The sequence below is a fragment of the Manacus candei genome, unplaced genomic scaffold (assembly GCF_025592945.1).
Source record: "Manacus candei isolate 608988 ecotype Guabito, Panama unplaced genomic scaffold, ASM2559294v1 h1tg000008l, whole genome shotgun sequence".
In the NCBI taxonomy this organism is placed as follows: Eukaryota; Metazoa; Chordata; class Aves; order Passeriformes; family Pipridae; genus Manacus; species Manacus candei.
In genome coordinates this window covers 18,679,234-18,751,322 of record NW_026138056.1, presented here as the reverse complement: position 1 = coordinate 18,751,322, position 72,089 = coordinate 18,679,234, and the positions used below count along the sequence as shown (strand labels likewise).

The following is a 72,089-nucleotide window of genomic DNA, read 5'->3' as shown; positions in this document are numbered from 1 at the left end:
TCCCAGAGAGGGAAAAGAAAACCAAGCAGCCAAAGCTATAGCAAATATATATATATATATATATATATATTACATATGAGACAGATACACAAAAGGAGAATACCACACACAGAAGGGGGGGGGGGGGGGGAAGGGGAAGGGAGAAGGACAAAAAGGGGCAAGGACCGAACAAGCCAACCAGCCGACCGAAGGCAAACTAGCAAAAAATCTCACCACTTCCCTTCGAACAGGCAGGATGGCTAGACACGGCCCAAGGCTCTCCCCTCACGCGTGGCAGATAACGGTAGTCACTGTAGGCCTCGGCTCCAGATAAACCAGACCAAAACAGGGACCCGCCGTTCTCGAACCTCGCCGGAAAGGAAGAGAGCGAGATGCCTCCCGCTGGCCTTATTTATACCTCAAGTTACGTAAAGGAATAGCATGGAATACTTCCGTGGTCACTTTTCTAGTTTCCTTCCTGGTTACAAGTTGGTCTCCAGGAAGGCCTAGAGTGAAACCACCACACATGGTAAGACCCGAATTTCATAATAGTAGGTAGGTTTTGCTGTAAAACTGCATGTTGCATATTAGTGTTTATACTGTTATAATAATGGTCTGCATCAGCATGTGCTGTGTGAAAGCTGTGAACAGTTGGTAAAGAAAGAATTGTGTAATTTAAAAAAAAAAATTAATAAATTCCAATGAAAAGAATATAACTGTTGCTGCCCAGTACAAAACACTTCAAGCAGAACAATGGAAACCAGTAGCAAAGGCCAACTAATACAGCACGTGTATCACAATATCTGAATTAAGAAGCTTCTAAAGCAAATATCTGGCATCTCAAGAGGTTTTTTAAGTTTTTTTTCCTCCAATAATCACACAAAGCCACAGCTAGTGTATTTTGTCACTCCTATTCCTAGAGGAGGTACATAGCCATAGGTGCAGTCTCCCAGAATACGAGCTTGTGACACTCAAAGATGGAGTATTTTGCTGCAAATCTTTCAGCCAGGGTTTTTTTCTGGAAAGAAAGCAGAGGTTTTGGTGCTTCTTTTTATCTGATGCTGCAAGCAATATTTTTAAGATGTATCTGGCCACTCAGCAATGTTGTTCTCATGTATTTTGGACAGAATACTCTTAATATATTTTGCGAGGCTTGGAAAAATCCATGAACTTGAATTTATAATACTATAAACGTACAACAGCACTGACACATAGCTACCACTTCTTGGTAATGTAAATCCCACATTCAGCCAAGAGGCAATAACACTATGTGGCAGGAAAAAAGAGGACAAAATAGACAATTAGTATGCTCAGGTTCACTGCTGGCATCCACAATTATAAGAATCTATCTTTTTCATGAACTCAGTTAAACATGAGAGAAAATTTACCAGATAAGTTCCTAAGCCAATGGTTTTGGTTGGCCTATATCTGAATTTATAGGATTCTTAAAAAATTTTGCCAAAATTTTTGTGAATTAAACCTTTTATTTCATTTGAGTTGTACAAGTGGTGAAGTTGTAACAACTCTGAAAAAATAGTTTTCAAAAGGGTAAAGTACTTCATCTTGACTAAAAATGCAAAAGAAGGGTAGGTAAGACTGCAGTTGACAATTACAAAGTAAAATATAAGCTGTTCTTTCTCATTTATATATTTTTCTCAACCTTATGCTCTAACAGAAGGTGCAAATCTGAAACATGCCCTATAACTTTTTTAGGTGGCTTCTCTTAGTCTGATCTATTTTGAAGGTGTATTCATAATCACTGACACAAAATCTTTCAAATATAGGCACCTAAGGTTAAGCATCTAAATAAAAATAATCTCTTTTTCAAAAAAAAGAGACTGTTACTGAAGTCAAAGAAAACTGCTAGGCCTCTGATCCTGTGGAGATGGAATTAATCAGTAAGAAAATCACATTACATGTTATTAACTTTCCTAGCCCAGTTTAAAAGTACTGGTACACATATTTTCTCAGGTTGACAGAAAAAATGTCAGGTAGAACAATGAATACATTAAAAAATTAACATTTGTCAAAATATTAAAAGCAAATATTTTGTACATTCTCTTAAAGAAAGCCAAACAACCACAAATATAATATGCTGCAGTGTAATCAGAATATAAATTCATTCTGATATATTACTACTCTATGCAAAGAACAATCGGGAAAAAAGTAAAAGAAGAAGTACTACCTGCTGCTCTGGAAAGCAAGTTGCTAGCCACCAAGGTGTTTGAAGTGTTATAATATGTGAGAGAAAAATTAAAGTCACATAGACAGTATTTAAGTAGCAGACACTGCTTCTTTCTGTTCACACATATTCCAGCCACAGTGTGTTCCAAATGCTTTTGCCCTAGCTGAAAACAAATGTTGATGTTAGTTTAGTATCATTTTCTATACTACCTATAGCAACAGCAAACACATATTGAATACTTAAGCAACAGACTGATTATTCCCTTATCATAGTTTCAGTTTTTAATCTTTGAATGGTGTGCAAATGACTGATATTCTGTAACATTTATCTTCTGTGCTGTAAACTTTGCCTTTTACAAACATTTTCTTTCACAATATAGTTCAACACTGTAGAGAAATATCTAATTTAAGCTTTTAAAAACATAATTTATTTAAGATCTTATTCTACACCTCCAGTACTCATAACAGCTTATGGGTATCATAAAAAGTTTGGTATCTCTTAGAATCTGACTTTACCTATTAATGAGATGGATGAATTACAGTAGCAAAGACATTATCCAAAACATTGCACAAACATGTTTTAGTTTAGTTTATTAACATTTTCGTGCAAAACTGTATTAGATGTATTAAATATGGAAAAATCAGAGATATAGGCACCAGAGGAATAAAGTATTTGAGGGTACAGAGACTGAGAGAAAAGTCATATTCCCCTGTCCATAATGGTACAGATTTTATTTTCTTAAGTTAGATATCAGTTAAAGGGCTTAGCTGTTTCAAGAATATATGACTTGTTGAAGGTTCAGTAACTGTGGAAATCCAAGATCAGATTTAGGAGAGCTTAGGAGTAGTTCCAAGTCCTACACTTAGGCCAAACAGCCCATGCAAATTACCAAATTATGTAACAAAAAAGCTATATTACTCATTTTGAATTACATGACAGATGTAATAAGGTATTACTAAGAAACATTGTAGTTTAGAATATTGTTTCATTTAAATTGCTGCAATTACATGAAAACGGAGGAACATGCTGGTGAATCGGGGTATAATATAATGCCTAAAATACACCACACAACATATTCCTATTTCAGTGTGTAGATTAATAACTTTTTGTCTGAAGTAGAGTCTGGTTTTGAAGATCAAAACACCAAAGCATATATCCTGGCCAAAACCTGAGGTATTTTTTCTTCTCTTTTCAACATTTTTTGTAGGTTTTCTTCCCAGCACCAGAAGACAAGGAAAACTTCAGAGAAGCATGAAGTAAATTAAAACTAATTTTTTTAAGAGTTCCAAAATTAACAGTGATCTACCATTAAAATAAATAAGTAGTAGTATAGCTAGCAGGCTCAGCTCATAAGATTTTATTTTTAGATGGAGCAAGAATTCCTCCTTCCCCCACTGAGTGTCTGATCCTTTTCAGAGCTCCTCCCACATCCTACCTCTGTATTCCATCAGTGGATCAGTAACAGATTATTTCAAATGCAGAAATAAGGTGGCCTCTCCCCAAACTAAGTAAATGACAGTAGAATCTAAGAAACACCATAGCTCTGCATCTGAACTAAATTTTTCTCCCACTTAAATAGAGCACCCGCTGTTGAGATGGGATCACAGAAGCAAAGGTATAATAGGTGACTGTGTGTACAACCTGTGTCTAGGCAACACAACCAGTTGTCTCAGTTTTCTTGTGGCCTTTATAGCCCGTGTTGTCTTCCTTACAAATACCACAGTAAGTGAGAGTTTCAGCTTTCATTAAAAACAATTACAACTCCACTCATTGTCGTCATAGGGACAGTTCTGAAGAGATTAACACAGAAGTGCCCTGACAACTGACAACCCAGATGCAAACAAATTGAAAACCAGAAATCCTTCTTTCTAATATCATGGTTTTCAGATGCTGAATTTTGACTTTTCAGGAGCTTAGAGATGTCAGCTCTAGACTTTCCCTGATAGTGGAAGGGTATAATATTTGATATATGTAAGATCATATATCACAGTATCTGTCTGGAATAGGTAAATGATCAGAATCGTATTTCCTGTTCTGATTCCCCCTCACCAGGTAAGTATGACTTCATATAAACAGGGCATGTAAAACCTGTAGTAAAATCTTTGTCAAGTAGCATACAGAAAAACAATCAGAATACTAATAATATGTGTTCAGAAAAACAGCAATCTGAAATCGTAGAATATGGAAAATAGGTACAAAGTGACAAAACCCTGGAGCTTTCTCTGTATCTGTGGTTTGTGATCAGCAGCTTTCACAAGAAGTCTCTGCTTTCCTTACTTACCAGTTTATCTGTTGTGCATGATGATGCAAAGTACTGTAGTTGTGAAATGCGTGATGGGCAGTTTCTACAAAGAGCCTTAAAGCAAACAGAAGCTTTTTTAAACAGTGCCATCTGGAGGTGAGACTCTCTCATCTCCCATGGCATCAGGGCTCAGCCGTATAATTTAGCTTTTACAGTAGCTGTAATGATTCCATAAATGCAAAACTCTCGTAATGGTCTGAGAGACCTGTCATGGAAATAGTCCTGCAGAGCAATCACAAGTGGGTGAGGGGAGGAGTGCAATCTTCACTGAGCCAAGTCCTATCCTAAATGTAGAGTGCAGTTTCTCACCCTTGAGTCCCAGAGCTGCAGTAAGGGCAGAATCACAAGGTTCATTCTGTTGCACCAGGAAACAAATCTCTTTGGTCTGTCAGAGGGCTGTGCTTTTCTTCTGTGTTGTAGCAAAATCAGAATTCAGACCTTTCCTCCTTAAACATGCTGTCCCAATGAAGTCACTGCCTTCCTGGCTACCTTACTGGCCCTTCACTGAAGACACCCCAGTTCACTGCCTTTATTTTACTGGGGTCCTACAAATGGATATAGTATTCTATCTGCAAGCAGATAAACTCTGCCAGGGGTGACCATGCATTCTTGTGAGGAAAATGTAGAACCCCTTGAGAACATATTCAATGCACAGTGCAATTATACATACCCTAACAAAAGTGAAGTCTGAAGTGTTCTACCTCTGTGTGGGACTGCATTACCAAAGAAGAGTCTGTGTTCAGCACCTATAACAAAGTACCTGCACTGACCACCTCATCAAAGTCTGTTTCCAACAAAGACTCAAAGCAGCAGCAATCTTTGTCATGCCACCTGTGCCATATAGCACAGTGTGGTGGCATGTTCATTTCAAAAAATATCCCTTGTGGCCTCCATATATGGACTTATCATGTAGCAAGCACATCTTAGAGTAGTACATAGAAAGAGTCATAAGAAAATATGAAATAAAATAAAAATAACTGAAAGGAAAAAAGGAAAAAAATATTCCGTGTTGCCAGAAAACAAATTGTTCCTTCCCATTATCAACACAGTGCAATGAAAAAATGTGAATGAAGGTAAAAAAAAATAATGAAAATATAAAATTTGGTGTTAAGGTAAAAGAGGAGTTATTTGAAAGTCTGATGCATCAAGTTAATATACTCTGCCAAGAGACAATTCCTACTTAGCCAAAGAAGAAACAAGAGGAACTGTGCAGTGCACATTTCTCTTTAATTAAAGAGGGCAGAGTGTGTTCAAACCCTGAGTACTGTGCTGGCATGAGAAACTGGGTTCAAAATCTGTAAACAGATTATGCTCAGTGTGAATGTATATATGGGCAAACACTTGACACAAATACTCTTTTGCCAGACTGTCACTGAAATTTCATTATCGTAGAGAATGTTTCTATTTCAATAAACAAAATTAACAAAAATATTCCTTCAGTTATTTTTCTATGAACTTCTAGTTAGGCCTTGCAAAAAGTATGTTCTTAAAGCATTGATCCCTGCTGGCTCCAATTAGAGTCAACTGATATTAGAAACAAATACACTGGGTTTGTATTTATTAATTTCAAGAAAAGAAAATATTTTCAAGCACAGTTGCACCAGTTTAACCACTAAAAATTAAAGGGTTTACATAAATGGAGTTTCTCATTCCCCTGCTAGGCTTTGGCCCTCAAGCACTTCCTATTTAGCAATTGATATAGAGAGCATCCCACACTCTAGTAAATAAAGTCATACCTGTTTGTAAGAGTGAATTACAAAGTGGCAGAAGATAAAAAATTCAGTGGCACTTTTAACACCTTTCAAATTATCTCTTGCAACCAGGATATAAGTCTCATATAGCAGCTGTTTTCCTCCAGAAGAAACCTGTGCTTTTTACCAAAATTATAGTGGTTTTCCATATTCCCAAACTGACAGATGGTTTTGAATTCTTCCCATGCCTTTCTAGCAGAGTCTATCCTGAGAACTGCAAGAGCAGAAAACTCAAAAACATGAAGAATCAAGTCCTGCTGAGCTATTCAACGCTGGGGCATGATTTTATGGCACTAACAGGGCTCATTGGCCCTGACCAGCTTCACCCAGGAGCCACACTCTGCGCAGGTCTCAGAATCTGATCTCAGCTGTCAGACTCTGCTCCAGTGCAGCCGTAGCAGGGCTGGTCTCCATCCCCAGGGAGACACCTGATGCCTGGGGCTGCCCTGGTGTCCCCCAGCAGCTCCAGATGCCAGGGCCTCAGAGAGCCACCTGCCTGTGCCACGCCCTGATATTCATGAGCATTTAAACAGACAATTTGTTCAATCTACTGAGAGAGAGAGCTACGGCACAGTTTCTCTACGTAAAATCAATGAATGGCATAATAGTCTCAGTTGTGTAATTCCCATAAAAGCCAACATAGAAGTACACAAGCACAGTGACGTTATTGCCTGTCAGATGCTATACCTCAAATCTCTGCCACTGCAAATATTTCAAATGTAAGAAAGATGAAAACAAAGTAACAGGAGAAGGAAGGCTGTTTGATGGTTATTTGATGGTTAACAATGATGGTTAATCTTTAGATACACCCTGCTAAACTGTACAGTTGTTTTTTGTTTGTTTAAGAAGTTTTCTGGCTCACTCTGTAGTGTAGGCAGCTATACAGGACAGACTGTTTCTACAGTCCTGTAAAAGTACGCTACCAAAAATAAATGTGTTAATTATGCTCTGAAGGTTCTGCTACACCGCAATAAAAGTATAAAGAAGAGAAAAATTAAGACAGGTCCATACGGCACAGACTCCTAGAACAGTGAAGAAAATCAATTTCTAAAAGAGAATTACATCCAAATCAAAAATATTTAGATTCATGATTTCAAGTTGCATTAAATCATACACGTTTTATATGGCTTTAGAATGTTGCTCCTTTGTCACTGAAAAGTTATGTGCAGATTTATAAAGACTTTAAAATTAATATCAGCATTGTCCTTACGATATGCCAAGTTTTCTGCGCTCTAAATAATGAAGATCCTACATACCACCTTTTTTTTGAGCAAGTAGTCAGATCAATAAGATGCTGTATGAACTTCCATTTACAGGTACACATGCAGCAACAAAACAAACATAAGCAACACATTTTGAAACAGTGAATCTCAAATGTTTCAATTCTGTCTCCTTATTGGTGATATATTGATGATATAAGCAGCAGAGTGTACTGGAGTAGTTGAAGAACAGCTAAGAGAGATGGCAGAACACTGAACTCAGATGAATCTGCTGCCAAACACTCCACTCCTCCCTAAATTAGGGCTTTTGTATCCACCTACTGTTGCGGTTAGGCCCTTGTATAACAAGGAATGAATGATGCTCCTCATGGATGGTGAGACAAAGAGGATTTATTCAAACTCGCACACTCTTTTATCCTTACATATCATGTGACTTTCTTAACCAACCAGTTTACTAACTCTGGGGTATGCTCCTTGGGCTCTGTACCTGGGCACATCCTCTGTGCCCCTCAGACACACCTCCCACAACCTACATCAATTTTTAAAACAGGTCAAATAGTCTGGAAGACACTAAGCTCCATCAGGATGCTTGACTTGGTGCCACAATGGAACACAGTGCTTAAAACAACACAGAATTCCTTATAACTCTGTTGATGCCATCCCTCAATCCAACCAACAGCAGAAGAATAGAGCAGGCACAGAGAAAGCATCTGACTTAACTGTTGGGGGAACAAGACACAACTATATTACCAATGTTTTAAGAAAGGACATCCATGGTGTCATAAGTGCTTCTCCTTCATAAATCATTCTTTGCTTCAGAGAATATATGTAGCTGGACAAAAATGCTGATCTGAATGCTTTCTTCTTCCTCTCCAGAAGAAATCCATATCACAGATATCAATCTCACATCCTTAAAGCTTCACGCCATGGCAAGCAAAGGAAAAAATATGTTCCCGCTCTAGAATCCTACTAAACGATTTTCATGAGTACGGCACAAGACCAGGCTTGTTCATCTTGGAAAGGGCAGAGTTGGGCTCCTAGCTCATTGCCACTGAAGAGAAACATTTTCTCTGAAACAAACATCATCTTCCATGACTGCAGATAAGTCCACAGTACTCCCACAAGCAAGTACCACAAAGGCTTTGGGTTTTGCCTGCACAGTGTTTTCCCCCTCACAGAACAGTTAATCTGTAATAAGTTAAATGAAATTGCTAAGTGTTTCGCAATATTTTGTTCTTACAAGAAGAGAAGCATACCTATCACTTCAGCACAGTTATCTGCAATGGTTGCACGCTTCTGTCTGTATACAAACATTATAAATCATGCAACTCACATTTGAATTACTTCCATCAGATGTAGCAAGCAGGTTTCATCCATTAATGCCTTTCATTAGGCATTTTTAATTCCAAAAGACGCAGAGGCACCACTCTAATCCTGAGTGAGCCTTCTTGTGCACTCGAGACCCAGGTAGTAGTGGGACTGCTCAAGCACAACAGCCTGCTCAGCTGTAGAATATCATCACATTACAAAGACTGACTAACAAAGAAGTAGCTTTTCAGGTCAAAGAGAAACTACGTGTAAAATAAGCAATAAAATTCACCTGAATGAAGAACATTACATATTTACCACAGACCCAAAATTTACTTCACGAACTGCAGTAAGTGCTGCAATATCTTTTTAGTAGTCTACTCTTAACGTGCTTCCCTTCCTATTACACATATAGTTTCAGAATTTTTGTTACCCCAGGACAACAAATTCTAAAGGATCAAAATATTAATTTTTTGGTAAGTAACAGTAGCATAAGAGTAATCATAGTCTTATACACAAAACCACTGAAAAGTTAGTTCACACTTCTGTACAACTAGAAGAAGATGAAGAAGTACCTAGCTTGCAGTCATGACATTCAGCATGGCTGCAAGGGAAACCCTTTCATCTTACATTGAATTTCCTCAGGAGTAATATCTGCAGACCTTTGATATAAACAGTCAGGTTTGGCAAACAAGTATATTTGCTTGAGCCACGACGGAACTTCACACCCTACCCTTTGCCAAACCTAATTCTACAATTTCAGCCAAGCTCATCAGTCTAACAGATATAAATCATCTTTGTCATTCCCATTCTCAAAAAGGGCCTTTCAAGACGCTCAACATGTTGTTGTTACCTCAAATCCTGTTTTACTGTACTATGTTAATCGACTTGAAAGATCACAACTTTTAGCATATTACTGGTACTCAAGGTATATGTACATTATTAAGTCTGTTGACTCCATTCTTTCTTATTTCTCATTCCAGTACTCTGCACAACACCAAGGGCTTCTCTGGGATGAAGAGACCACTTGGTGCTTGACCACTCCAAAGGCAAATGAATGATAGCAAGGAAGATCTGCTTTTCAACAGCCAGAGGCATGAAGACAGCTGGTATTTTGGGTTGTGGGATTAAAAACTGAAAAAATAACCATGTTTAGAAATAGCAGTCTGATGGAGGCAGAAGAACAAGGAACTCTTGAGTCCTTCAATGAAAAGGGAAGGTTGAAAAGAATACTCTGTGACTGTCCCAGAACTACATTCATCAACTTGTTCATGCTCTTTGAAGGTACAGGACAATACTACTAACAAATAATTCTTTCCTCAATTCAGAAATGTACTAAGTTTCTTTTTTTCACTGGTTGCACATTGTGAAGACTAACCTGTTTTGTTAGTCTTGTTTGTATAACTGTTAAGGCTTAATTTGCCAAAATAACCATATAGCTAAAACAGAGAATTTTAACATCATTATATCCATTAAACATCCCTTTACAATCTTTTCCTTTAGTTCATACCAATCACATAAAGACATTTAACAGGTTCATAGCCAAAAATATCACTACAGACCTTATTTCATCTCTTCATACATTCCTTCATTTTAATATGTCTAACAGATTTCACAAATTATTTAAAGTAACTCTTTGCCGCTTCGTACAAACAAATTTCTTCACACAGATCAATTATTTCTTAAAAGCACCTGTAAACATCTCTTTCTGCTTGTATCAGACATCTCTAGACACATTCTAGAGCATTTCTAAGATGATCAACATGACACAACAGGTTGGGTAATATTCACAGGTTCAGAAGCAGTATCTTGTCTGCTCAGTTTCTCATAAGTCAGAGTAGGTGTCTTAAGTAAGTCCTGCAGCCTTCTCTACGTGCCCTGGACAGAGATACCTCCAATATTTTTCAAATGTGTTTTCCCTGATCAAAAAAAGACAAATGTTGATAGTACCATCCCACTGAACTTCAAGCAACTCTTTCTAAATTCTGCCAAATGCAAGTGCTTTGGGAAAGCGTATTTCTTGAACTCAAGAAGAGTTACATTCTACAGCTGTGATGACAGTATGAATATAGAACAAAGCCCAACAGACCTTGCATAGCTATTTATAGTGCTGGGATTTACCCTAGTGACATATCCTGGGTTTCATTACTGAATTCAGGTTTTTAAACTTTGGTGCAGATATTGCGTTTGTTTTTACTCTATCACTAAATTTCCTTGACTAACAAAGTAATAGCAAAAAAACCCATATTAATTGAAAGCTGTCTATTTAATAACATTTTCTTTCCACGATGGCTTAAACCCTCTGTATTCTTTTAAAAATGTTTATATTTAGCCTGGCTGCTGAGCTAGACATACTGCAGCAAGTCTTCCACCTGCTGGACAAAAGGCAGCACTAAGTTTCCTTAACAGGAAACAGATGCAACAAATGTCTGAGAAGGACACAATGGCCCAAAAAAACCCGCAGCATCAAGGTGCCCTTGTTCTTGTCTAAGAGCAGTAAGTAAATAAAGGTGAAAATGCAGCCATCTGATTAAAGGGGTACAAAGAGGCCAAGAACTTGTGGCCATGGAGGAGCTGTTCTACTTTCCCAATATTCCTCTGTTTCTACAAGGTCTCTTTATTTGTGCTTTTACAAAAAAATTGCGTTACTTGAAATGGAAACACTACGGGTCTCCTGCCTTTCAACCCTAATCAAGCAAGTAGAGAAATTTCCCTCTTTGTGTTTTTTGCCTAGCTCAGGTGGCTGGCTAAATCAGAATATCATGAATTCTGTGATCCTAAACCACCTGGGCAATTGCCAGATGCCCATGCCCTCAAGCAGATTCAGACTGGATGCCAGGCTAAGCGCTGAGGGCTTTTCAGTCCCGGATCCGGCTGGAGGGAGGGCTGTTTTCCTGCGCTCCCGGGGAGATGAGCGGCGGTGCTGTGCCTGGGGCACGGGAGGGGCGGCGATACTGCTTGCTGCTGAACCTGCATCTCAATAAGACATGGAAAAGGCTTTTAGCAGCGTACAGCTCTGTATCAAACTACAGGGTGTTATCTACTCATCCAAAGAAAGAGGAAATGTTATTTACTGAAGTTCATTTAGTTCTTTCAAGCTAAACTACTCTTTTTATTATGTAGCTTTCTCTCAGACCCCCAGCAGAGGGGGGGGGTCATATTTTTCGCTGACGTATTGCCTGAGCTTTGGAGCAAATCAAGGTGCAAATGGAGAGGCTGCAGGTTTCCTGTGATGTTATTTACCCTCCTCTAAAACCTACACATCATCAAGAGGGTTGTGAAATTGCTAACCGAAGTTAAAAAAAGATGGGTTACAAAGTCTTGTGGGAGCATCCAGAAATCTTAAATGCATTAGCGGGACCAATAATGAGAACTGAGTCATAATGTGAGCTTTATAGTTCCTAGATCTTGATAACAAAAGTTTGACCTTTTTTTTGCATAAAAAAAATTATACTTATTACACTGTCCTTAGTGATAACAAGCATAAACAGGGCTCAGTGTTTTAAAATTTATGTTCAGAAATTAAAGACCAAACCAAAGGCTTAGATAAAGCCTGTTGGAAACCTCATATTTTGTGTTGCCAAAGGCCCCGCAGAAGACTCCTCCATGTATATATGTACACATCTGCATGAGTATGCATATAGAGGTTCATATCTGTATCAACTATTTTAAAGGGTCAGTTTCACAAAGCTGAACGTAGTTTCATGACACTAGCTGCAAGAAAATACGTTTTAAAAGGCATAATAATTTGGAAATGTGACTTCCTCAGGAAGCCACAATCTGAGACAAATATTCCAAAAAGTAAATAAAATTACATAGAAGAAAACTAGTTATAAAAACCATCATAAAAAATCATAACAGTATCATAAAAGAAATTTAATGATAAAAGATTGAGAATTGTTTTTAAGTAAACTAAGAATAAAGAATGTAATGGTATTATTATAAATTCTCAGTGACAATGTGGGTACAGCAGGAATGTACAATGGTTAGTTCACTAACCTGTTTTATGCATGACTAATCAGACACAGTCATACCATAAGGATGATGAAATTCTATTTTATTTCAGTGGTGTTGAAGGAGGCTTCTGTACAAAGCTTACAAGTTGGATATTATTTGGTCAACAGATTGGGACCATGAGTGAGTAAAACAAACGGCAGAGGAACTCTGAAGAATGCTTCATAATTTTCAGGTCACAGAATGCCATGAAGTATTCAGGACACTGAAAGAAAGTTAGTCTGTGTCATTAATAGCAAATGTAATTGAGATATCTTCAATATTATAGGGCCTGTTAACTCTTAAAAATCCTGGATAAAATAAAATAGTGCCTGCAGCTGCACTCAATCAATAAAAAATGGTAATTATATGGTAACTTATGTGTTTACATTAGATCATGGGAACTAGTTTGATAGAATTTTTTTTATGTCATTACAAGTACAGCTGATAGTAACAAATAGTGTCAGTCCAGCATATTCAGGTCATCAAATTAAAGCACTTTCATACTTGCTCCACCCCTACTCTCATCATTCATACTGTGATGGCCAGCCAAAAGCCAGGCTGGCTGTATAATTTCCATCCAAAAGCATTGGCATGTGCTTATAAGCAGGATATGCTCAGCACTAGACTAACATAACTACACAGTATCTGGACATAAACTGTATTTTTAATGGGAATTCATAGGATTGGTTCTTATCTCCTCCAACTTTACACTTCTGGAAGAAAACAACATCGTTAGAGGAGATGTGAAGGCTAGGAAAAAAACAAATGACAGAAAGTGTAGTTTTCACTGATGCAGAGCCATCAAGATCACATGGTAACATGGACATAAAGCAATCCCAACCCGTTTTAAGATAAGCAAATGAAAGTCATGCATAGGAACAAAGACAAGAGCTCTACTTGTGCTCTACTAACTGGAAACACTGAAAAGAATCATCAAATTAACATGGAGTCTTTGAGGATTCTGTGATTCTGGGATGTTTAAAATATGAAGCAGGAGCAGAAAATAAGATCACAGTAGTTCCATTATCTCTGTGTTTGGCAGCGCTGTATCTTCTTTTTAAACAAAGCATAACCTGTTTTCAAGCCAATATATTATAAAGAACATTGATCAACTAAAAAGACATCAAAAATGTGTACTGGAGTGACTCGGAGGTTTGATGGTGCAGGACTCAGAGACTCAGTCTTTTCAGCTTAACAGAGAAAAGCTGAAGCAATGATTTGATCACGTTCTTTAAGTATCCAGATGGAGAATAGTGGCACTACAACATTTTTCAAGCTAGCAGAAAAGACATGACAAGATCCAATGGCAGAAAGCTTAAGCCAAATATTCAGAAGAGAAAAGATAAATTTTAAAAGTGTCAGTACTTACCTGTTGGTTAAACCCATTTTTTCCAATATCGAAGAGTAAATATCTAAGACTCTAGGTTTATTTTGAATGTTGAATATTGAAGCAATATATATTTTTAAATTGATGTACTAATATATTACATCATATATTATTCAATTATATGTTACTGTAATTTTCACTACCGGACACAGTTTTAAAATTATAATTATATTAACAGCATCAGATTCATCTAATTATGAATTACATAAAGCTGTCCTACTTTATTAAAATAGACAAATGGTAATAATAATGTAAAAATAAATGGATTCAGGATGCAAATGCCTGGATTAGCTGCCTGTCAAGGTACAGTTCAATTTTGACCAAAGACTACTAGCAATGTCAGACAGTTAATTGTTTTTGCATAGACTTCCAAAAAAAACCATTCTCAACTATAGCTGATATCTGGAAAATAATACTTTCAAGCAATAAATTTTAATAATGGAAGGGAAAAAATGTCCTTAGAATAAAAATCTTGGGAAAGCTTAGATAAAAGTTTTACAGTATGACTCAGAGAAAAAAAAAATATTAGGAAGATAACGAGCAGTGTAAGCAAATAAACATCCTGATTCACACACCTCAAGCAGCTAAAACTCTCAGCATTTCATTTGCAGAAAGAAAATTAAATATCTAAAATATTTTCATATCATGTTCATTCACATATATATGAACATCTGTGCATTGAATGCACTAAAACACTATTTATTTGTAATCAGTTGCATCACTTTGTAAATTCTAAATTAAAGCCAAAACAAAAAGGTTAAAATATAAATATCGTTCCTGTCCTCAAAGATCAATTGTTCGGCCTTTTTTAAACTTCCTGTTTTGCTATATAGGAACTCTTCTTTATCACACTCGATTCACGGAACATGCTATTATTGTTTTGCTTTGCTTTACTCCCCATCAGCAAAAAGCTACTGCACCTGAACAAGACACTAAACCCCTTTTCCATGCAAGTTTTCTCACAGAATAAACTGACATCAGTAGATTGTTTGCTTTTAACCCTGACAACCCCCCCCCCAGCCTATTTTTGAAACAAATTTTATTTTAGGATGTCCTGACTCTGATACTAAATTGGAAACCCTGGTGTGAATTTTATAGAACACTATTTCCTTTTATAGAGGATGTTCACAGCTAATCTGTCATCTACAGGGCAGACAGAGGCCAGAAGGCTAGGAAACTAAGACAGGTGGCCCAGCAGCAGTCTGAAACCTAAACTTTTTCAGCATTTTGTGCTAAATTAAATTGAAGGGAATCTGAATGTGTACCATGTTTTATTAGCGCTAAAAAAATCCCAGCTCTGTAGCAGAATAGGCCAACATTGAGCAGAAAAACTTTCTTCAGAAACAGTTCTTCCACCTGGGCAAAGATGGGTAGCAAATTCCTTGTTTCCCACAGATCTTTTCACAAGGAGTTATGCCAGGAAATGAAGAATCTGGGTTTGTTCAGGCTTCCCCCTTCCACCCCAGCCCTGCAAACACCCACATGTGTTTCCATGTTTACAATGTGCTTTTAAAAACCATATTTACCTAGTCAGCAAGTGATGTCAATCTCACCTCATTTTATTATTATTAATAATTGTCCTAGTTAGGACAGCTGAGATCAGTTCATCATGGTGGGTGTAACCCAAAACTGTATTCTATAGCCTTCCATGTCATTTCCCAGAAACTAGACTATTGTTGTCAATAGACTATTCGCACCCTCTGCCCATAGAGCCTGACTCCTCAGGCTATAAACTAGGTGTTAAGAGGCCTGTGAGATAGGAGGATGTTTCTGTCCTCACACCCTTTGTGGAACTCCCCGACCTGAGGGGAGCACTGAACATTCCTGCCTGAACTAGAGGATATATAATCTTGGAGTTTTGGAACATTTTTGAACCCACTCGTGGGATCCAGAGGACGGCTGCATCTCATCGCTCTCAACCAGACTTAGACCACCACTGGACTGCGATCACCAGTTCTGGCCAGACTGCAGCAGCTCTCCCACCAGCAGGTTCTTCCCCTCTCCCTTTACTTTGGACTCAAACAGGGCCCAAGGAACACCACTTTGTTCAGGCCCCAGGGTACTGGGTTACACATTTGGGTTTTTGTGGGTTGAGACCAATTGTTTGTTTGTATTATTGTACTTACTGTATTATTTTAATAAATTGTTATTCTGACTTATAATCTCTCCTTTGAGTTGGGTTCATTCCCCCTGCTGGTTAACTTTTAAACCAGTACATTTTGGCGCCCAAACGTCGGGCAGAGAGAGAGAAGTCAGAATCACAATTTCATTTGAAGCATTTGTCTATTTGAATATAGAAACTCCCTGATCACCATGTTGTTTGATGCACTCACATGGATGTTGTATTTGAGCCTGTTCATATTTCCACAGATGGCGTATTATTTGCCTGTTTTGATGCTCTCTTTAAGACCAGGGAGAGGGATCCAAATTGCTTTATTAGTATATTATGTTTATGTCATTCTAACATCAGAAGCAATGAGTTTCATTGTAAATGTGTATTCAGTCCTGTTTGCCTGTCCTGGTTTGGGTTGCTACCTCTGGGGCCTCATTAAAAATCGTACCCAGCTTTTTGGGGGAACAGGGGTGGATGGTTTCCAGCCTCCCACCTCCTTCTTCCCCTTCAGACCTGCTAAAACAGTTTTTGAAAATATTGAGTTCCCTTTTGATGTTAAGGACAGCATAATGTTATTGTTAGTGTTGCTCTGTCTGCTCTGTACTGTGTACACCATGTTTAGGGTCAGAAAAGTGCCTTTTAGGGAGGTTGGTTGGACACCTGCCCTGGGAGCAGATAATGCTGAGTGGCACGGGAAGTGGGAGGACATCAGCCAGTATTTGGAAAAGTTTTCTCCTCCAATGATCTGGAAATTCACCCCTGAACAACTGCAGGATCCTGTTAGCATGATAAGACTGGTGAAGGAAAAATGCTCTGGCAGCTCCAGAGATGGCCAGCTCACAGCAACCTGCTGGGCCCTGGCCACTGCCTACCGGGCACTGCTTGACATGGTACAGCACTGTCAGGGGGAGGAGAGAAGGACCAAATCCGCAGACACCACGTCCACCCAAACCACAGCTGAGTCAGAGGGAGAAAGAAATGAACCAACCAGCACCGTGTCCACACAAACCATCGAGGAGCCAGAAGAACAAGCAAAACCAATAGCAGTCGCCCCTGTCCAGAAAAGGAAATCAAAGACTAAATCAGTTCGCATAGCAAATGATGACGAAGAGGCGGGACCTTCACATCCACCGGAGGAGACAGAGCCAGAAATAATCACTCGGTCCCTGTCCCTGGGTGAGCTACGTGAGCTCCGGAGAGAGTTCACACGACAGGCAAATGAGTCCATTCTGACCTGGCTGCTCCGAATCTGGGATGCCGCAGCTAACGATACGATCCTAGATGGGAGTGAAGCCAGACAGCTGGGATCCCTGTCTCGAGATGTAGTCATTGATCAGGGGATTGGAAGGAGGCAGGAAACTCTCAGCCTCTGGCGGTGACTGTTGTCCAGTGTGAGGGAGAGATACCTTTGCAAGGAGGACCTCCACGTACAGCAAGGACAGTGGAACACAATGGAACAAGGTATCCGGTGCTTAAGGGAGTTAGCTGTACTGGAGATAATCTTTTCAGAGGATGAAAGATTCCCTAAGAGTCCAGATGGCGTACAGTGCACCTCCCAAATGTGGTTAAAGTTTGCACGACTCGGGCCAGAAATGTATTCCCGCTACTTAGCAACGCTGCAATGGAGGGAGGGAGAGGACAAGGTGGGAGCATTGGTTAGCAAACTCAGGATTTATGAAGACACTGTCACCGCCCCATTACGAGCCCACGTCTCATCTGTGGAAACCAAACTGGCTGAACACGTCCGAAGCCTAGAAGAGAAAATTGAAGAGGGACACCAGAAGCTAAGAGAAGAAATTAAGGAAGGGATTTTCCATATCTCGCCAGGACGAACAAGAGTCTCTGCTATCAGGAGCCAGCGTCCCCCAGCTAAGGAGAGAAGGTACACTCCACGTGGCGATCTATGGTTTTACCTCCGTGAGCATGGAGAAGATATGAGGAAGTGGGATGGGAAACCCACCTCTTCCTTAGCAGCCCGGGTACGTGAACTGAAAAGAGGAACAAATACCATAAAGAACTCTTCAAGGGTAAACGTTGCTCCAGTCTCTCGTGGGCAAGACTCCAGACGGTACAGGAATGATGATACGTCTGATCCTCTTGAAGGGACCTCCAGGTCATACCCACAAGAAGAGCACAATGAGTACCATGACCAGGACTAGGGGTGCCCTGCCTCTAGCCAGGTAGAGGAGAGGGACAATCGAGTCTATTGGACTGTGTGGATTCGGTGGCCTGGCACATCAGAGCCACAAAGATATAAGGCTTTAGTGGACACTGGCGCACAATGTACATTAATGCCATCAAGATACGTAGGGGCAGAATCCATCTCTATTTCTGGGGTGACAGGGGGATCCCAACAGCTGACTGTACTGGAAGCTGAAGTGAGCCTGACTGGGAAGGAATGGCACAGACACCCCATCGTGACTGGTCCAGAGGCCCCGTGTATCCTTGGCATAGATTACCTGAGGAGTGGGTATTTCAAAGACCCAAAAGGACTTCGTTGGGCTTTTGGCATAGCTGCTGTGGAGACGGAGGAAATCAGACAGTTGAACACCTTGCCTGGTCTCTCAGAGGACCCCTCTGCTGTGGGACTGCTGAAGGTTGAAGAACAATTGGTACCGATAGCCACAGCAACAGTGCACCGTCGGCAATACCGCACCGACCGAGACTCTGTGACCCCTATACATAGAATGATCCGTGAACTGGAGACCCAGGGGGTGGTCAGCAAGACTCGCTCACCCTTTAATAGCCCTATATGGCCAGTGCGTAAGTCCAGTGGAGAGTGGAGGCTGACGGTGGATTACCGTGGACTCAATGAAGTCACACCACCCCTGAGTGCTGCTGTGCCGGACATGCTGGAGCTCCAGTACGAGCTGGAGTCCAAGGAAGCCAAGTGGTATGCCACCATTGACATAGCCAATGCCTTTTTCTCCATTCCTTTGGCAGCGGAGTGCAGGCCACAATTTGCTTTCACTTGGAGAGGTGTGCAGTACACCTGGAATCGACTGCCTCAGGGGTGGAAACACAGTCCCAGCATTTGCCATGGACTGATCCAGACTGCACTGGAAAAGGGTGAGGCTCCAGAGCACCTACAGTACATTGATGACATCATTGTATGGGGGAACACAGCGGGCGAAGTCTTCGAGAAAGGAGAGAAGATAATCCAGATTCTCCTAAGAGCCGGTTTTGCCATTAAACGGAGTAAGGTCAAGGGACCTGCTCAGGAAATTCAGTTCCTAGGAGTGAAGTGGCAAGATGGACGCCGTCTAATTCCAATGGAGGTGATTAACAAAATAGCAGCCATGTCCCCACCAACCAGCAAGAAGGAAACACAGGCTTTCCTAGGCGCTGTGGGCTTTTGGAGGATGCATATCCCCGAGTATAGTCAGATTGTAAGCCCTCTCTACCTTGTGACACGGAAGAAAAATGATTTCCAGTGGGGCCTCGAACAACAACAAGCCTTTGAACAAATTAAACAGGAGATTGCCCATGCGGTAGCCCTTGGGCCAGTAAGGACAGGACAGGACGTGAAGAACGTGCTCTACACCGCAGCCGGGGAGAATGGCCCTTCTTGGAGCCTCTGGCAGAAAGTGCCTGGGGAGACCCGAGGACGACCGCTGGGATTCTGGAGTCGGGGATACAAAGGATCTGAAGCCGGCTATACACCAACTGAGAAAGAGATCCTGGCTGCCTATGAAGGAGTTCGAGCTGCCTCAGAAGTAATCGGCACCGAAGCGCAGCTCCTCCTGGCACCCCGACTACCAGTGCTGGGCTGGATGTTCAAGGGAAGAGTTCCTTCCACACATCATGCCACCGATGCCACGTGGAGTAAGTGGATGGCTCTGATCACGCAGTGAACCCGGATAGGGAATCCTAATCGCCCTGGGATTCTGGAAATTATCACCAATTGGCCCGAAGGTGAGAGTTTCGGACTATCCTCTGAAGAAGAGGAGGAGAAGGTGACACGTGCTGAGGAGGCCCCACCATATGACAAGCTACCAGCAGATGAAAGGCGATATGTGCTCTTCACGGATGGCTCCTGCCGCATTGTAGGGACAAACCGAAAATGGAAGGCAGCTGTATGGAGTCCCACACGGCGAGTTGCAGAAGCGACTGAAGGACAAGGTGGGTCAAGTCAGTTTGCAGAGCTTAAAGCCGTTCAGTTGGCTTTGGATATAGCTGAACGAGAGAAGTGGCCAAGACTCTATCTCTACACTGACTCATGGATGGTGGCCAATGCTCTGTGGGGATGGCTGGAGCGATGGAAAAAGGCCAACTGGCAGCGCCAAGGGAAACCCATCTGGGCGGCGGAGATGTGGCAGGACATCGCTGGCCGGGTAGAGAAGCTGAGTGTGAAGGTCCGTCACGTAGACGCTCATGTAGGCAAGAAACGGGCTAATGAGGAGCATTGTAACAACGAGCAGGCGGACCGAGCTGCCAGGATTAAAGTCTCTCAGGTAGATCTGGATTGGTAGCACAAAGGAGAATTATTTCTGGCTCGATGGGCCCATGACGCCTCCGGTCACCAGGGGAGAGATGCAACATACAGATGGGCTCGTGACCGAGGGGTGGACTTAACCAAGGACATTGTCTCACAGGTCATCCATGACTGTGAGACATGTGCTGCCATCAAGCAGGCCAAGCGGGTGAAGCCTCTATGGTATGGTGGACGGTGGTCAAAGTACAGGTATGGGGAAGCCTGGCAAGTTGACTACATCACGCTCCCCAAAACCCGCCAAGGCAAGCACTACGTACTGACCATGGTAGAAGGAAGCACTGGATGGTTGGAGACATACCCCGTGCCTCATGCCACTGCCCGGAATACCATCCTGGGCCTTGAAAAACAAGTCCTGTGGCGACACGGCACCCCGGAGAGAATTGAGTCTGATAATGGGACCCATTTCAAGAATGGCCTTATAGACACCTGGGCCAAAGAGCACGGCATTGAGTGGGTGTATCATATCCCCTACCATGCACCAGCTGCTGGAAAAGTTGAGCGGTGCAACGGACTGCTGAAAACCACTCTGAAGGCACTGTGTGGGGAGACTCTCAAACACTGGGAGCTGCATTTAGCAAAGGCCACCTGGTTGGTCAACACCCGAGGTTCCATCAATCGAGCTGGCCCTGCCCAATCAGAACTTTTGCATACTGTAGATGGAGATAAAGTCCCCGTGGTACATATGAGAGGAATGTTAGGGAAGACTGTTTGGATTAGTCCCACCTCAAGCAAAGGCAAACCCATCCGAGGGATTGTTTTTGCTCAGGGACCTGGTTCCACGTGGTGGGTAATGCAAAAAGATGGGGAGACACGTTGTGTACCACAAGGGGACCTAATTTTGAGTGAGAATGGTCTGTAATGTTTCATTGTATATATATATATAGAGATAGATAGATGTATATAGTTTTAAAGGGATATAGTTTTTAAAGGGGGTTAATTTGGGCATGACATGGATGGCATAGAATAAGGGGTGGATAATGTCCTAGTTAGGACAGCTGAGATCAGTTCATCATGGTGGGTGTAACCCAAAACTGTATTCTATAGCCTTCCATGTCATTTCCCAGAAACTAGACTATTGTTGTCAATAGACTATTCGCACCCTCTGCCCATAGAGCCTGACTCCTCAGGCTATAAACTAGGTGTTAAGAGGCCTGTGAGATAGGAGGATGTTTCTGTCCTCACACCCTTTGTGGAACTCCCCGACCTGAGGGGAGCACTGAACATTCCTGCCTGAACTAGAGGATATATAATCTTGGAGTTTTGGAACATTTTTGAACCCACTCGTGGGATCCAGAGGACGGCTGCATCTCATCGCTCTCAACCAGACTTAGACCACCACTGGACTGCGATCACCAGTTCTGGCCAGACTGCAGCAGCTCTCCCACCAGCAGGTTCTTCCCCTCTCCCTTTACTTTGGACTCAAACAGGGCCCAAGGAACACCACTTTGTTCAGGCCCCAGGGTACTGGGTTACACATTTGGGTTTTTGTGGGTTGAGACCAATTGTTTGTTTGTATTATTGTACTTACTGTATTATTTTAATAAATTGTTATTCTGACTTATAATCTCTCCTTTGAGTTGGGTTCATTCCCCCTGCTGGTTAACTTTTAAACCAGTACAATAATGTAATTGAATGAAATTATTATTCTATTCAGTACCACTTTTTCATCATTAAAAACTACTCATTTTTTATTTTCCATCTAACTCAATGCGAATGCATGGCATGGCAGAATTGTCACCAAAGCAGCCATAAACTGAAGGTCTTCAACTCCTCCCTTTCCATAGCACACCAGCAGTCTCCAGGAGGCAAGAGGCACAGGGTATGTAGTACCACACTTATATCCTGATAAGACCAGGTGATTCTGAAGATAAAGCACTGTTTCTCCTTGTGCATACAGAATAGCTTGTTGATGTGGGACCTAAGTCTGAAGGAATGATCTTGAGTCAAGAACAGCAGCAGAGAGAAATGGGTGACATTAGACCACACAGAGCGACTGTGCCAAGATTGTACTTAACTCCATGAGCTAGATCACTTAGGCAGTAATCAGGAACAGGGTTTCCACTGAGGCCCACAAAGTCCAATGTAAGTATCACGCAAATTATGCAGTGGAAACCTTCTCTTGCTCCCAACAAAAAGATGTGGGGCAGCAGCAAGTCCTACTTTGGACCTAAAACGACACATGAGCTACCCAGCTCAATACTTGCAAATCTACATCACCCATAGCCTCAAACACAAGCTCAACTGGGAGATGGGGTTTCCCCACAACCCATCAGAACAGTATGGAGGACCCAAATATGCTCCAGTAGCACATTTGCTCCTTCTCTTTCACATCAGCCTTCCATTGTATTGAAGATCTTTATTTAGGCACACAATTTGACTTTGAAGGCCGCAGTTAGCAAGTCTTCAGAAAAATTCCTGCTGTATGCAGCCCTTTGCAGTAAAGCAGAAGGCTCAGACTTGCTTAACAACTGTGCTGAATGCAAAGGAAAAGATCCCGCTAAAGATACAACCCAGAGTAGTTAACTTACTGAAAAAAATCCCATTTTGAACACAATAGCACTGTTTTATACTGTTATCTTATTAAAGACAGACACCAGTCTAGTATTTGGGGAAGGGGCTTGCAAAACAGAAAGAAAATATAAATGTCTATGTTTATATGCATGTCTGCAAATGGGATGGAAGTATATGTGTCAGTAAAAATAATTGCCACTACACAAAATAACTGTTCATCTGCATTACAGCATTTCCATTTATTATCTACAACATATAAACTATTTTACCAAAAAGGATACACACTGCAGACAAAGCACAGAAAAGCAAGATAGGATGTACATTTTGAGAAAATTCCTGGCTTTCTGTCCCTGGCAATTTTTCTGTCTTCCCAGACATGTAAGATAAACATACCTAGACTGACTTCAGCATTTTATGGTTTATAGCCCTCAGACCCAAAATCTGCCAAAATTTGCATGTACAGAGACAAGATATCAAGAATGAAACAAAAAGAAAATGGTTTTCCCTTCCGCATCTTTCTGCACTATCCCACTTGTTAACTTCTCACAGAAGTATATTTTATTTGTAGAAGGATTACTTTATTTAACTTACCATTTTGGACCTTTGCTAGTAACACCAATTTAATTTATATATCTATTTAAAAAATGCTGCGGCATTGTGAAAATGTATCTTCTTAAGAGTTGTTCAACACTAACTTAACTTCTGATTTTAACCTGGGAGGTCTATGAATACAAGAATACTATGGCAGAGATGGAAGACAAACTTTAGAAACCTGAGAACCATGATATTTGATCCATACATGCCAAACTAATAGGCTTTTTGATTGTCCCCCCTCCCACTGGCCCTACTCATTTTCTGCACAAACTTCCTCATCCCTTGTTTAAGGTAAAAGTAACAGTTCTACTAAGGTCCTACAGTGATTATAGATGTTCTATTTGCTGTATTCAGGGCATGCTATGTTATATATTACCTTGGAACATGTTTTTAAACCAGTTAAATATATTTGTCAGCAATTGCACTCTTATTCTGGATTAGTTTGTCCTTTGTTAATTAGAATAGTCTCCTAATGCAATTTTGCCAAGTATTTTAGCTCTGGAGTTTGCAAGCCCTTAAACTATCATCAATTTCACAAGTTTCTTAATTTACACCTGCTGAGATAGGATCAGCAGACTTGGGTTTGTTTAAATGAAAATTTCTGTTTGGATTACAGATGAAGCTGCCTACCCATGGGCATACACATTGGGATAAACAGCCACCATAGGTGGCCACTCTCCAACTGAAAAACATTACAGAAAGTTGGCTGTACAGATAAAAGAAAATAAATGAAGGGATACTACAAGACGAGCATTTGCATTTACTGTATTTCAAACAATACAACACTGATTTTGTTAAATTCAGCATCTCGCTTCCATAAGCATTATAAAGGCCTTTAAAGATAAGCTGTTGTAGTGATGTGTATGTCCATGTGAGAACAGTTACACAAAAAACAAAGTTTTCAAAACTGACTGGCAGTTGTTAGCCTATTTGTGTCAATTTAATGTCTTACTTTGAAGAGTCCAAGTATGTGTTCCTCATTTTTTGAGAAACACAAATCAAACAAAATCATTTCTACATATATATGCCATAAATGCAGCTTAGAATATTTTAAAATTGATAGGAACTTTATTTTCAGGTTTCTTATTAATAAGCTTTAACGTGAAGGTTGAATCTTTGCAACAGGAAATATCAAGAAGTCTGTTATTCATGAATTATGAAAAAAAAATCAAAATGTAATTTTCAGAAAAGTTTAATGCTGGGGGTTTTTTTTAATAAAACAATTAAGAAAAAATCAGAAAATATTTTTATTTTGTAAATGAAAGAAGTGGTCAAGTATTATAAAGTCAAGTTTCCAGCTAAAGAAATCTGCATTAAGTTAAACTTTACATTATAATATTAGCTTTTGTGCAAATGTATTTATGATGAGAACAACTAAATTAATCCAATCTGAAATGTTTGGGTTACTCTTAAGAAAATTTACTCCTAACTTACATTGCCCGAAGACTTAAATATTCCATTGTGATTGTCTATGTCAATTCCTTGTTTATATTGTTGGGTTTTTTCTAATATGATTCAACTACTATGTTTGATTTAGAGATTTGCTCCCTACTGCAATGTGTTTAAGTTAAAATTGGCAACTAGGAGCATAACATGATAACCTGGCCATGTGAAAGCTTAAAATCAACAATTACAAAGCTTTCAGTTGTGAAAACAACCAGTAAACCTTTAGGCAAGCCAATAACATTTTCTTCTATTTTCTCACCAAATAAGTGAGATCCTCTTTCCTAATCTGAGGTGCATGTAGGTTATCAGGTGTGTGTGTGTTTTTAGGATTAACCATGTTCATGGCAATACAATTAGCTTGAAGACTTGAGAAGAGTTTACACAGTCCAAGTCCAGCTTTTCCATAATTCATTTCTCACGTCACAAAATAATACACAGTCATTTCATTTCCCCTGATTGCTGCCTGAACATTCAACAACGCAGTAATAATTATGATTCATGGCTAGAGTGCATCAGACAAGGTCAGTGTCTCTGGCTCTAATAGATATTAAACTGAATGACTTACCATGTCATCTCTGTTTCTCAACCTATTCAGAAGGCATGACTATGAAAAAATTCACAGATACATGGAGGTAAAGTCAAGAAAAGCATCCACAATGAGCAGGCTTTATCAGCAGCAGAAAAGAGTTCTAGGGCTATGATATTTTTCACTGCAATTCACTTATTATTTTTCTTGAAAAAGAACTGCTACTGCAGTAATCCTATATCTGGCAGTCCTGAGGCTGCACCTCTAATCCTGTGTTCAGTTTTGGGCCCCTCACAAGAAGACACTGAGGTGCTGAAGCGTGTCCAGAGAAGGGCAGTGGAGCTGGTGAAGGGTCTGGAGCACAAATCTTATGAGGAGTGGCTGAGGGAGCTGAGGTGGTTTTGCCTGGATAAAAGGAGGCTCAGGGGAGACCTTATTGCTCTCTACAACTACCTGAAAGGAGGTTGTAGCCAGGGAGGGGTTGATCTCTCAGGTGACAAGTGACAAGACAAGAGGACACAGTCTCAAGTTGTGCCAGAGGAGGTTTGGACTGGATATTAGGAAAAAATTCTTCACAGAAGGGGTTGTCAAGCATTGGATCAGGTTGCCCAGGTTGAGTCACCATATGTAGAGGTATTTAAAAGATGTTTAGATGTGGCACTCAGGGACATGGTTTAGTGGCAGATCTGGCAGTGCTGGGTTAATGGTCGGTCTCAATATAAAAGGTCTTTTCCAGCTAAATGATTCTATGATTATAAGGACATGCCCTTCTCTGTTCAACAGCTAGCACTTTGCTATTAAGGAACTCGCTATAGGAGACTGATAATCTTAAAACAATTAGTCATGTCATATGAGTAAAAATACAAAATCCAAGACAATTTTGTTCTGACGATTTCCCATGCTGTACGACATCAAATATAAATTCAGAGTCTGATTTTTGCTTTAGAAAAATTTCACTTTAAATTTGCAGAAACAACCATGCAATAGATGACTAACTTTCTGACCACATATTACAGAGATTAGTGAGTTCAGGTACACTCTAAGGACAAGATGTGGCCCTGCATGCATGACTCTTCATGTTAATGAAAATATTAATATGAAAATATTCCTGCAAGTTATAACATGGAGTCATACAGAGCATGTATGCTGGAACTGATGAATGGTTATTCAGCAGCATGTGGTGCTCCCTGTGAAATACTATGTGAACTATTTAATAAACTAATTTCCACAAAATCCACATCATCTCATGAATGACACAGTACATTCTCTACCACTGCCAAGAGTAGGTGCCTGCTCCTGCACAGATGTTCTCAGGATGGGGATGAGTATGTGAGGTTACTGAAGGCTACTGATGGATGAAATGGGGAAGATGTCTAAGGGGACTGAGCACCTGTGATTAACCTACAGGAGGAAGTGAAAAGAGAGGTGCTGGAGTCGTTTACTGTACAGTCAGATGAGAGGAATGCCCTGAGGAGCCAGCAGATAGGAACTCCCTGTGGTATTTAATTGTTGTACCTAGGTCAGTTCTTTTCCTGCAGTCTGTTCCATCATTCCCTAAAAGCTGAGATCCAAGTCAAGAAACAAGGGAGCAGCCCTACTATCATATCGTATCCTGTTAACACATTTTAAGAACATGCCATTTTGTTGATAAAGAAAAATACCAAAATGCATGTCGTGACAATCTCTGAAATATTATTTGATCACATTTAACATGCCTTATTTAATTGCTTACATCTAGAACAATTCCATTTACATTGAAAACACTAATGGTACTTTATTTATGTTAGGGGGAAAATAAGTTGAGATAAATAATTTTGCCTTATGACCAAAGAGAACAGTTGATCACCATCCTTTCATTTGTGAGCAGAAATTGAGCAATCACTCTCTACTCACACATCATGTTTTCAAATCTCTGTCCCCACCCTTAGCTTATCTCTATCTTTCTTCAAGTGTGATGTACAAACATAGATGCAGTACTTATCTGAGATCTCATAGCTACTTCTTATAGTGAAACAATTAACTCTTGGATGTGACACATGTCTTGCCAAGATGACTTTTGCTTTTTTGCACAGCTGCTTTGTTGACTCAGATCATTAGGAATGTGATGAAAAAAGAAAGAGATTAAGGTAACATATTTTATTTTACACTGCAGGGGACTGAGAATGTAACTGCAGTCAGTTGTTATGTCTCAGCTGAGCTGCAGTAATTCCCCACTGAGGAACAGCAACTATTCAAGCTGTTCTGACTGAATCATTCATAACCAAAGTATTCTGTTGGATAAGTGGCTTGGTTCACATGCCACTGTTGCCTTAAGATTCTCTCCCTTCTCTTTTTTAAGAGCATGCATATAGTCAGTTATTCTTTTATTTATATTTGTGTTTTCCTTAATTGAATTTCTTCTTGTTGATATCAGGCTATTTCTCCAAATTACCAGGATAATTTTAGCTTCTAATCTTATAATTTATAATGTTTGTGGCCCTACCCAGGTTAACAAAATCCAAAATTTTTATAAGTAGAGTCTATGCATCTGACTCATTATTAAAAGTAAAAAGTAAAGAAATGGATCTGTATAAGGATTCCATCTGAAAGAACTTTTCCGTTTCTAGGTGAAGACACTGATAACTATTCTTAATTGTGATTTAACCTGGACCACATCTCCTCAATTTAGGAGGAAGTAACATATAACAGCATTACAAGTTTTACTATCGTCAAGCTATATATAGTTCCTCTCCCTTAAACACTCAAACATTTACTCTGCTAAAACAGGAAATCGTGGTGAATTGACAAAATTTGTTCTTGAAAAATCTGTTTTCTTTTAGTTTCTCTATCCTCTCACTGCTTGTAATGATAACTGTTTGGTTTAATATCTTTCTGATTATCAACATTAAGTCAAATGATTTGCAACCTTCCAGGTCAGGCTTTCCTTTGAGAAAACCACTAGGCTTGTCCTTTTTTGTTCCCAGGTTGTGAAACAGAATGCCATGTTTATTCTCACTGAGTTACCTCAGATTTTAGATTTTTCCACCATTGGTTTCCACCAGTTCCAAAATCATTATTTTTAGAAAATTGGAGATTGCATAACAACCAGTTTTGAAAATTTTAACTAAATCTAGCAACAAAAAACTACTGATTTAAAGGCCTAATGCAGATATATCTAATTACCTTCCCACTTGGATCATTTCTCTCCTCAGTTCTTGACTACTGTTATTTTTTTCCATTAGTTGTGTTTTCTCAGCGCTTTGTATTTAAGATGCTATAATAACAGTGCAATGTTTCAGAGGATGGTCTCCTTGCTCCTGCTGTAAGAGGAGGGAAAACTTGTTTGACAAAGGAGCTTTCCAGGCTGAGATACTCATGGTTAAAACTGACACTGTTTGCCTTCCTGTTATCAAGGATAACAGGGGCAAACTTTGGAAATCAGTTAGTTTCTCTTGCTTTAAAGTAAGTCATGAGAACTCATGGAGGTTACAGATACTGGAAAATATCTGTAATTCCTGGATATTACTCTAGTTCTAATTTAGGAAGCATGAAAAGTCTAGTTTAGATGGTTTGTTTATACAGGACATCACAACACTTATTGTTATTCATCACTTGGCATAAAAGGAATCTTGGAGTGCTTCCAGGAAATCTACAAACTGGGGTAATTTCACATAACACTTGAGACAAATGAAGAGGTAACATGAGAAAATGAGCTTTATCTAGCTCAGACACTGACATTCACTCCCAGGTTTTAACCGAGGAACACTTCAGATCTATGACAAATTTAGCTCCAGAAGGAGCTACTTATTTTGCATGACCAATTGCATACTCCGGCCAACATGCTGCTCCACAAGGATGAAGGTCTTCAACAGGTCCTATGTGATATCTGCCAGCCTTGTGTTATTGTCTTGAATACCTCTAGGACATCTCAAATGGTGTCAGACCCTCAAGTTTAGACACGTATAACATCATGTGGAAGGTATTTGGGTCACAGAATCCATCAATTAAAATATATTGTAAACCTTGAGAGAATATTTCTCAGGCTGCAGATGAGAACATAGCACACCAGAATGATTACAAACTTCCAAAAGACAGGGATATGCTATGGCCTTATTGGTAATGTCAACTCAAAGTTAAAGGCAATCTTACTGCCACCTGGCTATTTAAAAAATATTTAAAATATTTAAAATATTTAAAAATTCTGCTCCTGTTTTGAGAGGTACAGTTATGATTTTTACAGAAGATCCTCTAAATTATGAAAAAAAAACAACAGAAAGTCTGAAAAAGCATCTGAAAAGACTAGTACATAACACAACACATATTTGCTTATAAAGGCCATTTGTTAAACTTCTCTCTATGAAACAGGAATACAATTTTATGTGTGATAGCAGATCATAAGAAAAGTCTGTTGGCTTTTCTTTCAGATCTTTAACATCAGTAAAATTCAAAAACATTCACATTGACAGGAAAAAACCTGGAATGCTAAAAATGTTATCTAATAACATTATGAAATATATATATTATTCTTACAGACCATCCACATCATGCTTCAGACTTTAACCCAAAAAGTAGTGTTTGTAATGGCAGCACCACAGTTACAGTGATGAGCACTAAACTTGTTTAAAAGCAAAATGAACGCATTTGTCACTACCGAGTGCAGTCGGCAACATGTTCTGAAGGTATTGAATGGCAAAGTGAGTAATACAGGAAACACAGCAATGAAGAAAACAAATCTTTCCCTGAGGAAGAGGAGACTGCTTGGTTTCCAGGTTGCAGAGGTGAGAAACAGTGTAGATTACACTGCAGAAGGAATCCCGTGAATTTCTAATACTTCATTTCAGGGAAAATTCTAATCTTATGTGCACTTCCAGCCACACTTGCCCTTGGCTGATCACAACCAAAGGAGACTAAAAGCAGTCAATAGTTCTCGCATGTAAAATAAATTCTTAGCAGTGTAAAGTCAAAAGCTATGTTATTAGCATAAATTCAAAATAAAATATAATAAACAAATGGATTCTGGATAACGTGGGGTAGCTAACTGTCCTGCTGAAGTTTAGGATTTGGGTAGTTATTTCTGCAATACACCAGTCGTGTGTGCACAGCAAATTATACGAAGGCCATTTGGGAACAATAAAATGAAAAATCTTGCCCAAGTGAACAATCTTGTGTGTTGTAGCCAGGGACTGTTACACAAATAGAGGAAATAGCACAATTATGTCAAGGTTGTCAGGCAACAGAACAAGCCTGAACATGCTAAATTCTGTTACTGCTGCAGGCAGCTTCTCTACAGCAGTAAGTCCACATTGACTGAACTATTCACAGATCATATATTTTGACAGCAATAAGTAGTCATTCTGAATTACTTTAGGTATTCCAAGTCAATCTAGATACCTCATCCTGACTGGCAGAAGCATTTTAAGGTTGTTAGCAATGAAAGAATATTCATGTCCAATTTAGCCCTAAAAAAAGTTTCAGATATCTGTTACATCAGATTTTTCAAATTCTGCTAAAACTTGAGAATTACCTAAAAATACCCTCTGTTTCTAAACATAGATTACACACAACCCATCACAATTTTTTTTCAAAGAAATCTAATCATAAATCATAATCATAAAATCTAATCTAAATCATAATCTTCATTTATAGAAATTCAGAGTATGCTACCACAAATTGTTGTAGAGTGCTACTTATACTTTCTTGGCCATCTAGTGGTCATGTTCCCTGGCAAGACTTCCCCTGAAGGCAGGCAGCACGGCTGTTCACATCAACCTAACTACATTCTCAGCATGAAGCTTGCTGAGGGAAAGCAGTCATTCAGACTGCATTGTGTATATTTGATTTTTTTATTGTTATGAAAAAATATAATAGATGAGTTGTGAATTCTGCTCCACACATTTAAGATGAGTAAAGCATGAAGCCAAATTTGTGACAGCAGTTTGTTTTCACTCCAGAAAAGTTATAAGGTGCTGCCGTCTAGCTACACTGGTACTATCACCAGAGGTAAGTGTTGCATAGACCCAAATCCTCAACAGCACTTAGCTGCTCCTCTGGCAATTTAGTAAACACCAATAGGCTGAAAGCTACCCCTCAGACCACTTGAAGTGTTAGGCATTTGCATGTCCACCATGAGCCACAAAAAGCTCCTAGTACTGATACAAACCCAAGGCAGTCAAGTTACTCCAGTTACAGCCCCGTGAACACTACTGTCAGAGCAAAACTGGGATAAATCCAAAAAATAGTAATTTAACTTGGATCAGTGTTACTGGGTATGTCACCATGAAAAATGACGAAGTAGTAACCTCAGATTTGTCACTCAGGGTCAAGACAGGACACAGGATTTTCAAACCAAGTGTTTTCATTTCTTAGAAGTGGTGCTCTGAGTTTGATCTCCTTGAAGCAAATTTTATTTAGATCTTTTACTTGACATCTTGTCAAGGCTCTCAAGTTTCTAAAGAAAGTGTTTCACTGAGTAACAGGCTGTTTTGGAAAATTGCCTGACCTGGCATTAAATACAACTGAATTTTTTTTTGTAAATTTTGAAAGACAAAGCCTAGTTTTCTGCCTCTTCCAACCAGAACAGACTGCAAATGACTACAGAAAAGATTATACTGAACAGACAACAAGTGATTACCTAAGCTTACTTACCTAAATATGCCAACCACTCAGTACAACAAACTCATCTTGACTGAGGTAGCTCTCCCCCACAGTAATGATTCAGAGTACAGGTGATGCTACACTTGTTGGGAAGTTGGCACCTAAAGCATGCTTTAGGTGCTGTAATTGGAAATCGGACTCTTCTCATGGATGAAGCATCCCCTGTCTCTCTGAGACTCCTTGCAGGATGCTAAGAAATGGTTGAAGGAGATGATCTTTTTCAGGCATTTAAATTTACAGCAGCAAAATAACAGCCTTGTTATTTTTCACATTTCCTCGGGGGATTTCCAGACTATATAAGAGTAGGTACAAAACAGTGGGTTATTCCCAGAGACATTACTTTGATTTCTTCAGGAATAGCAAAATAGATCTTCTTTTTTTGCCTCAGGTTTGTACAAGGTCTTCTTATTCTGCTCTCTAATAATATTTTAGTGAAATAACTTCGATAATTCTGTCTGAGAATAGAAGTAACAGAATTTGTATCTTGACAAATTCTAGCAAGTTTTCCATGCATAAACCTCTCTACAGGTTTAACCTGTAATTCCAAATCATTGGTAAATTAAGTCCATTCTTTTTAGAGCAAGCCCAGTATGCTGTGACTCAAGGTTCTTATGTCAATAGTAGTGAGTATTTTTTCAATATTACACTTTCAATCATCACACCCAATTAAAACTAACGAAAAATTCATACACATTGCATTCTTCTGATGACAAATCTGCTTCACCTTGCTCATGGAAATGATTCACTGACTTCACTGTTGATTTTGCACAAGCAAAATTATCATACATTGATATATAGAAAGAATATGCATGTAATCAAGAAAATGCATGTAGTCTAGCTCACAGTAACTTTTAGAAGTGATACTTTTCATTAAATTAATAAAAGCATAAAACAAAAATCAAGACTACATAACCTGACTCTTCCTTAGCTGTTCTCCAGTAATACTAATCTGTGCATTTGAAACCAGGATTTGTATTGTATCAAACAATTCAGGTCCATGAATTCACAAATAGTGGTTCACCTTTCCAGTTAATTTGAACACAACCTTTAACCACAAAAACATATTCTAATACTCTTTATCTTTCTTCAGCAGAGGACAAATTTTTGTTTTAAACAGGATGTGTGCAGGATAAATTTTGTTTCTAAATGGCAATAACAAGAAGCTTTAAAGTAAATTAGACACCGTAAAGTAATTCCACAATGCCTTGGATAGAACCCAAGACTTGCTGGTACCTAAATATATTCTCTATGGGTAAATGGAGCAGCCACCCTCAATGTGAACAATAACAATATTCCCCTGGTAACCCATTTCATGGAGTATTCCGTAGAGTTTTCTGTCTGATAAAGAAAAGGAGGAAAATTTATTTTCTCCAAACTGCTCTTTATCAAAATCCAGAAGATGTTGGAATCCTACTTTAAACAACTACATGGCAAAAATTTGTATTGATGGAGAACTTTGTTTCTAAAGCCTTACTTCAGCATTTTTCAGTGTCAGATACCTGGGATTACTTTGTATCACAATACAGCTATGATATAAAGATTAATTATTTAGTAATGAGAGGACATAGCCATAACAAAAGAGCCTCAGCAGCTCAAACATTTGTATTTCACTTGTTACTGTCCCACTACAGGTGAAAAGCGTCCCTAAAACAAGCTTTCTGAAAGCATGAAAACAGCTGGAAACAAATTTGTAATTTGTTTAATTGTGAAATTCCTGGAAACTGCATTATGTTTCAGATATTTACCGGTATCTCAAATGGCATTTCTACATATGCTTTAGAAATGTTCTGTATTTTTCCTCAAGCTCTTAATTTTGAGATTCTTTTTCTGAAGGACTCATGACATCACTATTAGTGTTTCAGTTTTATCTGTGAGAGGGGACATATGTCATGATCTTTGGGTGTTTCAGTTTCTTTACCTCAAAAGTTCAAAACTTATGTCATTTATATTCTAAGAGCTGTGACAATTCCAATTTGTAGAGATACATATAAGTTATATTCATGATTTAATTAAATCTAAGACAGACACCTTAGAACCACATTTAATCTCAAAAAAGTACAAAATATAAAAGAGTATTCTACAATGTGTTACTGGGACAGTAAGACACCCAGTGAGAAATCCCCAGTCTCCACATGACCATGTGCCCACTTAATTAAATACATTTTTAAATCATTGGGGTAAAATGAAGTGCTTATTCATAATTTACTTGATAAAAAGTATAAATTGGACATTATTTAGGACTACACTGCCACAGTTAAATTGTTTCTGCTCCACTAGCTATCTTAGCCTCCTGCATTTCACACTGCAATCTGTAACCAGAATTTAAAATCAATTTATATTAATGTAGTAATCACTGCATACACAACCATAAAGATATTGGTTGCTAAAATACTTAATATAATCCTCTTGTTTGTAAATCCATATTCATTTAAGAAAGACTTTCAATAAGAAAATCAATAGCTTTAATAATACCTGCAGAGGGAATATCATTGCTGTCACTATATTAACATAGAAACTAATCAAAGCAATGTGGTCTCTGCAGAACAGCTCTAAGGAATTGAAAAAATAAATAATGAAATCTAATAAAGTTATTTTATATGTATGATCAAAATATTTAGGAGTTCTCACCCTGATTTCCAGCTTATCAGACTGGTGGCCTCGCCTGTATGATGACGCTTGATTTATTATGACAGAAGAAAACACAGTCCCTTTGAAGTCCCAGAAACATGCTCAGATAATCTGAGTGGATTAGGATAGACAAGACACACCAGAGATTGACATGTACACCACTTAATCAGCCCATAAAATCCTCATGGAGCAGCTCAAAGAAAACAATGAATCAGAGTGAGGAACACCTCAGTCTGCACCGCCCACGCGTCGACACCAGTGTAGAAGCAGGCGCTGCACAGGCAAGTCCCAGCCACCCAACAAGGAGCCAGACAGCCACACAAACCAGCTTGGTACCCAGTGGACATAATGGAAGCTGTTAACCACCTTTCACTTAACTGAGAAAATGATCAGTGTGGCCTTTGAATATGGGATAAATTAGAATATCCCTGTATAGGATTGTTTTAAAAATATTTGGTTTAACCTTTAATCAATACATCAGTTCAATGATGTTCCCATTCCTAATTTAGTGTCCAAATACATTTGAGTATTATACTCAGATGATTTTGAACGTGGTCCGGGTACCTGCAACTTGCAACTAAAGTCATCTCATACTTTCCATTTCAAGAACATGAAGTCAGCTTTCTATAGCTTTAGCAACATATTTGGACCATCAGTTTTTCATCCCACATAGCTAGCTTCAGCAGAGTACAGAAGTTTCAGCTAAAACTCTTCAGGTATTTCTGAAAATAAGGGTAGGGAAAATATGTTCTTTCAATTGTATGAAATCAATCTTAGGACCTTTTTGCAGTAATATTAATATTTAGCCTGGGATAGGCATTCCCTCGGTGTCAGAGGTATGATTACCATTGTCCTCCATGAAAAGCTGCCCAGGTCTATGGCTGAAACTCTAAAATAGAAGTTATAAACTCAAAAAACCATGAGCAGCACTGGATCATGACACATGAAGAAGGAAGGCAGGAGAAACAGCTCAAAGATGGAGCTACCTTATGGGCTAACAGCAGGAACCGACAGAGGGAAGAGAGGAAAAAATAAAATTAAAGATGAGGGGTTGCAAGGAGGTAGAAAAGAGGGCAGAATTGGGACTGAAACAGAATCAGGAGATACTGAGGAGCAGAGGTAAGGATAAAGGGAGTGGGTAACTTCAAACAGGAAACAAATAGCCATGAAAAAAAATGTCACGCCATGAAGGAAAGTGACAGAATAGAGATAAATTTCAGACAAAGGAAAGAGAATAGACAAACCAGGTGGGAGTGGTTAGCATGCTACAGCAAAGGGAAAAGGTTTATGTGAGCAACAAAAGGAGCATAAACTAGGCAGAATACAGTAGAAGGACACTACAACAAAAGAGAAGATACAGAAAATACAGAGGCAAAGTAACAGTTGTTATTTCCAAAATGGGAACTGAACCGATTAGAGTCCCAGCATCATTTTGCTGTCCTGCACTACTACCTCAAAAACCAACTGTCAATGTTTGTTTCTTCCTCTTGTGGCAGGTTGAAATATAGGCTCACATAGCACAGGAGAATAGAGGTTGTTATTTGATGAGGTTTCCTCAGTTGCTGTTTCATTTCATGCAGCTGATGGACAAAGTTCTAGGTAGAAATCAGTATTAGAAGGCGAATAGCAAGACTAGAAGAGACCAACAAGAGCAGAGATGAAATGAGGCAGGAAAAGAGTCACCGCAAGGTTAAGGCAATTTAATGATACTTTGAAGAGCTGTATCCTGTAAAAACTAAGATTCTGTGCAATAACATTTTTCCTTTTAGATGGATTGCATTGCACCAGTCTCTTCCATTTCACTGAGCAATCAGTTTGGGATGATGTGCAGAAGCACTGAGCTCTCATAACCACAACCTGAAGGCAAGGGAAATCCGACTTGGGGAAGAAAAGGTGCTGTAAGTGCTATAATTAGGGAGCATTTTGGTTTCAATCTTCATGTCTGATTTCTGTGCAAGATATGGACTAACTGTACTGGAGTTCCACAGAAAATATGTATATAATTTACAATTAATACTGATATAATAATATTACTCACTATAGATTAATTAGAGCTCCACTGGTAACCTTAATTCTGGAATTTGTTTAACCATACCTTGGGATTTCCTAAAGTAAGCTTACTTCTCTTCCTTACTCTTCTTATACTGGAGGATTTTTTTTTTTTTAAATTTTATAATATAACTCAGCTACAAACTAGGCTATACTACTGTATTATAGGGGAGGGGGAAAAAAGGAGTCTTAGGACACATGTAGTGAATCGATGTAAGAAAAAAAGCAATACAAACAAAATTAATATTATTTCAATATACCGAAACACCTATTCAGTGTTAAGTACCTAGTCTGCTATTATTCTGAGGGATTTTTTATAACATTTCTGCCATTTCATGAGCAAGAGCCCCTTGTGGGCAGTTTTAGTTGTCCATAACTGAACGAGTATGATTACCGCAATGGTCCTCCCCCAAGTTGGTCACCTAGGAGCCACAATTGGAACAATCCAATACGAACAACTACAGGGTTTTCAGTGCTGTGAAATTTCTACTAGCCTGTAATTATAACATGCTCAATATTTCTTTCCATATTAAAGTGCCTGTTGTTTTTAAAACACTAACATATATGCAGTCTTAGTTCCCACCTTGCACCCAATCCCCTAATATCAGAAAACTGGCACTGGCCTTCACACTTTTCCCATTGTCAAGTTGTGGGGAAAGAAGATGTTACAACACTGAGGCAACGACTTCAAGTGGTTTTTTTCAATATTACACTTATATGCTGTGAAAAAGTGTCACTGATGGCAGTGGACATAATCAGGGTTTCTTGTGACCTAAATAAAATTACATTGTCTGAATTAATAAACAATTATCTGATCAAGTATGTTTTTACTAGATTTGTCTGAACATATAGTTGGCTGTGTGTACCTAATGTGCTTAGAAAATGGTCACTGTCATATAATTTTTATAAAACCAAGCATGAATTGTGCAAATGGCATGACTGCAAGATTTCTCCACCCACAATTTAGTAGTCTAATAGTCTAATGCAAGATAAAGCACACTTATCTAAAAAAAAGTTATTGATATCACTTTTGAACTTTTACTTGCAAATTAATTTATAGTAATAGTAGAGAATTTGATATTTTAACTCCAGTCAGCATCTTCCAAATGGAAGAGACATCAGAAGTGTTGATAGCTTCATGCTTACCTGATAGCGTCACGATAAGAACTAGATGTAGTTGCACTCTTACTGGCAGAAAAGTCACAGCACACCAGTACAGCTGAACATGTTAAAACCTCCTGCTTTTAATGGCCAATTGATACTGGCAGTTGAGTGAGAGTAACTGAGGTGACCGTTTGGACTGCAGATTTTTCTCCTCACTAGTATAAACCTGAGCCTGAACCCCACGACACTAAACGGCATGAAGAGACTTGAAAGTAAGTGGTAGAAAATATTATAACTTATAAATACAGCTCCAATCCTATTCGTGAATCATTTGATTCTAACAGAAATCACTAGGTACAGGAAAATCACCTTCACATCTACAACTATCCAAATCCAGTAGATTTCCAGGTACCCTTTAAAATTAGTATCTCAACCTTACCTAGCTTATTTTGTTGTAAAGGCTGAAGTTTTTCCCCCATGCACGAATGAAAGTTCAGTTGGCACTCAGGAACCAGAGGGGGAAAAAAAAAATCAACTAGAACAATCACAGAAGTACAGTCACATGTTCTGTACTCTAAGAAACAAAGAGCAGCACAGAGCTAGCCATTCAGCTATGTAAGGTGAATACAGCCACAGCCGGGGGAAAAAACCTCGTTTGTCCTGGAGATCCTTTTTAGAGCCACTGTCATGGTGAAAGAGCCAAATCCTATCTGCATTTGCTACACACCGCCTTAGGGCATGACAGATTTAAGTTTAGATTAGTCTCACTCAAGGGTCACATGGCCAAGAAGAATGACAGAAACAGCTGTGCGTTCATTTATTTTTCTGAAATACAAAAAAAAATATATAGTTAAGAAGACTACTAAAAACGTCTTCTGGGCAAACGAGTAACAGTGCTGATAACACACGAATAACGAGAACCTTAGGCACAGACAACAGAGAAAAAAGAAGATGTAAACATTCTGTCACACCAGTCGAAAAACAGTCCGAAATATGCTATTAACCTGCAGGACAGTAGCGTATTTCCGTCCGGACAGAGTTAGCAAAATTGTCCCGAGACAAATAAAATAAATTACATAAATAGGAGAGGGGGCCAAGCACCTCTCTGCCAGTCCGTGTCGTGCCCCAGCCAGTCCCTCACACGTCCGGGTAGCCACAGTAGTAGACGGCGCTGCTGGCGTCTGAGACGGCCGAGGAGATAGGACCCGCGCCGTCGGGCGCCGCCAGCCCGGCCGCGTCGTGGCCGGCGAAGGGCAGCCCCAGCTCGGGCTTGCAGGCAAAGCGCAGGTACTGCTCGAACTCCGTGCGGTCCACCTCGCCCAGCAGCTCCTCGGGCGGCAGCTGCTCCAGCTGCTCCCGGCACGGCGCGGCCTCGGGCGGCGGGGACGGCTGCCCCACGGGCCCCGGCGGCAGCGGCGGCGGCGGGCCGCGCCCCGGGCCGGGCGGCTGGCACGCCTGCCCGTAGTACGCGTGCAGCGGCGCCGGGCAGCCCAGCAGCCCCTGCAGCGACCCGCCCGGCCCCAGCGCCTCGCCGGCTGCCAGGTGCCGCCGCAGCGACGCGCCCGACGGGCTCTCGCCCGCCGCCGGGTACTCGGCGGCCGCCGGGTGCGGGCCGTAGCCATAGGGCACCAGCGCGCACTCCTCCTGCAGCCCCGCCGCGAAGAAAGGCGCCTCGCTCTCCGCCGCGTCCAGCGGCGACGGGTCCGGCGTCGGCAGGCTGTAGCCGTCGAACGCGGCGCCCAGCGGCGGACAGTCCCGGTAGTGGCCCGCGCCCGCCGCCCCGTAGCCCTGCTCGGCGTAGGGCAGTCCCAGCCCCTCCACGCACATCCTGCCGCCGACGCTGCCGCCGCCGCCCTCGCTGCCCAGCCCGGGCCCCGCCGCCGCCGCCGCCTCCGCCAGGCCGTGCTGCAGGAAGCCGCTCTCCACCCGCTTCAGGCGCTTCACCTGCTTCCGCCGCCGCGGCCGGTACTTGTAGTTGGGGTGGTCCTGCATGTGCTGCACCCGCAGCCGCTCCGCCTCCTCCACGAACGGCCGCTTCTCCGACAGCGACAGCGCCTTCCACGATTTACCTGCACCCATCAACACCGTCAGACCAGCCGCCCACCGGGGCGCCCCCGCGCCCGGCCCCGACACCTCCGCCGCCGCCCCCGCCCACAGCCAGGATCCCGAACTCCTGCCAGGTGCCCGCTCCTCGCCCTCAGACCCGCCACCTCGGCATCTGCCCCTCACCGGGACCCCCGGCGCGACAGCGCACGGGTCACCCCATTCCCCGCCCGCAGCCCGGGCCCCGAGGTCCTCCCGGGCTCCTCTCTCGCGCGGATCCACCCGACGGGGCCGCGCTCCCGCCCGCCCGCGCTCACCCAGCATCTTGCTGAGCTCGGCGTTGTGCAGGTCCGGGTTCTGGTGAGCCAGCCGCCTGCGCTCGTCCTTCGCCCACACCATGAAGGCGTTCATGGGGCGCCGGATCCGCGCCTCGCCCTTGCTCCGGCCGCCCGCCGGCCCCGACGGCGCCGCCTCGCCCTTCGCTTTCGCCTCGCCCAGCGGACTCAGCGACTCTGCCCACGGGCACATGGCCGGCATCATGATGGGCAGCGAGCACCGGCCCTGTGCCTGGTCGTCGCTGCTGGCGTAGCCCGCATCGGGGCTGCTCATCGCGGGACGGCCCCAGACGCGCCGTCAATCGCCGCCGCCGCCAAGACCGAGAGCTCCGGCGGGGCCACAGGACGGACTCGGCACTCGAACCCCTCTCGCTGCTGTCGGGATGGGCGCCCGGCCCGGCCCTATTTGAGCTGCGGTGCGGCCAATGGGGCCGCGGGGGCGGGCGCGCAGCCGGACGGCGGCGGTGGCTCCCGCTGCGCTGCGGGGCGGCCCCTGGGGCTCCTCCCGGCGCGGCACTGCCCGGCGGGGCCCGGCACCTGGGCAGGTCGGAGCCGCCCCCGCTGCTCCCGCTGCGAGCTGCCCCGTGGGAACCGCGCGGAGATGCTTGCTTGCATGCGCGCTCCCGGTGTGGCAGTGCAGCACCTCGTACAGGGAGAAGCTTCTTCCCATCTGGCTGCCCCTGTCGCTGCCTCCGTTCTTTGTGCTTTGCCTCCTTGGCAAATTGATTTCATTACATCATGGCGTGTTCAAAATTAAGTCGACTCTCAGTTCATCGGAACATATAGAAAGGCTGTGAAGACAGTGCTGTTTGTTTTCCCTAAATAAGGATGTTGGAGGGTTTTTTAAAATCATTTTTATTACTGTCCTACTGCTATCATTGTGAGTGTGGTCCTGATAAATGGGACATTCTCATCAACTGTAATAATTCTTCCAATTTCAGCTAAGATTCGATTGTATTTTTATAGTGCCATCAACCCTATTTCTCTGTACGTACTTTGGAAGATGTGTTATCAGTGCCATATTTCATGCAGGATGAATGCAAAGTTTGCCCGTAAACGAGCAGTCGTGCGACCTGCAACCTTGGCATGACCTGGGATGTGTTTTTTGGAGCACTTTCTTGTGCAGCGTAATTTTGCAAGCTGAAAGTATCCATGCCTTGACACATGAGATTACATCTTATTTGAATGGAAAGGGTGTGAAGTTACAGGCGAAAAAAAAAAAAAGACAAAAACCCAAAAAACCACTAATAAATAGTGCCCTCATTAAGTAAGTTTGCCGGTCATTAACGCCCTTTTTTTGCCTCCTATAAGGCGCGCTTTTCCGTGCCAGCCTATCTTCGTCAGGTGTGCGGGGGAGCTGGGCCGGGCTCCCTCCAGGCACTGCGGTAACCCTCGGAGGGGGGAGCAGGGGCAGGAGCACCGTCAGGGAACCCCCCCTCCTCTCTCCAGCTACTCATATAGGAATTATTTAAGTCATCTTACAGTTTCTTTCCCGGTACTCCTGTATTTGTGTTTTGCTTGAAGTCGAGACTATATAATCCTGTGTTAGTTCTTAACAAAGAGCAACACTAAGGCAAATTATTAATCCTTCATCTTCTACATAGGTATGTAACCTGGAAAAGTGAATGTAAATGCCTGCAGGCTAGGAAAAGTTCAGGGGACAGAATACATACTCGGGAAACAATCCATTCAATGATAACGATGTCAGCCTAAATTTGAAATAATTCCCTTCAGACAAAAGTTAGCTCTATATTGTAGGCTCAGTATTGCAGGAAGTAATAGACTAGTTTGGCTTGGAAGGGACCTTAAAGATCATCTAGTTCCAACCCCTCTGCCATAGGCAGGGACACCTTGCACTAGACCAGGTTGCTCTAAGTCCCATCCAATCCGGCCTTGAACACTTCAAAGGATGGGGCATCCACAACTTCTCTGGGCAACCTGTTTCAGTGTTTCACCACCCTCATTGTAAAAAACTCCCTCCTTCTAGCTAATATAAATGGACTCTCTTTTAGTTTAAAACTATTTTCCCTTGTCCTATCACAATATAGAATAGCTACTCTGCTCTGGTTTTTAGCACGCACACATACACATACACAAAAAAAGAGGATCACTTGTATTCCTTGGATAGATATTTTAAATTTCCCCAGTGCAAAAACTAGACAGCTAATTCCCTGCTGTAACTTGGAGTAGGATTTTTGAGAAAATTTTTACATCCTCAAGGACAGCGGCGACTGGACCTGTCTTACAAGTCCGCATTGCTTTTTAGTGGGCTGTCTGGGAGCCTGGAGCCTCACTGCTGCCCTTCCCGACCGCTTGCGCGACGGCCCCCTCCCCTTATTTCACTTCTCCGTGCCCGCCACTGCACTGTCCATTCTTGCTGTTGGCAGCGGGACACGGAGGCCACTGCGGCTTTTCCAGCCCGGAGGCTGCCGGGCGGGCGGTAGCGGCGGCGGGTTGCCCCGTGGAACATCCACCCACGGGCTGAGCCTCACGTACCAACCCGGTTAACCTGGTAACTGGTGCCCGCTGTCCCTGCCCAGAGCGCTCTTTGGAGATGGGTGCCGAATATTGGAACAGGAGACGCCCAGTCTCCCGAGTATGCCGTAGGTTTTACTCAGCAGACACGAAATGGGGCAATTGATAGCCGACCGGGTTAAAGCACCGGCAGGCGAGCAGAATCGCGCAGCGACGTGAGTTGCATCTCGCAGTTCATTCACACCACATAACAACCTAACAACATGAGTTTATAGGTCTTATCCCCTGAAGCAGGTCTACCTATCGTCATAACCATCAGCAGGCTCCCCTGAGTACGAGTGACTTCTGAGGGCCAAAAATAGAAATTCAGCAGTTCAGAGAAAGGACATTAGGAGAGGTGGCAAACAAATCACACACTCCTCAAACAAACAAACAAAGTGTCTTCGAAACGAGTTTCAGAAATAACACAAGCATGTAATGCCACCCGATCTTCATCTTTAGGACGTCACAAGCAGCTATGGGACCTTGCAACCCGGAATACGAACAGATCATGAGTTAGGGTCGACAGCAGCGAGGTCCGAGCGGCTTTGCAACCCTCAAACCAGGCAAGGGAAACAAATAACTTACCCTTTCTCTGAACCAGCGCAAACGCATTCATAACCTGTCATTTTACAGTATAGAAACTGCTTATTCTTGATGGCAATAATTTTCTTTTTTTTCTTCAAAAGGTGTGGACTTCGAGGTTTTTCTTCCCAGCTTAATGTACAAAACCGAGGACAGATTTAGCGACATCCACAGTAAAGCGAAGTCAGCAGGAACAAGGGGAATTGCATAATATTTGCTCTGGGATAGGATTCATATCTTAGGTGAAATCTCTTTATGCCATGGACCTCCTGAGTAAATAATTCAGGGTAAAATCATACACCTAAAGTATTACAAAGTTGCAGTTTCGAGAAGCCTTGGTTGATCAGACCACTCTGTTGGACACATAGACAGCTGCCATATCTAAGAGCCTCTCTCCAAACAGAGAGAAGGTGAAAGAAACTCCTATTTTTGTAGACGGAAAGCTGAAGCAGGGCAATTGAACTCTGATCTCGCAAGTATTTCATTAGTCAACACATTAATTGTCTGTTTAACGTTAAGCAAATGTGGGCGTGTAATTACTGGCTTACAGTCCTGTTCATCATATGCATCACTCGGTGCAGCAGTAGAGTGCACTCAGCCACCTGATGACAATAATATCGCTTGTCACAAGGTTGCCAATGACCTGTCGCTGCCCAACCCGTGCCAGCCGTGGCTGCGCGGCTGGCTGAGGTTTGCTGTGCAGACCCCGTGCAGGCATGCCAACAGCAGGGGCTTCTGTGGTCCTTCACAGGCAATGTGAATCGCGGTGGGGGGATGAGGGGAGCTATTTATTCCAAAATAAGACTAGAGTTGCCACATAAGTAAACTAAATTTGTATACAAGGTGAAATTCTGCAGTAGTATTGTTGCTAATATCTTCTAGCTATTATTTCTAGATAGAAAAGCATATAGCTACCGAAATGGACAGAAATTCTCTAAGTTAATATCTTTTTTTTTCAGAGCATAAGACCACTGCTTCCTGCCATTTCCAGTCTCAGCTACTCTGCATTAAGGATTGTCTTGTTATTCTCGCCCACTGGCTTCCTGGCCACCTGCCCTGACAAACCTTGAACCGGCTTTAATTCAGCACCTTGGTCCAAAATCTCTTTTTCTCACATTAGGCCTACTTACTTTTCTACCCGTATACCTAAAGAAGAGAGAGGGCACACAGACATGCAAAGACCACCAAAACAAAACAAACTCCACCCATCCAAATAAACCCGCTAAAAACCCCACCCCTCCTCCAAATGCAGTGTGACCCCAACGTAGGGGATTTGGCTGTGGTAAGAAAGATCGAAATGTAACTACGGACCTATTGAAACATGGTGAATTAATAAGAGAGGGACAACCCCCCCACAAACATACACACAAACAAACAAGCAAAAAGAGATTAATACCTTTGGGGCTTTTGGGCATAAGTGGCCTGTGTCAACTTCAGAGGAGCACTCCTGTGGAAAGGGTCCCGGAGGCACTGCTCAGCTAGTGTCGTTGTTTAACTGGAGAAAGATAGTTTTGGTAAGATTAGAGGGGCGTTTGCAGATGTCACCCTGTCTTTGTGGTTTACTTTTTGGAGTAAACCAGAACCGCGGTTTCCAGGGAGAGTATTGCCTTGGATGCAGTGCTGGGATCGGAGTGCCAGTGGCAGACCCCGACTCTGCCTGAAGAGTGCGGCAGAGCAAAGGGACCAGGAGGCACCTCGGTCTATGGCACACAGAGCCTTCTCCACAGCCCCCCGAGACGCGTAGCAACTGCTTTCACCACCTGACGGTGAGAACCGTGCCGCGAAAGACAAAATTCATCAGTTTGGAGTTCTTCTTTTAGTGTGTCTATTGTCACAGGTACTTATATGGTGTGAGGAAGGTTCGAAGTTTTCCAAACAGGACAGACGTGGGTGTTTGTCATGTAGAACTGGAAAGTCAAGACGCTTTATAGAAAACAGGGCTTGGACAGAGCTTCAGAAAATTTTGCTTCGAGTATATTTGTAGTGCATAAACCTGCAACGTTTCAGACTTGTTAAAGAAGTTTCAGTTGTCCTCATAGGGAGAGCCTGAAAAAAACCACATGTCTGGCTGCATACAGGAAAATAATGTTTCTTAGATTTGAGTCTGCAAGAGCTCTGTGCGGAGTGGTTATAAGATCTGCCTATCTTCACCTCACACTGGCACACTGCTGTGCCAGCCAACCCTTTTACCAAAACCAGTATATTTATTTCAATTTAGTGCAAATCACTTCCGGTATTATTATTTTGGGGGATTAGAATGTTTTCAACCTTTGTCATGACCTCCTACAGTATCAAGTCTGGTTCAGGTTTCAGCTATCTGACAAGTTGAGATGAAGGACAGAGGACGGGAGAGAAACCTGCATCTAAGGAGAAAATGAAAAGCAATGGTGGCTAAAATTATCCATAGAGTATTAATGATTTATTTCCAAAACCAAAGTGATTTTCCCTCAGAAAGCTGTGAACGTGTGCAAAAAGGGCAAAAATAATTTAATCCTGTAGGTTGAAACCCCATGATAAAAGGAAAACTCAACCAATAGGAAACACCATTCATGCATATTTATTTACTGTCTTTAAGTATCTATGTTATGAACACGCAATAATTGTTTTCAAATTAAAGTATCAAGAAAACATCTTAATGTCTTTGTTCTGAGGTAGCACCTCATTCAAAATTACGTCATTTCTCTCGTGTACACCTCGGAGAGGAGAGAGTGGCAGGATAGGTATATGTCTGAGCATTGAAGACTGTTTACAAAGTAAAATGGGAAGATTAAGACACTAGAAGGTAGACTATTTTAGGAAATATGAAGGGTCTAGATGCCTTTTAACTCAAGACTCATAGTATACGATTATTAAGTCGATTTTTGCCAATAAGGCTGTTAGATTCTTACTGAATGAAGCAGATGGCATTTATATTATTTTTCGTGGGTACAAATAAAAGTCTCTTTAATTTTAATTTGAAAACACATGCGATTCAATTTCCCGTCCTCGTAGAAGACAGGTTAATCAGTGAGCAAGTCTGCCACTTCTGCGCCGGTCTCCTTCTCCCTGCGGCTCAGTTCCACAGCTTTATCTCAGAAAGCAAACGACCGAGATAACTGTTTACCTCCTCCCCCCGATTTAAGCAATAGACATAATTAATTTATCAGTCCCACCCAACAGCGAGACTCAGCAACAACATCTAAATGAAAACGTCTTTTTTTTTTCCCCCATGGAAGTTTAACTGCAGCATGCATGTTTCTCAAGCAAAAAATTTTTTCTGTCTATAGAAACTATGACACATAGACCAAGGGATTTCTTTAAGAGAGAAAGAGTAAGATTCTGGGAGGTACGGGTGAAGGTTCTGCTGTGGCCGGGTGCCGAGCGGGCTGCTCCTTGCCAGCCTCCCCCCTTAGAGGCTCGTGTAGAATTTTTTCACCTACTTTGAATCCTGATTTAGGGCACTCGTTCTCCGCAGCGAAGATCTGATACCGTCTCTCCTCACCCCTTCCCTCCCCCATCGCAGCAAAGGCAGCTACAGGGACACACGAAAGACGTTCTCTCTGAGGAGGTACTTAAACCAGCGCTTATCTGGCCTCTTCAGCCGCTGTTCTTAATGGCATCAGTGTGTCCATTATTCCATTAAAAACAGACCCAGACCCAAATGTTCATCGGGAGGAGTTTTCATGTAGTTTTTCTACTCTTCAAGAAAAACAAAACAAGTCGATTTTTAGGCACCTACGTCTACAGAAAGTGTGAGAGGACCTAATGCTTGGTGTAAAGAAGACTTGCACTTAATTGTAAAATTAGTCTAAAAGGCAGTAACAATTAATTACAAAGGTCGATAAGATCTCTTTGAGGAGATATCAGAGACCAGTTTTATTATTTTCCCTTTATTTGTAAAAGTGCAAAATTATTCTGTACAAATCCATCATATAAAAATCAGCACTCTGTAAAATATACAAAAGCATATGGATCTCTAACAAGATCTCAGAAATTGTATTCCCTGTGTGTCACTAATATCATGATTCCACATCAGGAACAGTTCTACATATCACTGTCGGACAGTGATGGTAAGACCTGCACCACCTGGACAGAGAGAGGGTGCATGCCCTTTTAAACCTCAAGCACGTCAGAGATACCCTGTCAGTTCTCAATATTAAAATAAATTACATAAATAGGAGAGGGGGCCGAGCACCTCTCTGCCAGTCCGTGCCGTGCCCCAGCCAGTCCCTCACACGTCCGGGTAGCCACAGTAGTAGACGGCGCTGCTGGCGTCTGAGACGGCCGAGGAGATGGGACCCGCGCCGTCGGGCGCCGCCAGCCCGGCCGCGTCGTGGCCGGCGAAGGGCAGCCCCAGCTCGGGCTTGCAGGCAAAGCGCAGGTACTGCTCGAACTCCGTGCGGTCCACCTCGCCCAGCAGCTCCTCGGGCGGCAGCTGCTCCAGCTGCTCCCGGCACGGCGCGGCCTCGGGCGGCGGGGACGGCTGCCCCACGGGCCCCGGCGGCAGCGGCAGCGGCGGACCGCGCCCCGGGCCGGGCGGCTGGCACGCCTGCCCGTAGTACGCGTGCAGCGGCGCCGGGCAGCCCAGCAGCCCCTGCAGCGACCCGCCCGGCCCCAGCGCCTCGCCGGCTGCCAGGTGCCGCCGCAGCGACGCGCTCGACGGGCTCTCGCCCGCCGCCGGGTACTCGGCGGCCGCCGGGTGCGGGCCGTAGCCATAGGGCACCAGCGCGCACTCCTCCTGCAGCCCCGCCGCGAAGAAAGGCGCCTCGCTCTCCGCCGCGTCCAGCGGCGACGGGTCCGGCGTCGGCAGGCTGTAGCCGTCGAACGCGGCGCCCAGCGGCGGACAGTCCCGGTAGTGGCCCGCGCCCGCCGCCCCGTAGCCCTGCTCGGCGTAGGGCAGTCCCAGCCCCTCCACGCACATCCTGCCGCCGACGCTGCCGCCGCCGCCCTCGCTGCCCAGCCCGGGCCCCGCCGCCGCCGCCTCCGCCAGGCCGTGCTGCAGGAAGCCGCTCTCCACCCGCTTCAGGCGCTTCACCTGCTTCCGCCGCCGCGGCCGGTACTTGTAGTTGGGGTGGTCCTGCATGTGCTGCACCCGCAGCCGCTCCGCCTCCTCCACGAACGGCCGCTTCTCCGACAGCGACAGCGCCTTCCACGATTTACCTGCACCCATCAACACCGTCAGACCAGCCGCCTACCGGGGCGCCCCCGCGCCCGGCCCCAACGCCTCCGCCGCCGCCCCCGCCCACAGCCAGAATCCCGAACTCCTCCCAGGTGCCCGCTCCTCGCCCTCAGACCCGCCACCTCGGCATCTCCCCCGGCGCGACAGCGCACGGGTCACCCCGCTCCCCGCCCGCAGCCCAGGCCCCGAGGTCCTCCCGGGCTCCTCTCTCTCGCGGATCCACCCGACGGGGCCGCGCTCCCGCCCGCCCGCGCTCACCCAGCATCTTGCTGAGCTCGGCGTTGTGCAGGTCCGGGTTCTGCTGCGCCAGCCGCTTGCGCTCGTCCTTCGCCCACACCATGAAGGCGTTCATGGGGCGCCGGATCCGCGCTTCGCTCTTGCTCCGGCCGCCCGTCGCCCCCGACGGCGCCGCCTCGCCCTTCGCTTTCGCCTCGCCCAGCGGACTCAGCGACTCTGCCCACGGGCACATGGCCGGCATCATGATGGGCAGCGAGCACCGGCCCTGTGCCTGGTCGTCGCTGCTGGCGTAGCCCGCATCGGGGCTGCTCATCGCGGGACGGCCCCAGACGCGCCGTCAATCGCCGCCGCCGCCAAGGCCGAGAGCTCCGGCGGGGCCACAGGACGGACTCGGCACTCGGACCCCCCTCGCTGCTGTCGGGATGAGCGCCCGGCCCGGCCCTATTTGAGCTGCGGTGCGGCCAATGGGGCCGCGGGGGCGGGCGCGCAGCCGGACGGCGGCGGTGGCTCCCGCTGCGCTGCGGGGCGGCCCCTGGGGCTCCTTCTGGCGCGGCACTGCCCGGCGGGGCCCGGCACCTGGGCAGGTCGCGGGGTCCGGCGCGGGCAGCGCTACCCCCGCCCCCATGGGACCAGTGGGGGTGTCGTTCGGGGGACGGTCAGCGCGTTGGTAAGCGGCACTCCGCTTCAGCCCCGCTCTCCGGAGTGGCAGCAGAGACCTGCCAACCGTGGCCGTGCGCTACCCAGGGAAACACTCCTCCGTCTGGACAACACCAGAAGTGGCCATCCTCGAGTGGAGCAGACACGAAAGGAGTGAAAAGGACAGATTATTTCCATTCGTGCCGAGATACACTGAGAGATATAACCTTCTTCTGTAGGCAGATTTGGAGTGTAGCTTCTGAACAATAAGCCATCATCTGTGTCTCACACTTCATCTTCTTACCCTCTAGTGCTACCATAGCATATTTCGCCTCTTAAGCCCATGAAACACGGAAACTGTGTGGAACAGTAGGAAAATGAACCCAGAGCAAAGCCTATGAAATATATCCTATCCCATTTTTTCATACCTCTTAATAAATATATTCAGTGTCTGTCAAAAGCGCAAATATTTATTGTATGTAGTTATTATTCATAAGTTGAACTTTGAAGTACATATTGCCTACTGCATTTCCTTATAATTCTTCTGCATTATCTTCTCTCATTTGCCTGAATAAATAAACTATAAGTACAAAAGGATGTTTGTAAAAAGTCCATCAATTCAGAATAAACAAAAATTCTATCTCAGTACCATTTATGTTCTTCTTTGGCATGCAAACTAATGTAAAATACGGCGCTTTAACTGGCACTTTGGTTAATATTTGCATTGTTATGTGGTGCTATTAAATGCATCAATGCTTATTTGAGAAACAGCTGAGCTTTAAACTGAAGATCAAAGAGGTTTAATTTAGTTAAGGACACCTTTGTTTGGGTAGCCACTTCGATCAAATAAACCAATATTGTAAGAATTCTCGCCGAAATTAAATGAATGAAACCAGAATCACCATTAATTTATTCTAACATTGAATTTCCTGTTTCGCACAACGTAAAGACTTCTCCTTTACACTTGACAGGCAGCAGATATTCTAAAAAGAACTAAAACACAGGGGCGAACGGGAGCTGCCTGGGACTAACATCGGGCAAGATAATTCTCGAGGCGTTTCTGCATTCGTGCTCTCTGCTCCCCTCTATTTCTTAGAGATTACAAAAAAGTGGTATGTTTCCAGGTTAATGGTATCCTGTATTTATCCCTTTTGCGAGGAGTCGAAACCATGGCCAGAAGACTAATATCTGCCTAAACCAAATCAAATAATAAGTTTTAATTTTTTCCCCATTAAAACAAACGTGCTAGTCCAACACAACGAGAGGCAGTGATTTAAACAGCCTCACTTTTTTTCCTTATATCAGATGCTGTTAAACGCAGTGGAGGCTAAAACGGTGAACCTATACATATGTGTGCATAAATTGATCTCATACTAGTATATAACAACACCATTCTTGCAAAACTATTTTGCATTTTAAATTGACTGTAAAATAAATTACCTGGGACATACTGCGCTTGCAAAGCTGACCATCAGCACAGAACCGGGGATAACCCGGAGAGGTCTTTAGGAATAAAGTGCTTTCCCCCTCGTTTTTAGTTCAGCACCCGTGGGACACTACCTTAGGGCGTACCTGGTTAAGGCTGGTGTGCTAGTGGCTTTAGTTTTATGGCTGAGGTGGTGATATTTCCCAACCCGACGTGCCGGGACTCAGAGCCCTCAATCCCAGGCCGGCTGCCTCGGGACTGGTTTATGCACTGAAGCATGACCCATACCCGGAGAAAATGTCTGAATTAAACAGAATCCGAATTGTATTTGAAGAAAACTCACACAGGAGGAAAGTGTGTATAGTTTTCAGTGCAGAGAACAGAATACTCAGCTGAGGGGATAAGCAACACGACTTCCAAGCAAACCAAAACCCCAGAAGGTAAAAACGCACTGATCTAAGGGACCTAGTCCGTTTCCACTGATTCCCAGAGCAGTTCCCAGCTCATGCCTCATTTCTGACTAGGACAAGATTGTTAAACTATAAGTTTAAAGCGTAGGAAAGAGTGTTACCTTTTTTTACCAGCTGCTCTTGTTAAAATGCCAAATTCTCCCTTTCACTCTAATTTGCAGAAATATTTTCGTCAGCCAAGGGAACAATCCTGGAAGGACTTGTATTGAACAAGTTCAGCGGGTAGAGGGACTGCTTACAAATAAAGTTTACTGCGACTTTTGGGGCTGTCACTTTCAGCAGAAAAGAAAATGTTTTTCTATATAATGAACATGAGGTAATAAACTGAGCAAACTGTCGCTGACTTTGGTTGGGAGATTTGTTGAAACTGTTTCTACAGCTCATTGATCTGGGATCAAAGAAAGAAAGGTGTGTTTTGAATCTAAGCCGAGAAAGTAAAAGCTCCCTGGTTTGTACAGAAAATGCTGGCAGTTTGTGACCCTTTCAGTAACCCTAGTGTCATAGATAGATTATCTCACCTCTTTCCTAGATTTTTGTTTTGACTGTTTAGGTATTTTCGAATTGTAACTTTAAACACACGCCGCGGCACTGCCTGTGACTCCAGTCGCACTCTTTGCTTAGAGTTCACTTCCCCGTAGAATTTAATAGAGAGCTTCTTCTGCCACTCCTGAAACCTTCGTGGTCGCACGACTTCTGGGGTCATTCGTTAACTTTCCCAACCTAACAATGCCGCCGAGAGTTCATCCTTCTGATTTATTGACCTTTTAAACCCGCCGGTACACAGCGCAGGGGCGCGGAGCGGGGATCCTCCGGTGAGAGATGTGTTTCTATTTCAGGTCCATTACAGAATACGGTGTTGGAAGTGGTGCTCCCAGCGTTATCAGAGCCGACCACAAATGCCACATGAAAAGCAGCAAACATCCGGAGGGTTTCCTGCAAATTGAGCAGTTTCTCAAGACAAGAGCCTTTTTTTTTAACGTGTATTTAAAGGCAACACGCTTTGCCTCTTTAAAGCAGCTCAAAAGCACTAAATGAAAGCAGCCCAGCCGGACAGTGCTGCACAGTGCAAGAAGTCTCCCCGAATGAAGACTTTTCGGGACTTTGCATTAAGAAAGTGCGTGGATTGCAAGTGCCCTGTTCAGGAATAATCCACTATTCAATGTAAAAAAAAAAAAAAAAAAAAGTCCCTTTCAGAAACTCCATCGAAACAACATTTATTACTGTACAGCAAAGTAACAGTCCCCAACATTTAAAAGTGACTTTATCGCCTCTACCTCACTTTAATCTGCAAATTGCTTTCGAGCCAACGCACACACAAAAAAAGAAAGCTCGCGGCTCACACTGCCCGTAGCACCCGTAGCGGGGCTGCTTCGGTGGAAACACGTCCCGTCTCCGCGGGTTTGGCAGCTGCGGGAAGAGACAACGGGCTGTGGGACGGCACGGCCCCGCACAGTGAGCTGCCGGCATCTGTGCGCGGCCGCTTTGCGGGGTGGCAAGCAGTGGTGTACCCGCATTTTAGGACTGAAGGGCGTCCGGCGGGGGGAGCGGGACGTACGGAACTCCCACTCCTAGGTAAGAGCCCCTTCGTCTCCCGGCGCACAGGAGCGGGGTCCCACCTGACAAGTCACCCGCCCCAGCCGGCAGGTTGGGGACGTGGCGGGCGGTCTCCCCGTGCCCGGCCCCTCTGCTCCCCGCTCGGCCCTTTCCCCCGGCGCTCCCCCTGGCTTCCCCTCGGGGCGGCCCGCTTTCCCGCAGCCCCCGCGATGCCCAGTTGAAGAAGGGAGAGCCCCGGCACCGATCAGACGGGAAGTCTGAAAGGGGCCAGCGAGAGGTGCCGTGCATTTATCTCTGCTGTAGCCCCGGGCTCAGCCGCAGCCAACCCCCCCCGGGGCCAGTGCAGAACCTGCGGTGAGTGCCTTTGACCAGGCTCAGCCCTGTTCTGGCGAGCTCACGGAAGGAGAGAGAGCCCTGGACGACCTTTCCGTTTTCCTCATCCTTTATTCTCCATGCTAGGAAATGCATTCCTGTGTATATATATATATATATATACACAGTTTGCCATCTCTCGTTCCTTCAACTACATAGTGACATGTACCATGCCCTGTCACTGCACTGATGGTCAGAAAATGTCCTTATCTGAAGGAAATGGCTTTTCAGTTAGGTTATTGAACGTTTGCATTAATGCTGAATTCAGATGGTACACGTTCTGGAGGACCTGCGGTGGAGGGGAGAGCCTCCCCCATGCCTTCTCCTAGGAAGGAGTTAACTCTGTCGCTAATGGGAATGCTTGGGGTTGGCTTTAGGGTGCCTGTAACGCCTTCCCTGCTCCTGTTTGAAGTCATAAATCAAATGTATGGGAATCAATGGGAAATGACGTGTTTAACTGACAGTGGTGCTAGGTACCTTTGTAATACCTATTCCAGACAGATAACACGTGGACCCAAACAAATTCTAATTAAGTCAATGGCAAATGCTCTGAGTTTAAATAATATTGAAATGACATTATTCTTACAGAAGAAGCCTAAAAATGGCACTTTTCTCAAACTGCTAAAAATGTTATGACCCAAGGCTCATCACCCATTCATATTCATAAATTTATTTACTCTTTTAATATAAAGATAATTAATGAGACTAAGATCACAGAGCCGTTGCATTTTCCTCTGTAAAATAAAATTCCAGCAGTTGAATTACATGAGTTTCCAGCTTCATTCTGGTTTTGGTGCCATTCGATTTGAGAATGAGTTGCATAGGGTCACAAAGCACTATGATGGCTGGGACCAGGTAGAACTCCATACACTTGAATTTCCAATAACAGAAATCCTGTTAGTTTTCATGTGTGAGTACATAAAAGTCATTAAAAAAAAATAAAAAAGAAAAAAAGAATATTTTACACAATGCTGGAGCCACTCCAAAAGGTCAGGGATCTGAACAGAACTAAACAATTTGGCCTAGCCTCTGTTTGTATTCATACTGGTTTTATGTCAGCAGAGTTCCTGCTAACTTTTACTACAGTAAGATTTATTCTGATATGCTAGATGCTAGAGTGATGGCTTAGTGAAGGATAAGTCATGTAGCTGTACAGTTAAAAAGCTGATCCCAGTTGCATTGAAGTGAAATAAATTTCTTCATTTGCATCACACAGCTCCCAGAATATCCTTAACAAGGCCAGAAGAATGAATGTCATGGATATTCTTTTGAAGGTAGGCTGTGCTACTATATATAATGTACTGCAGTCTTGTAATATATATATATATATATTTTAATAGGCATCAATATTTCATAGTAATATGAGAGTATCAAGTTCTTTATCCTCATCCAGAATAAAATTTTTACATTATGCAAATGAGAAAGTAGCTGGGCTTGGAACTGGGCAGTTACTTTCAATATGTCAGTTCCTTGTGGCCACAGAAGAGATGATCTGAAGTTTTAACATACGGAAATAATCCTATGCTAGCCATTTAGCAGAAGTATGTTAGTAATACTAATAAAATTACTAAATGGTTAAATCCAAATGTCAACAGCTTGACACCCGCAATTCTGATGTTCATCAGTGATGAACAGGCAAGATCAGAGAGAAATTAAGAATGGATTTAAACTCTCAGCAACATTAAAGATGAATAAAACCTTTTTCCAAGATGGACAATATGATATATTTATTTTAAAATAAATTCATAATCCCTGAAATTAGAAACCACTGTAACGTTGTTTAAAAATACCTGTTCTATTACCTGACCAAAAAGGGCATTCTTTATAACTAAGACAAATACCATATTGTTTAAGCTTGCAATTTTAGAAAGTGCCCGATGGAAATGCTCTTGATTTTCATCATACAGAAGGTTTGAGAAATTAATTTGGTTTCATTTCTTGATAGCTACAGCTGTTCAGTTTTATGATATTTATTTTCCTTGAGTACTCTTAATAGATAAATTTTAATTTTCATATAAATTATTTTCACATTAATTTAGTATTATTAATAAAATTCCGATTATGTCCCATTTAAATATTATTTAAAACTGTAGATTACAACAAAAAGACATCTGTACACCTTCCAAATCCAAAGCAGTCAGTCTGATCATGTTTCTGACACTATTAACCACACTCATGAGACTTTCATTGGCAGACATCTATCTACTTGCTCTACTGAGTACAATGAACTCTACAGTTTCTCTGCCTAGAATCCATTAATATTCGATGTTCTGAACATCTTTGACTACCACTGAGCCATGAAAGAGAAGGAAAGAGCCCCTCATTGGATCAGGCCTGGCACAGCTAGTAACAACATAAAAAAGACAACTGAGCTTCACAAACCTCCAAACTAAGCTGAACAATGCCAGTTGATGGGGTTTTTAATTCAGTCATTATTACCTGGGCTTGAGATATGTTTAGAATTATCTAGCTGCAGTTCAGCACACCTATTTCACTTGCATGGCCTGTTTCTGTTTGAGAAAAACCCAAGGCTGAAAGTCCCATTTCCTCCTGCTCTGTCCCCTTAACATCACCTTTTTATCTTCACAACACCCTTTGAAGGGTATTTACTGAAAGGATGAGAGAGAGGTTATCACACAGAACTGAAAACTTAAAAAGGAAGACCCAAGAATTTCAATAAACTTACTCTGTAGCCAGATCAAGGACTAGAGATCCTCACACCCACAGCAAACAACCTGCAAGATTTGAAACAATTTCTACCCAGCTATCTCCAGTTTACCAGTTCCATTTAGATGCAATGCCTGTTCTAGATGTAAATGTTGCATGAACATTCAATTTAGAAACCTTGTTTAAATGAGAAATTTAATGACCTTTTCAGCTTTTAAAAATTCAGTCAAATCTTCTTTGGGAGATGGTAACGTAGTACCTAGATGTACAGTGTTGACAGACCTCTACCATTAAACCTGGAGAGGTTTGAATTAATAAAGCAAGGTGGCTTCCTAGAGAGCTTTAATTTCTGGTCTTACATGTGTATAAATACCCTTGCTATAAAAGGACAGCATATTAATGCTTCTTTGATTCAGACCAACATCCTACAAAAAGTAAAGGTAACAAGTTGCTCAGCATAGGATAAACAAAAAAATGCCTGAGAAATATTAACCAACTACACTGGCCATATACAAAGACCAGAGTTGGAACTGAAGCACACCAAAATTATTTGACTCAATTGTAATACCTATATTTCCATAGGTATCTGTTTCCAGCAGCCTCTTAACCTTCCCTCCCAGCTGGTGCAAAATGGCAAGATTTATATTGCAAGCCCTATGCTACTTTAGGAAATAAAGATGATGAGTGTTGAAAGTTGCTAGGAACACGTTATATGCCAGTACATGCAGGTGCTTAAGTACCGTGGCAGTCCATTTGAAGATAAAATCTGAACTAAGACAACCCAAGACAGCTAGGTTGTTCAGTTGACAACCACTCACCAGAGGGAGCCCATTTTCCCTTACTACCTTTGCTGGGACCTCTCAACTACCGTGCTAAAAACTCTACAGCTGCCGGGAGGAGTAGCTGCCAGCTAAAGGAGCCACATGAACATACGGTGAACAAGAAAGGACAGTGTAAAGGACTTTTGTAGCTGATTGATTAATACTTTCTGAAGTACAAAAGGTTCTTTACTGAAGAAGCTGATGTATTTGCCTTTCAAACAGAATATTTCTGAGGGAAACCAGTCATGTGCCTACAGCATGTCTCTGACAGATGTAAACATTTTATAGTGTCCTAGGTGGCCTTCTTATTACTGCTTGTTAGACTGTACTTCTTATATATTGCTATTGAATACTTTAAGCTAAGCTGTTGCATGTAAAACTCTCACCTTTTCAATAGAAAAATAATTTTATTTGAAAGGAAGACACTTTTCACTTTACCTTACCTCAAGGGGAAGAAGCAGCCTTCTAATGTATTAGTAACTCTCATACATTCTTTAAAGTCCAATTGAAAAACTTTAGCAATATAATTTGCATTTCAACTAAGCACAGAATTAAGTCTGAGATCATAGCTAACACTGTAACATGTCCTGTTCAGGAAGGACCTCCAGCTCCTTACAAGACCAGACTGTGTGCACACAAAATGTTTGGAACAGGGCATGATACAGAGGTCCCTTGGCAGTTTTCAGAATCTGACAGAGATGCAAAAGTGGGTTTTTTTTTGTTTGGTTGGTTTTCTGTTTTTGTTGGGTTTTTGGTTGGTTGGTTTGGTTTGGGTTTTTTGTTTTGTTTTTGTGGGGTTTTTCTGTGCTTTGTTTTTTTGTTTTGTTTTGTTTTGCTGTTTTGCTGTTGTTTTTTGGTTGTGTTTTTTTCTTTAATCTTAGCCAGGTAAACACAAGATCCCTTTAGTAGCAGAACTTCCCTGCTGCCTATCTAAACAGGAAAACCTTGCTAGTGGAGATGTAGTTACATCAGCAAGCATGTGCTTCTGGCACTAGAAGATTACCTACACTTTTGTACCTCCTGGTATCTGTCCTCTTTTTTCTTCAGTATCATGAAATATTATCAAGTTGCTACTTTTGCTTCTAGTGTCTTTGTTCTTCATGTTTGTTTCTTAATTACTGGTTGATACATTTCCTCAGCACTTTTCACAGATACTGCTAGCCAGCAGTCAGTAGATGCCACAGCACAGACCTGAAGTACTGATAAGTAAAAATCAAGTCCCATTGATTATTTCCTTTCCATAGAAAACAAATCCATCAGTGCAATCATTTTAAAATTTCCATGCAACCATGCAGCCACACATTTTCTGCCACTTGTCAGACTAATTCAATAGCAAAATCTGAGCAACAAATATTTGACTTGAGTAAGTAACAGTTGTGCATAAGTTGATATTTAATAGCTGTACCAATTATTTCAAACTAATTCTTCGTATTTTCTTTGCAGCCTGTAGCTTCAGAAACATCCTGAAATACAATCAACTGATTTTTATTTAAAGGTGTGACTACAGAACTAAGGTGGGCTCTATCACCTATCTTTGGAAGGGTTCCGTATTAATGGGGACTCACTGGTCTGTCATTGAGACTGAACCTTAACACGCCACTGGCTAGACACTATCTTACCAGAACTTCACTGTACAGCAGTGCCAAATTAATCTGAAATTGAAACAAGAAGATAAGATAAAGTTATTCAGTTACTAAATTACATACAGGCATGAGTATGGAATCTGGAGAATCCCTTTGACAGGTGCATACAAGGTTTATGTCTCAAAAGAGCTCTTACTGTTAGGCACGAACAAAATGGTAAAATGTTCAATAGGTATTTTTTACACTAAAGAGTTAAATTGCAGAACTTTATGTAGTAGGATTACTGATTTTATGCATGTGTTTATAAACTAGAACCTTTTGCGTCACTGCCTCAGTGTGAAATGATTAGTGAGGATGTGTTACTATTCAAAGTGAAAAATTACTGAAAGCCTTTGTCCTTTGCTAGAGATTTTCAATAAAATGGAAATGTAAAAAACCTGTATTTGAAAACTAGTGGATTGTGATATATGTTCAGATTCTGTCTCAAACAGAAGCAGAAGATTACTTGCACAGCCCTTGCAGGAATACTTTCCCAGCTTGCTGCGTGTGTACTTTCATATGTTGAATTTATTGGATTAAAACCGTACTGATGATAAGAGGTGCATGACATATATTTTTTCTTACAATACTATAGCAAAAAACTAGCAGGGCTGCAGCAGTGAGTGATTAGATAGCTGCAGTGGCACAGCTTAAAAAACTTCAAACATAATACTGAAGTATACAGTTGTCCAAGATGTGTGCTTAATTAGCATTTTAAAAAAATCCCTTTATTACAAAGACAAGGATGCAGACTGATGATTATTGACTGCTTTTATAAGGCATAGATTATTATTCATCTTTACCCACACAAGAAGTGTTTATAGGTTCACATGTATTTAATGTGATTTCATGCACAGAATAGCCATACATTAAGGTCATTATTTATATAGTTGTAGGTCAGAATCTGTACTACAATACTGAAATAAGAGGTGAGTAGAAAGACATATCTGTATGACAAAATTTGATAGCAGATACTGTGAAAAAAATTACTTTTTCTGCTGTGCAAATATCAGTGATATATCTTAGTAAATAATTAAATATATTTTTACAGAAAGAATTTAAATAATAATGTGAATTAAATATAATACTTGGCACCAGAAGTAATTTGGACATATCACTGGGAAGATCACAAAGTGTTCAAGGTTACAATTTGAATTTCCAGCCAGAATCAATAAATCTATCCGAGTTGCTTTATAAGTGTAATACATTCACTAGGGAAAATTTTCTTTCAAGAACCAATTATTATCCACTGCTCTGTTGAAAGTAATTAAAAAATGGCTAAGCAGCTTGAATCTTAGAAGGAAAGTTGAATATGAGGTCAACAGTATTAAGACCATCCAAAATCAATTCTATAAATTCTACAACAAACTATTAAAAACCCAAAGTTCTCAATCCCAAGTGTTTAACCAGTTTTTTTTAGGTAAATCTAAGAGGAGGAGCTCTCACCAGACTCCAGTTCCATGAAATAACTGCATGTTTAAACAGAAGAAAGGTCCAGGAAGGAAAAAGCTGAAAACTCCATTTCAGACTATTTTCAATGGTCTACGACTGAGCAGACCAAGATTACAGAAGCAGCTGCAGCTTCACCACTTTGTCACAAGCTAAACTGGACATTATTGCAAATGGCCATTGTATTAAGAACTAAAGCAAGACACTAAGGAGATACAACACTCCTTGAGAGTTCCTATATGACTGAAACACTAGATGATCAATTAAAAAAAAAAGTCATGTTTATCAAACCTCTGCCTACTGCTCTTACTTGGTAATTGAGGACATTCTGAAAGAAAGAATTCATACTTTTTTTTCAAACCCAGCTTTTTTAATATCATTTCACTTCAGAGGGCATTTATATATTATTTTTTCACACAACAAACGCTTTACAAAGATAAGTCAATATTGCTAACACTGTTCTGGACCTTTGGAAACTCAAATGACAAACAAGTGTTCCAACTAACTTGTCTAAAGTCGCAACAGAGCAGAATAAGGCCATGGATCGCGTGCCTCTCTCTTTCCCCTCTTGAGTTATAAGCACAGTTCTATGTTGAACTTAAAGAGACTGGTCTTAGAATCCCTTTCTCCCACATTTCTGTTAAAATCAGAACATCATTAGGACTCCTTAGCATGTTTGTCTTTGGCGGGGTGTCTAGTCAGGGACTGGCAATACCAGGTCAATTACAGTCAACCGGGAAGAGGGTAAATCAATAGCCCCAAAGAAACTTAGTAGTGAGGAACTCAAACCTTCACTGCTACTGTGCATTCTGTGAGCTATTCTGGAACTACAGCTTAACTCTCCTGTCTTTTAAGCTTAATTACTTTTTTCCATATTGATCCTAGAAAACTGCCAACTGGCAAATAGTACATATGGAACAAAAATGGCAATATATTATACATATACACTATATATACAATATATAGGATACAAATCAGTTCTTATTGCTACAAATCAGTTCTTATATGACTACACAGGCAATATTAGTGAACCTATGTTTTTTGCTACAAAAAGCACAATGGAAAACTGAAGACTGATTTTAAAGAAGCTGAAGACTGATTTTAAAGAAGTACCAACATCTCTGATTACAAGAAAAGAAAACTAGAAATAATGAATTGTCAATTAATGTTTTATAGTTACTCTACTGCTGTCTAAGTACTGCTGACTAAAATTCCAATTAGATAATTTCTTCTGGCTCTTTACAGTTTTGTTTACACAGTGACTTCATACTGCCTTATTTCAGGCGCTTATCTTAGGACCTGAAATAGTTTATTAAAGATAAGTATGAAGAATCCCCTGAGAAAAAAATGTTGTAGGTTTTTGTTTTGTTTTGCTTTGTTTTGTTTGGTTTTTTTTTTTATTTTGCATTTTTAAGCTCTGGGTAGTTCCACTTGTGAATTACTAAACTACAGCTATGCCCCCCTCAAAGAACAACTACATTTTTGTGATAAAGGTTCCCTTGTATATAATTTACACAGAAATTTTGAATTCTCCAGGGAAGGCTGAAAGTCATCTCTTTTTAGAATCACTCAATATGAAATTTGATAGCAAAGTAAAGACACATGAACTTTTTTATATGCCAGAGTGTCCAATATCACTAATAGGAAGGGATTTGTTAAATAAATTACAGGCAGAAATTGTTTTTGAGAATGGAGAAATTTTATTAAAGATACCAGAGTCAAAGATGGATCAATTAATGATGTTACAGGAACAAATTAAGGAAACAGAAATATTGGAAGTAGTAGACAATGCAGTCACGTCTACAGTGTGGAGCACCAACATTCCATGAAAATCAAAGGCAACCAGTCCAGTTAAAATAGAATTAAAAGAAACGGCTAGGCCAAAAAAAAAAAGCAATAAAGAAGGAAGCTTGTGAAGGAATTAGAAAACTGATTGATAAATTTACAAAATATAAAATTTTAGAAGAATGTGAATCTGAGTACAATATCCCAGGTTCTTCTGTTAAGAAACCGTCAGGAGAATGTAGTTTTGTAGCCATAAATTTACAAGCCATAAATCTGATAGTGAAAGATATTCATGCCATTGAATATCTTGCAAGATATGCCAATCCATATACATTATTAACAACGTTAAATGAGAAGCATGGCTGGTTTACAGTGCTTGATTGGAAAGATGCCTTCTTTTTCTATACCTCTAGAAAAAGAGAGCAGAAACCTTTTTGCCTTTGAATGGGAAAATCCCTATACAGGACAGGAAACCCAATGAACTTGAACTAGACTGCCACAAGGATTCAAGGATAGCCCTACAATATTTGGGAACTGACTGGTGAAAGAAACAGAACGATGGAAAAAGGAAATAAATCTCAATGGTAATCACTTGATATTATAATGCATGGACGATATTCTCATTTCTACAGGAAATGAAGGTAGCTGTACCCGGGTAATTATTAAACTTTTAAACTTTTTGGGTCAGAATGGCTGTAAGGTTTCCAGAAATAAAGCTCAAATTGTGAAACAGACTGTTGTATATCTGGTCTTTGAGATATCCCACGGGCAGAGACAACTGGAGATGAGCCACAAAGAGGCAATTTGTAAAATTGCTGAGCCAAAAGACATCAGAAAATTGCAGGTCTTTTTAAGAACAACTGGATGGTGTAGACTTTGGATTATGAACTATGGAATTCTAGCTAAATCACTGTGTGAAGCCCTGAAAAGACTACCTTTTTTGTGGAGAAGAGCCTACCTAGACTGAAACCAGGCTTTGATGACACCACCAGCTTTAGGATTGCCGGATTTAACCAAGAAATCCCAGCTCTTTGTACACAAGATACAACATATTGCATTGGGGGTACTGATGCAATATGATGCAATACCTTGGAAACTGGAAAAGACCTGTGGGATACTTTTCCAAACAATTGGGCACTGTAAGTGAAGGATGGTCTAGTTGTTTACGGGCAGTGGCTGCAACAGTGACATTGATTCAAGAGGCATATAAGTTAACTTTGGAACCTAAAATGACTGTATATGTACCTCATATGTTCAAGTTTTAGGGGGGGCCATCAGTTGTCTCCCAGCACAACACCAAAATATCAAGTTGTATTGTTGGAACAAGATGATGTTTTAAAAACTACTAATGTTGTAGTAGTTTTTAAATCTGCAGTGTTTTTGAATACTCTACAGGCAGAGGGCCTGGTGGAACACAATTGCCTGGAGACAACTGATTATGTTTATTCCAGTACACTAGATTTAAAGGACGCTCCTTTATCTCATCCTGATTTGGAATTATTTACAGATGGGGGTAGCTACGTAGAACATGAAGCATGCTTCACTGGATATAAGGTAACTACTGAAACCCTAATTATAGAAGCTAAACCATCAGCCAGAAACACATCAGCTCAAAAAGCAGAAATAATAGTGCTAATATGAGCTTTGGAATTAAGAAAAGAATAATCGGTCAATATATGGACTGACTCAATATACGCATTTGAAGTAATCCATGCACATGGAATTATGTGGAAAGAAAGGAGACTCTTATCAGCTCAAGGATGATCAATTAAGTATAAGGGAGAAACATCAGAGCTCTTGAAAACGGTACAACAACCTAAGGCTGTGGCAATCATGCACTGTAAAGAACACCAAACAGGAACTGCTAAGGAAGCTGTAGAGTAGCAGATAGGATAGGAAAGACTGTGGCAAAAACTTCAATGCAAATGGCCTTAATACCTACAAAAGAGGTAAAATTACCTAGGGAATGACCTAAATATTCAGAAGGAGATGAAAACTTGGGACAGTTAATGAATGCAAGGAAAAAATTGGCAGAATGGCTAGTGAATATACAAGGACAGGTGGTGGTCCCACTTATGAGAGAATTGGCTCAAATAAAACCTAAGGAATGTCACTGGGGAGCAGAGGCATTGACAGCATTACGAAAACGAACTGTGGTCTCTGTAAAATGGTTGGAATTACCAAATCTATAACCATGACATGTGAAACTACTTTGAAAAATAATCCAATTAATTGAAAAAGACCACCATTAGGAAGTTTGAAATGAGGAGTTGAACCAGGAGACAATTGGCAAACCGACTTTTTGGAGTTACCTAGATCAGGAGGATATTGATGTTAGTTGACTCTTTTTATGGGTGGCCTGAAGCCTTCCCATGTTGCACCAATCAAGTGAGAGAAGTGGTAAGGAGATTGTTAGAAGAAATAATTCCAAGATTTGGGGTCCCAGTAGGGATGTCTTCAGATAGAGGATCACACTTTGTGGCAGAAATAGTTCAAGATATAAGCAAGGCATTGGGAATTCAGAGGGACTTACATACTCTATGGAGACCACAATCAAGTGAAAAAGTAGAAAAGATGAATCAGAATATAAAAAAGAAAATTAGTAAAATATGTCAAGAGACCAATCTTAAATGGTCACAGGCGTTGACTCTCACCCTTTTAAGAATAAAGGTACAGTGAAAGACAAGGACTAGTGTTAGTCCTTATGAAATATTGTATAGGAAACCATACAAATCTACAAATTCTAATGTGGGAATGCATGTAAAAGGGAAATGTGATTTATATCAGTATTTGCTTTCTTTAGGAAAAACTTTGACAGCTTTGAGAAGCTTCCCAGTGTGGAATCGACCGCTAACTTTGGAAAATCTGGTTCATGACTTCCAACCAGGAGATTATGAGAAGACATGGACTTCTGAACCTCTCCAGGAACATTGGAAAGGAGCTTTTCAAGTACTGTTAACTCCTGTTAACTGATTGTTAACTACTTTTACTGCCATTAAGATAGCTGAATCAGAAGCGGATACGTTATACTAGAGTGAAGAAAGCCTCGCCAGCATAGAAGATTGTTAACAGGGATCCTAAGACTTCAAAACTGACTTTAAGATATGGTGTTTAATCTTATGTATCACCTTGAAATCTGGAGAGAATGGATATTGATTTGGAAATTAATGTTAGTGGGAGCCTGGGTTGAGGCAAAAACTGAACAACTAGAAGTATCAATAAGATGGGGAGATCCACTGAAGCTGACATGTGATTTTACACAGATTTAAGACTTTAATCCTGATAAACTGCAAGTGAACTAGGAAAGGGATAGAAAATAATTCCACCTAAAATGAGAGTCAAAGGCAAATGACACAGAAGTACATTGTATTACCTTGAAGAATGCAGGTCAATACTGTTGTTTGTTGAGTAGAGATGACTTTTGTTGTCTTCCACTTGAAAATAAGGAACAAAAACGCCCAAAATATGACTTAGTGTTACAAAGTCCAACACAAGAATTGATTTGTAAAGAATTCCGAACTTCAAAGCAAGGATGCTGTTTAGAATTAGAAAAAGAGCAAGGAAATTTTATTTGCCAATTCTGTCATTCAGAAAAAGTTGTCCCAACACGGACCAAGAAAGAAAGGATTAAAAGACAAACAGAGACAGAACAATAAATACACCTCGCAGGAAAAACCCAAGAAGAAAATTTGATGTTAGGATTAATCAAAGACTTTGGCAATTTGCAGAACGTGTCACAAATTACTGCTTGCCTACCAATACCAACAGCAGTAGGTGAGTCCATTCCATGGGGAATCTTAACCATGACTTCGACTATTCTAGAACAGGAAAATAAAACCACGTGTTGTGAACAGAAACCTGTAATTGGATGAAAGAAACAAATAGAGAATATTAGGAAACAGTGGAAGTCTCCAGGGTGTAGAGCTGATTGTGAGAAATTATCAAATTCTGTTTTTGCCAAAATTGGAAGATCTTGGAACATAGGATGATGTTATGATGAACAAATAAAGAGAAATGTAAGCCAAATGATCATGGAATGGAAATGTAAGAGAACTAATCAAACACAGGGGAAGGAGAAAAATTTGGACTCCATTTGGTCAATGACAATCTTATCTCAAATTCAGTACATGTCTAAGGCTTCTTGGTGTTTTACTTGGGATGGATTAGTTTTTAAAACCTGATCAGTTGTGGGTGATAAGGGAACCTCATATCGAGAAAAGGAAAATCTAATGTCATGGTGGAAATATGAAAAGATATATAATTGTAGTACTGTTGATATGATAATTCAGGTTATTCCCCCTTTATCTGCTACTTTAAAATAGGAGTGTCTCTGCAGAGGTCTTAAAAATAGCCTCCAACTGACTGAGACATATACACCCAAAAGAGGAACCATGTGTAGTTGCAGAAGATTTACAGTTAGGAACCCAGGACACTTAGTTTGGGCAAGGAGTGATGGGACTTGGACGATTCATTTACTGTTAGATGGTAAAGTAAAGCAAATAACATGAGGCATGCCAACATTATGTCCAATCTGGAAGAAAGATCCTTTTAAAGGAACATTAGAAAATTTGAAATTGGAATAGGTAAGAAGGTCAGAAATAGATGAAGAATGGCATGAGTGTTTGACGAGAATGAAAGTTGGCTGGACCTTGGAGTCTTCCTTGACTCCTTTAGCAACATATAGGATTAGAGAATGGATATGTCGACTTACAGGACAGCTAGAAAGGCTGGCAAATGTGACCAGGGAGGGATTCAAGGATGTAAATTAGCAGTTACAAGCAACTTCAAACATGCCTTTACAAAATAAAATGGCTTTAGATATGATCTTACTCAAAGAACATGGGATTTGTAGATATTTGAAAGATAGAATTGATCATTGTTACATACACATTACAAATGTGACGCAAGATGTAGAACATGGCTTGGACTTGTTAGAAAATATAGAAAAAAATACAAGCTTCAATAAGACATGCAAGAAAGTTGGATAGATAAAATGTTTAGTGGACTGGGATGGAATCTGAGTTCATGGGCAAAATCACTGATTAATACTGCATTAATCTTGTTAATAATATTTTTAACAATTATTTTGATTTACTATTGTTTAAAGAAACAAATAAACAGTAAGACTGCATTTAATTGGATGGTTATCCAAGCAGTGGGTAGACAACAAGATGAAAAGGAATCAATTCCAAGACTCCCACAAACATATAGTGAATGAAATAGAGTATAGATGTAACATAAGCAAATTTTAGGATTATAACGAAAGTATTGAAATGATTTTCGAAACTTTCAAAGGGGGGAAATATTGCAATTAGTCTGATAAAATAATCGAGATTTGATGGTATAGAAGAAATAGTTGCGATTAAAAGGAAGAAAATTGTGAAGCATGATGTATAGGATTGTCAGGAGTGTTGTGTTTGAAGTATGCAACTACGGAAACCTCACCAAAAAGATATTGGACCATTTGAGCTGCTTGGAAACCCCCTTACCCTTCCCATCTTGATTTGAGTATCAAAGATTCCAATCAGTAGAGCTAAGTAAAATTGACCAATGGTTGTTTTAGAATAAAGTTATAAAACTAACAAAACAAATCACTGTAGAGGATAAATGCAAGACTGGGCTTATGTAACAGAAAAGTGTAAAAATGAATGGATTTTTTCAGTAAGAGAACACTTTTGGAGGAGTGATCCCCTGTGTTCTCAGCATGCTGAATAAAGAAATGGCTGCTTATTCGCATCGGATTGGTGTTGGATAAGTTTCTTTCATCCTCTTTGGTGACACTCCTGCTCAAGCAGAGCTACTCAGAGCCAGTTGTCCAGGTTGGAGACTCCATGGTCTGTCTGAGCAATCTGTGATGGGGCAGACTAGTAAACCCCTGAAGTTCCTTCTATCCTTAAGTTTTCTGAACTTAAATAAAACATTATATTAATACTTATCTTTGACTTTAAAACCATCTTATTAATTTTTCTTCATTCTATACTTAAATCCTTATTTTACCATTTCATTTTCATAATAAGCTTAGTTCATTTATGAATTGAAAAAAAAAATTTCTAAAATAAAATAGAAGAAATAAATCTGTTACTCAGGAATTATGCAAACAAATAATCTCTCAGCGGTTCTCCCCTTGAGAAAACATTGTAACTGCTCAATTCTGATTCCACATTGCACACTCTGATTATGCTACTTCTTCCTAGTTTAATTTTCAACCTCATGCATAAATTATATTAGTCCCATAGGTCAGTCTTGCAATGAAGAGAAGGCAGGTGTTCCATTCAGTTTTGATAGCAAATGCCTCATGAACTATTTAATATTTCCAGTGAACAGGACAGACCTAATCTTCTGCACATACATATTACTTTGTTCACACAAAGCTGTGAAAAATTAATATTGAAAATTACAAGGGCTACAAAAAGTAACTATATGCTGAAAAGTTTATTTTTCAAATTACTTTCAAGGATTTTTTCTAATTCAAATGTTGGAGTTAAAAAAATTAAAATCAATACTCAAATTTGAAAACCATTTCAAAAAGAAAATGACAGAGATATCTTTCAAGGAAGCATATAGTTTCTTCCTCACATTTAATAATCCAGAATCATGTATGTTTTGTATTGACCTCGTAATTTATATGTAAGTACATGACAGATCACAGGTGATTAACATCTCTGTAAGCATCTCTATCCTACCACAGTTCTGCTTTAAGATACGCTGCTACATCCTAGAATACCTTTCCTAAATAAACTCCAGAAGGTAAATACTTAAGACAATAGCAAATGAGGGGTGAATGAATGTAAGAACATCAAAGCTTCTCTGAGTGAGCTAAACCACAAGAGAAGCTTTGAACCCAGGTTAAAATGTCACAGGGTGCTACCTGAGCCCTGCATTTATCAATTTAATTCCTTCAGAATCAACAAATAAACTTTGTGACAAAGATAAAGAAAATTTAAATCTGTATTTCTTTCTTAAAGCTGTCTTTGAAGTTACCTTATACCTTAATGTATAACTACCATTTTAGACACACATTTTAAAACAGTTAAAAAATTTCTCAGCAGTGAAATGATGCAATCATATTGAGTCACAGACACAACTCCCCCCAAAAACCCTAATTATAATCAAATGGTAAAATAACAGTAAAACTATTTTTCATTTAATTAAGAATTTTGGAAAATAGGTACCATTTTTCTACCCAAGGAGTGCATTTCTCTTCCCAAGATGAACAACCACGGACATTAAATAGAGAAGTCTTCCTTACAAACTAACACTACAGAAACTCAATTAATGAGAAATTCACAGCACTAAAAAATATGCCCAGGTTTATTGGCCAATCTTTTAAATGCAGGAATCTAAAACTGTGCTTATGAATCTGAGTATGAGTAGCCAAAGCCCTGTTTGCATTTGTATCTCTACTTAAAAAAAAAAAAGATTAATTTCTTCGGTACCAGTTCTTTGTACAGCAATGCATAACTGAGAAGCGCTTCTAAAAGTCTCACTCCCCAAAATCACTCAATTTATTGAGGTATCTAAACAATATATTTTAATTTTTTAAGTCGTGGTGCAACCCTATCCCATGAAAAATATTCCCTCAAACCCTCCCTGTTCACACAGGGGAAGGATGGGCAGGCAGACAGCCCTAGTTATTGTTTTTCTTTTTCTCCTTTTTTTTTTCCCCCCTCTCCACTTTGACATTGTCTGAACTGCGGCAGACAAGAATACCACCTTCTGATGTACAATGAAGAGGGTGAGGAATGGGAAGGTCGGCTTTCTCAGGCTTCCCATAATTAGAGGAGTCAAAGAAAATAAAGGTGGCCTGTGATGATGCAACTAAAGTAGCAGAAGTCGTATTTTTCAGAAGATGGATGTATAGGAATAAACACGATGGAAGAATATATTGCCATTTGGGATGTTGTTGACTATTTGTAAAGGATTGAATCTTGATTTACTGTACAGAAATTTCTAGTGAGAATTTTTAGTTGTCTTAAAAATAAGTGACTTGGTTTTTTCTCACATGGACCACACCAAGAATGCTTCCAAGAACTTGTGAGTACAGTAATTTAAAGAAAAAATAGTTCCGGTAATAGTCACAGTTTTAATAAGTCACTGCTATACTTATGTTCCACAGCATCTGCTTTTTCCACTTGCTAAGAGACTAATGCCAAACTCCACATAAAAACATAGCCTTGAAGAATATGACTTTAAGTTTGAATTTTATTTCAGCCTACTGCCCTCAGGTATTTGGAATCAAGACAGTGATGAGTTTAACTGCACAGAATATGTGAAATACACAACATTTATTGTTGAAACAGATGGAATTGACATTGAAACAGTATTTTTCTGGAATTTTGTTTATTTCATACACTATGGGAATAAGAAAACACACACTGCATCTTCGAAGGAGTGAAGGGAGCTCAGCATCCCAGGTGATGAAATGTAGATTAGTTGCCAGTGATAGTTCTTAAAAGACATGGCTAATTTCTCTCAAACTGTAGGACATGAGAGTACCATGGTGGCTCGGAGTAGGGTACAGATAGGGAGTTTCATTCATGCTCAAACACCCTTTCCCTGGAGAAGCTGTGCCTATGACCAAGGACAACATGAAATATTTTGAAACAGATTTATAAAAAATAGTGTGAAAATGGAATGGTAGATAATCCACAGGATTAATTTTCTAATAAGTCTTAATAAAGAAGAAGTTTATAGAAAATTCTGTTTAAGGAGTATAAATCACACAGTTAAGCAAACAGAATATATTTTCTGCAAGTATCACAGAATCTGAAAAGTCAAGCCTCTGCAGAAATCTTTCAGCCCTACTTCAATAAATATTATACTCTAACACACATGTTGTTATGAAAACTAGCTTTTAAATTGGATCCCCATGTTCAAATCTGCCTTCTTGAACTCTGACAAGTGTTATTGTTTGGTATGACTTCCTGATAAAAAACTTGTTCTAAGGTTCTTTAGGAGAGAGATCACTGAATTTTAATCCAAAGAGTTTATGAACAGTATATGTACATTCTTGTTTCAGAAATACCTGCCAACAATGCTGCACAGCAATTCCAACCAGACTATCTGCATAAAAGATAAGCAGGTTTAACCAAACATGCCTTTATCCAGGATTGTAATGCATACAGAGAATCCTGAAAAACTTCCAACTTCAGAAATTTGATGTTTATTTTGGAGCACCTATGTCAGTAGCAGTAAAACATACCACAAAGGTACGAACTGATCATCTGCCTGACAAAGTTGAAATGGAATGTTTTGCTTTTAAATATGAGAAGGAATAAAACAAAAGGAAATGAAAATGAACTGTCATATGCAGATCCACACAATAAGTTAACAAAAAGAATCTGAGAGCTAATTTAGGGAGTCTTTCATTTTTACCACCACCACAATTCTAGGATGTTTTCGTGTCTGAAAAATGAAACAGCTTCTGCATTTTTGGAAGGTAAATTCTGTCAATATCATTTCATGTATCCTATATATCTTCTCATATGTCCTAACCTTGTCATCTCAACATCTCAATTTGGCTTCAAGGTGATGTTGATACTTTTATGCACTAAACAAAACAAGGGAAAATTTTAAAATGGAGTCACATCTACTAAACCGAAAGAAAAAAAGATGCAAAAAGGTACATCTGCTTGACTGATTGTTGGCAATGGGCTGACAAACTACCCCAGCACAGAGCTGAAAATTGCACCTCAGAGAGCAGAGGTAGGAGCTAAATACCAAATTTAAAACAATTATCTTCCTTCCAGGTAAGAGACAGTCTTCCACTAATTCTTTCTCTTTGAGTATATGTTCCACTATTTATTAATCAATCTTTGGCTATTGCTTTTCTATGACATCTTAGCCACATCTATGTGGATTATTTAGTATTTTTTCTCAATTGTGTATTTCTTCTGTGTTAGGAATAGGATGATACATTTCTTATTTTGTTTAAATATAGGCCCATTCTGGTTAAAGGGGATTTATTTAATCATGTGCTCATTCCAGCCACTAATACGACTACGTTAAATTTGCTTTTGTTTCATTCCCTATTATACCAACAATACAATTTTTTTGTTTGTTTACTAACCACATTTCTTTCCCATTAACCTGGTTTCTTTTTTTTTTTTTTAATTTTTTTAATTATACAGGTTGGATTGCCTGGGTTTGCAGAAACTGGCTGACTTATGACAACATGAATAGTACCAA

The 72,089-nt window shown here is 41.0% G+C and overlaps 2 protein-coding genes and 1 long non-coding RNA gene across 4 annotated transcripts; 1 reads left to right on the top strand and 2 right to left on the bottom strand.

The window, feature by feature from the left end:
• Window positions 1-38,936: 38,936 nt before the first annotated feature.
• Window positions 38,937-49,565, bottom strand: LOC127462991 (transcription factor SOX-17-like). Of its 2 annotated transcripts, XM_051771959.1 has the most exons (3): window positions 49,121-49,565; window positions 47,879-48,843; window positions 38,937-39,328 (listed from the first exon to the last, which is right to left on the bottom strand). In XM_051771959.1, exons 1-2 carry the CDS (start codon window positions 49,410-49,412, stop codon window positions 47,915-47,917), a joined length of 1,221 nt encoding a protein of 406 aa, XP_051627919.1. In that variant the 5' UTR covers window positions 49,413-49,565; the 3' UTR covers window positions 38,937-39,328; window positions 47,879-47,914. The 2 variants fall into 2 exon arrangements, with proteins under 2 accessions (XP_051627919.1, XP_051627909.1); XM_051771949.1 differs by lacking the exon at window positions 38,937-39,328 and having other exon boundaries at window positions 47,554-48,843.
• On the bottom strand, window positions 39,354-40,881 carry LOC127462990 (transcription factor SOX-17-like). The gene is made up of 2 exons (XM_051771934.1): window positions 40,588-40,881; window positions 39,354-40,296 (listed from the first exon to the last, which is right to left on the bottom strand). Exons 1-2 carry the CDS (start codon window positions 40,877-40,879, stop codon window positions 39,365-39,367), a joined length of 1,224 nt encoding a protein of 407 aa, XP_051627894.1. The 5' UTR covers window positions 40,880-40,881; the 3' UTR covers window positions 39,354-39,364.
• A 3,444-nt stretch (window positions 49,566-53,009) lies between the features above and the next one.
• LOC127463261 (uncharacterized) lies at window positions 53,010-67,728 on the top strand. Its single transcript, XR_007900713.1, has 5 exons — window positions 53,010-53,203; window positions 54,774-54,831; window positions 58,489-58,559; window positions 63,277-63,455; window positions 64,705-67,728. It is a non-coding gene; the product is annotated as an uncharacterized LOC127463261 (long non-coding RNA).
• The last annotated feature ends 4,361 nt before the right edge of the window (window positions 67,729-72,089 follow it).

Coding starts and splice junctions, on each gene's coding strand:
- LOC127462991 (XM_051771959.1), bottom strand. CDS start 49,412: ATGAGCAGCCCCGATGCGGGCTACGCCAGCAGCGACGACCAGGCACAG. Junction 48,844..49,120: donor CGAGCTCAGCAAGATGCTGG/GTGAGCGCGGGC, acceptor TGATGGGTGCAG/GTAAATCGTGGAAGGCGCTG.
- LOC127462990 (XM_051771934.1), bottom strand. CDS start 40,879: ATGAGCAGCCCCGATGCGGGCTACGCCAGCAGCGACGACCAGGCACAG. Junction 40,297..40,587: donor CGAGCTCAGCAAGATGCTGG/GTGAGCGCGGGC, acceptor TGATGGGTGCAG/GTAAATCGTGGAAGGCGCTG.